The sequence below is a fragment of the Pan troglodytes genome, chromosome 7 (genome assembly GCF_028858775.2).
Source record: "Pan troglodytes isolate AG18354 chromosome 7, NHGRI_mPanTro3-v2.0_pri, whole genome shotgun sequence".
Lineage (NCBI taxonomy): Eukaryota > Metazoa > Chordata > Mammalia > Primates > Hominidae > Pan > Pan troglodytes.
The window spans coordinates 94,559,624-94,629,797 of record NC_072405.2 but is presented as its reverse complement, the minus strand read 5'-3'; the positions used below and the strand labels follow the sequence as shown (position 1 = coordinate 94,629,797).

Below are 70,174 nucleotides of genomic sequence, written 5' to 3'. Positions count from 1 at the left end.
GGGTAGCGGAGGGTGAAAGGGCGTGGCTCACAGCCCGTTTCTTCCGCTCGGGCGTCTCCTGTGAGGAACCCTTGTCCAGTGAGCGGGTCTTCGTCTCCACCAAATTCCCTAGGGGGACACTTCTGGCAGCCCTTCTTGTTCAGCAGCTTACAGGGGTCAGGTGGACCTCTGCTAGTCACCAGCCTGAAGCCCTTACTCCATTTCAGCTATTTTTGCAGTTGCCTACGTGACTTTTGAACCACATTACCCAGAACAGCCAACGGAGGAGGGGTGAGAAGAGTGGCCGTCTGGGTTTGCCGCATAGTGCTGCCTTAGAGGAGTGGTGCAGTCTTCGGTTGTGTGATACTTCACCTGGCTGATTTCTGGGAATGCCTCCACAAATTCGCTAAATTCAGTAGCTTTTGCCTTCCAAGATTCACCTGGTTGGTGTGTTGCACCCATTCACTAGTCATTTACATTAGGTATATCTCTTAATGCTATCCCTCCCCCTCCCCACGCCCATGACAGGCCCCGGTGTGTGATGTTCCCCTTTCTGTGTCCAAGCGTTCTCATACTTCAATTCCCACCTATGAATGAGAACATGCGGTGTTTGGTTTTTTTGTCCTTGCTATAGTTTGCTAAGAATGATGGTTTCCAGCTTCATCCGTGTCCCTCCAAAGGGCATGAACTCATGCTTTTTCATGGCTGCATAGTATTCCATGGTGTATTTGTGCCACATTTTCTTAATCCAGTCTATCATTGATGGACATCTGGGTTGGTTCCAAGTCTTTGCTACTGTGAATGGTGCCGCAATAAACATACGTCTGCGTGTGTCCTTTTAGCAGCATGATTTCTAATCCTATGGGTATATATACCCAGTAATGGGATGGCTGGGTCAAAAGGTATTTCTATTTCGAGATCCTTGAGGATTCACCACACTATCTTCCACTACCGTTGAACTAGTTTACAGTCCCACCAACAGTGTAAAAGTGTTCCTATTTGTCCACTACCTCTCCAGCCCCTGTTGTTTCCTGACGTTTTAATGATCGCTCTTCTACCTGGTGTGAGATGATATCTCATTGCGGATTTGATTTGCATTTCTCTGATGGCCAGTGTTGATGAGCATTTTTTCATGTGTCTGTTGGCTGCATAAATGTCTTCTTTTGAGAAGTGTCTCTTTATATCCTTCCCCCACTTGTTGATGGGCTTGTTTGGTTTCTCTTGTAACTCTGTTTGAGTTCTTAGTAGATTCTGGATATTAGCCCTTTGTCAGATGAGTAGATTGCAAAAATTTTCTCCCTTTCTGCAGGATGCCTGTTCACTCTCATGGGAGTTTCTTTAGCTATGCAGAACGTCTTTAGTGTAATTAGATGCTGTTTGTCAATGTTGGCTTTCGTTGCCATTGCTTTTGGCGTTTTAGACATGAGGTCCTTGCCCATGCCTGTGTCCTCAATGGTATTGGCTGGGTTTTCTCCTAGGGTTTGTATGGTTTAAGATCTAACATTTAAGTCTTTCTTCTGTCTTGAATTAATTTTTGTACAAGGTGTAAGGAAGGGATCCGATTTCAGCTTTCGACATATGGCTAGCCTGTTTTCCCAGCACCATTTTTTAAATAGGGAATCCTTTCCCCATTTCTTGTTTTTGTCAGGTTTGTCAAAGATCAGATGGTTGTAGATGTGTCGTATTATTTCTGAGGGCTCTATTCTGTTCCATTGGTCTACGGTAACCAAAACGGCAACCGATAGCATGCTCTTTGGTTACTGTAGCCTTCTACTGTAGCTTGAAGTCGGACAGCTTGATGCCTCCATCGTTGTTCTTTTGGCTTAGGAATATGTTGGCAGTGGGGGCCGTTTTGTGGTTCCATATGAGCTTTAAAGCAGTTTTTTCCAGTTCTGTGAAGAAAGTCATTGGTAGTTTGATGGGGATGGCATTGAATCTATAATTTACCTTGGGCAGTATGGCCATTTTCACGATATTGATTCTTCCAATCCGTGATGGTGGAATATTCTTCCATTTGTTTGTCTCCTCTTTTAGTTCGTGGAGCAATGCTTGGTAGTTCTCCTGGAAGAGGTCCTTCACATCCCTTGTTAGTTGGATTCCTAGGCGTTTTATTCTCTTTGAAGCAATTGTGAATGGGAGCTCACTCATGATTTGGCTCTCTGTTTGCCTGTTATTGGTGTATAAGAATGCTTGTGATTTTTGCACCTCGATTTTGTATCCTGAGACTTTGCTGAAGTTGCTTATCAGCTTAAGGAGATTTTGGGCTGAGACGATGGGGTTTTCTAAATATTCAATCATGTCATCTGCAAACAGGGACAATTTGACTTCCTCTTTTCCTAATTGATTTCCCTTTATTTCTTTCTCCTGCCTGATTGCCCTGGGCAGAAGTTCCAACACTATGTTGAATAGGAGTGGTGAGAGAGGGCATCCCTGTCTTGTGGCAGTTTGCAAAGGGAATGCTTCCACTTTTTGCCCATTCAGTATGATATTGGCTGTGGGTTTGCCCTAAATAGCCCTTATTATTTTGGGAGATGTCCCATCAATACCTAATTTATTGAGAGTTGTTGGCATGAAGGGCTGTTGAATTTTGTCAAAGGCCTTTTCTGCATCTGTTGAGATAATCACGCAGTTTCTGTCTTTGGTTCTGATTATATGCTGGATTATGTTTATTGTTTTGCATATGATGGACAAGCCTTGCATGTCAGGGATGAAGCCCACTGCATCATGATGGATAAGCCCTTTGATGTGCTGCTGGATTCGTTTTTCCGGTATTTTAGGGAGGATTTTCCCATCGATGTTCCTCAGGGACATAGGCCTAAAATCCTATTTTTGGGTTGTGTTTCTCTCAGGCTTTGGGATCAGGATGATGCCGGCCTCATGAAATGAGTGAGGGAGGATTCCCTCTTTTTCTGTTGATTGGAATAGTTTCAGAAGGCATGGTACCAGCTCCTCCTTGTCCTTCTGGTAGAATTTGGCTGTGAATCCGTCTGGTCCTGGAGTTTTATTGCTTGATAGGCTGTTAATTATTGCCTCAATTTCAGAGCCTGTTAGTGGTCTACTCAGGCATTCAACTTCTTCCTGGTTTACTCTGGGGAGGTTGTATGCGTCCAGGAATTTATCCATTTCTTCTAGGTTTTCTAGTTCATTAGCTTAGAGGTGCTGATAGTATTGTCTGATGGTAGTTTGTATTTCTGTGGGATCGGTGGTGATATCCCCTTTATCATTTTTTACTGCATCTGTTTGATTCTTCTTTCTTCTCTTGTTTCTTAGTCTTGCTAGTGCTCTATCAATTTTGTTGATCACTGCAAAAAACCCGCTCCTGGATTCATTGATTTGTTGAAGGGTTTATTGTGTCTCTATCTCCACCAGTTCTGCTCAGATCTTAGTTATTTCTTGCCTTCTGCTAGTTTTTGAATGTGTTTGCTCTTGCTTCTCTCATTCTTTTAATGGTGATGTTAGGGTATGCATTTTTGATTTTTCCTGCTTTCTCTCGTGGGCAATTAGTGCTATAAATTTCCCTCTACACACTGCTTTAAATGTGACCCAGAGATTCTGGTATGTTGTGCCTTTGTTTTCATTGGTTTCAGAGAATATCTTTCTTTCTGCCTTCATTTCGTTATGTACCCAGTACTCATTCAGGAGCAGGTTGTCCGGTTTCCATGCAGTTGAGCGGTTTTGAGTGAGTTTCTTTATCCTGAGGTCTACTTTGATGGCAATGTGGTCTGAAAGACCGTTTGTAGTAATTTCTGTTATTTTACATTTACTGAGGAGTGCTTTCCTTCCAACTATGTGGTCAATGTGGAAATAAGTGTGATGTGGTGCTGAGAAGCATGTATATTCTGTCGATTTGGGGTGGAGCGTTCTGTAGATGTCTCCTAGGTCTGCTTGGTGCAGAGCTGAGTTCAATTCCTGGATATCCTTTGTAGATTTCTGTCTCGTTGTTCTGTCTAATGTTTACAGAGGGCTGTTAAAGTTTCCCATTATTATGATTTGGGAGTCTAAGTCTCTTTTGATCACACTTTAAGGATCAAAAGGTAGAAGCGCAAAGACATTATCTGTGCAATATTAGAAACCTAATAAGTGGTGGAATTTGGCCTTGAACCCAGATATCTAACTCCAGAGCCTAAGTGCTTCACCCACCTCACTGTGGTGCCTCTCGAGAAAAACAGGTAAGCACACATTCAGAAAGTTGGTGGGCCGGAGGGCTGGACTTGTACTCAGAGGCCATGGAAGTCCCACGTGGGGTGGCTAGTGGTGTAAGGACAGAGGTCTCGGATGGGCAGAGGGATGTGGACAGGCGCGAGGGGGCGCGGCAGGGACTCGGGGGACTGGGAGTGGCGGCTCGGTGCTGCGGGAGGCGATTAGTGGAAGGACAGAGGTCTGGGAAGGGCAGAGGGATGGGGACAGGCCCGAGGGTCCGCGGCAGGGATTCCGGGGGACTGGGAGTGGCCGGTTGGGGTTACTCTTGGCTTTTTGCCCTCTCCTGCCGTCGACTGCTCCGGTTTCTTTGGCCTTGTGGCGAGGTGGACAGGGTGAGCTCTCGGGACTGATGGCGGTTGTGGAAGGGGCCTTGGGCCGAGGACAGGCCAGGGCGGCGGGAGAGGCGGACCGGTGGCGTGGCTGGATCTGGGCACGCTGTCGGACCTTCCACATCACCAGCTGCAGGCAGGCGTTTGCGTCCTCGCTGGAGTTGTGGCCGTCCTGGCTGTCCTGGATGATCTGTCCCAGGTAGTCGGCCGCGAGATTCCTGAGGGAACGCTTGTAGGGGAAACCCAGGTAGTGCGGGAAGAGCACGGCCGTGTCCAGCACGGTGCTGTGGATGAGCTTCAGGGCCAGCAGATCGCTCTCCAGGCTGTGCCCGATGAGGATGGTTTGGGCGCTGAAAAAGCTCAGCAGGATGGCTTGGACTTGGGGCAAGGTGATGCTCGTCTTGGCGACGTCGGCCTCGGTGACTCCGGAAAACCTGGTGTTGTAGTCCACGATCTCGTTGTCGGGCTTGACGAAGGTGTCGTACACCACTCGCATGTCGGCGTCCACCACGGTGACGCGGGTCAGCTCTAGGCCATGCGTGGTGTAGCACATCTCACAGTCCAAGGCGTAGATTCCTGGATAAGCGTCTCTGGACCACTCTTTCTTGAAGGTCTCCACGAAGCCATCGAGGCTGTCCTTGCGGCCGTCCCGCACGTGCTGCTTTGCCACCTGGCAGCCCACAGAGCCAGGAGCAGCTGCACAGCAGGTGTACTGGCTAACCCGGCCTCCAGCCACCTGGCTCCAGCGGACCCGCCCCCAGTGATAATAACACAACTGGTCGCGTACACAGCGGCCCGAGGAGGACACCAGGTACTCGGTGCCACAACGGCAGCAGACCCTGCAGGAGGAGTCGCCGGGCCCCTTCCCCTGGCCAGTGAAGAGGACGGCGCCTCCGGGCCGCTCGGGGTGCGGGAAGGGGTAGCCGTTCTCCTTGAGCTGGTCCTGGCTGAGCAGGAACTCCTGGAGGCGGCTGTACAGGGCGGCCCTGCTGAGGCCCGGCATGGAGCTGGGGGTCAGGCCCTTCAGTCTCTTGAGGGTGTTCAGGACCACGTTCAGGTACCTGTTCTTGTTGGGGCTGCAGTCGTAGGCCACCTTCTCCTCGTTCAGCGCCTTCTCCACGGCCTCCTGCTTGGAGGCGCAGAACTTGAGACACTCTTCGGTGAACAGTTGGAGATAGCCTCGGCGGAGGACGGTGGGGACTTGGCACCCAGACCTTCGGAGGATAATAGGTTTCTTCAAACTCGGTAGGGATGGACGACGGACGATTCGCTTAGAGCTGATGGTGGTGGTGGTCTTGCATGCCATCCCTGACCTGTTGCGCGTCTTCCCTGGCTGTCTGCCTACCTTGGAGCCACTGGAGCGTTGGCTGCTGCTGGCCACCCGGGTTCTCTTGGCATCTGTGCAACCTGTGACCAAGCAAGGGCTGGAAGACTGGGCGATCGTCTTCCTCTTCCTGGGGGCTGAGATGCGGACTCCCGAGGGCCTCTCTGTCAGCCTTGGGGCGGCTGGCAAGCAGCAGGCCGATCCCCTCTGCGCAGGGAAGTAGGACGCCTCCGTCACCATCTTGAGATACGCTGGGGGCACCGCCGGACCCCTGTTCTGGGGCTCCGCCTGGATGTCCACAAATGCGGAGGCCTGGTTGTGCATCTGGGGCACCCGGAGCCCGAAGCTCTGGGCAGGCTGATGAGAGGGCAGGGGGAATTCTGGAGCCTCGAGGGCCGCCTCCTCGGCCACCTTCTTAGCTTCTGGGTATCCAGGTGGGAACCAGCAGGGAGCTGTGGCTCGCAACATCTTGCTGCCTTCGGGAGCACCGGCCTGGCTCTGCTCCGCTCCCAACTGGCGGCTTCTTGCCTCCAGGGCCGCCTCCTCGGCCACCTTCTTAGCTTCTGGGTATCCAGGTGGGAACCAGCAGGGAGCTGTGGCTCGCAACATCTTGCTGCCTTCGGGAGCACCGGCCTGGCTCTGCTCCTCTCCCAACTGGCGGCTTCAATGAGTGCCGCCCCCGCCACCCGTCGCCTTTATAGACGCACAGGGCAGAGTGGGTGGGACTTCTCCTTGATAGGTTGGTGCTTCCATCCAATCACACTGAGCCTCATCTTCCACCAGACTCCAGCTTGGGAATGCCTCAAGGGGTGCACTAATGGAATCAACTGGAACTCCTGGTTGCTAACCTTGGAGCTAGGTTGCTTTTCCTGAGTTAATTAACTGTCCCTGCAGGGCAGTCCTATCATGGCTACTGGAATTGGGCCACCTAGGATTCATTTCAGCGTCAGGGAGTTTGGTCAACTTGCTTGGGCCCACACAGCACCCCATGGAGCCAGGACTGGGCCAGCAGTCTGCTGCATGCTGCAGGGCAGGATCTCTCTGGGGTTGCGTTTCCCTGCTCTGTGCACTCCTCCGCTGAGGGCAAATTGAGGACAGGAAGTGGACCGCACCCACTTCTCTCCCACGACTTGGGCAATGTTCAACACAGGGGTTCTTCAAAAGGTTCATAGAAAATGCACATGGTGAAGAAACTATGCATGGGTTTCCACTGGTTTGCACTCAAATGAACTTGTCCGAACTTCTTATAACCTTTCTGAACTAGATCTAGTTTGAGGCACTGAGAAGGATGAGACATCCACTGAAAAGGACTCCTATCAGAGCAACATGAATTCCACGAAAATTGCAGCAAGAGCAAACATCAAATTTCTGGTGAAGCTTGGGTGGAAGAATGAAGAAATCATTGATGTTTTAACAAAAGCTTCTAAGGACACTACCCCAAAGAAATGAACTCTTTACGAATGTATAGCTTGTTTCAAGAAGAGGTGAGAAGATGTGGGAGATGAATCCTGCAGTGGCTGTGAAAACCACTGTGCCCAGATCAGCTGCAGTTACGACGAGAGCTATCAGTGGAAATTTTAAACAGGAGGGATCACGATCCTGACGCATCCCTCTGACAAATTGTAACCGGAAGTTGGAACATGGCTTTACCAATATGACCTCGAATGAAAGCATCATCAAAGCGACGGCTACCGAGAGGTGGCAGTGGTCCAGTCAAAGGAAAAGGAGGCCAGTCAGGAGCCAACATCTTGGCAACAGTGGCATCAGTGTTTTGGGACACTCAAGGCATTTTGCTTGTTGACTTTCTGAAGGGCCAAACATCTGCTTATTAGGAGAGTGTTCCGAGAAGCTTAGAGAAAGCTTTGGTAGAAACATGCTGGGAAAGTCTCACTAGATCCCTGTTCACCACCTCAGTGCTCTGCTCATTCCTCTCATCAAACAAGGGCAATTTTGTCAGTTTCAATGGGCAGTCCTTAGGAATGCACCTTACGGGCTGCTTTCATGCCTTCTAAATTCTTTTTGTTTCCTAATTATAAAAAGTCATCTTGCTTGGAAAGATGAGAGAAAGTCTCCTTGCCATGCTTGGACAGATGAGAGATGAGATCCTCCTCTTCTCTCCCAGGACAGAATGGTCAGACTTGAGTTTCCTTTCTCCTCACTCTTCTCCTCCTTGAGGGAGGTGCTGTGCCGGACAGACCTGCTCCCGTGTCTAGACACGGGTAGACTCGTTGAAGATCCTCACAGGCAATCCTCCTTGGGGTCAAAGGGGAAGGATTTATTTCTTCAGGGCTCAGTAGTCCTCATCCTTACGCGCACCTTCACCAGCCCAGGGCGGGGTAGCGGAGGGTGAAAGGGCGTGGCTCACAGCCCGTTTCTTCCGCTCGGGCGTCTCCTGGGAGGAACCCTTGTCCAGTGAGCGGGTCTTCGTCTCCACCAAATTCCCTAGGGGGACACTTCTGGCAGCCCTTCTTGTTCAGCAGCTTACAGGGGTCAGGTGGACCTCTGCTAGTCACCAGCCTGAAGCCCTTACTCCATTTCAGCTATTTTTGCAGTTGCCTACGTGACTTTTGAACCACATTACCCAGAACAGCCAACGGAGGAGGGGTGAGAAGAGTGGCCGTCTGGGTTTGCCGCATAGTGCTGCCTTAGAGGAGTGGTGCAGTCTTCGGTTGTGTGATACTTCACCTGGCTGATTTCTGGGAATGCCTCCACAAATTCGCTAAATTCAGTAGCTTTTGCCTTCCAAGATTCACCTGGTTGGTGTGTTGCACCCATTCACTAGTCATTTACATTAGGTATATCTCTTAATGCTATCCCTCCCCCTCCCCACGCCCATGACAGGCCCCGGTGTGTGATGTTCCCCTTTCTGTGTCCAAGCGTTCTCATACTTCAATTCCCACCTATGAATGAGAACATGCGGTGTTTGGTTTTTTTGTCCTTGCTATACTTTGCTAAGAATGATGGTTTCCAGCTTCATCCGTGTCCCTCCAAAGGGCATGAACTCATGCTTTTTCATGGCTGCATAGTATTCCATGGTGTATTTGTGCCACATTTTCTTAATCCAGTCTATCATTGATGGACATCTGGGTTGGTTCCAAGTCTTTGCTACTGTGAATGGTGCCGCAATAAACATACGTCTGCGTGTGTCCTTTTAGCAGCATGATTTCTAATCCTATGGGTATATATACCCAGTAATGGGATGGCTGGGTCAAAAGGTATTTCTATTTCGAGATCCTTGAGGATTCCCCACACTATCTTCCACTACCGTTGAACTAGTTTACAGTCCCACCAACAGTGTAAAAGTGTTCCTATTTGTCCACTACCTCTCCAGCACCTGTTGTTTCCTGACGTTTTAATGATCGCTCTTCTACCTGGTGTGAGATGATATCTCATTGCGGATTTGATTTGCATTTCTCTGATGGCCAGTGTTGATGAGCATTTTTTCATGTGTCTGTTGGCTGCATAAATGTCTTCTTTTGAGAAGTGTCTCTTTATATCCTTCCCCCACTTGTTGATGGGCTTGTTTGGTTTCTCTTGTAACTCTGTTTGAGTTCTTAGTAGATTCTGGATATTAGCCCTTTGTCAGATGAGTAGATTGCAAAAATTTTCTCCCTTTCTGCAGGATGCCTGTTCACTCTCATGGGAGTTTCTTTAGCTATGCAGAACGTCTTTAGTGTAATTAGATGCTGTTTGTCAATGTTGGCTTTCGTTGCCATTGCTTTTGGCGTTTTAGACATGAGGTCCTTGCACATGCCTGTGTCCTCAATGGTATTGGCTGGGTTTTCTCCTAGGGTTTGTATGGTTTAAGATCTAACATTTAAGTCTTTCTTCTGTCTTGAATTAATTTTTGTACAAGGTGTAAGGAAGGGATCCGATTTCAGCTTTCGACATATGGCTAGCCTGTTTTCCCAGCACCATTTTTTAAATAGGGAATCCTTTCCCCATTTCTTGTTTTTGTCAGGTTTGTCAAAGATCAGATGGTTGTAGATGTGTCGTATTATTTCTGAGGGCTCTATTCTGTTCCATTGGTCTACGGTAACCAAAACGGCAACCGATAGCATGCTCTTTGGTTACTGTAGCCTTCTACTGTAGCTTGAAGTCGGACAGCTTGATGCCTCCATCGTTGTTCTTTTGGCTTAGGAATATGTTGGCAGTGGGGGCCGTTTTGTGGTTCCATATGAGCTTTAAAGCAGTTTTTTCCAGTTCTGTGAAGAAAGTCATTGGTAGTTTGATGGGGATGGCATTGAATCTATAATTTACCTTGGGCAGTATGGCCATTTTCACGATATTGATTCTTCCAATCCGTGATGGTGGAATATTCTTCCATTTGTTTGTCTCCTCTTTTAGTTCGTGGAGCAATGCTTGGTAGTTCTCCTTGAAGAGGTCCTTCACATCCCTTGTTAGTTGGATTCTTAGGCATTTTATTCTCTTTGAAGCAATTGTGAATGGGAGCTCACTCATGATTTGGCTCTCTGTTTGCCTGTTATTGGTGTATAAGAATGCTTGTGATTTTTGCACCTCGATTTTGTATCCTGAGACTTTGCTGAAGTTGCTTATCAGCTTAAGGAGATTTTGGGCTGAGACGATGGGGTTTTCTAAATATTCAATCATGTCATCTGCAAACAGGGACAATTGGACTTCCTCTTTTCCTAATTGATTTCTCTTTATTTCTTTCTCCTGCCTGATTGCCCTGGGCAGAAGTTCCAACACTATGTTGAATAGGAGTGGTGAGAGAGGGCATCCCTGTCTTGTGGCAGTTTGCAAAGGGAATGCTTCCACTTTTTGCCCATTCAGTATGATATTGGCTGTGGGTTTGCCCTAAATAGCCCTTATTATTTTGGGAGATGTCCCATCAATACCTAATTTATTGAGAGTTGTTGGCATGAAGGGCTGTTGAATTTTGTCAAAGGCCTTTTCTGCATCTGTTGAGATAATCACGCAGTTTCTTTCTTTGGTTCTGATTATATGCTGGATTATGTTTATTGTTTTGCATATGATGGACAAGCCTTGCATGTCAGGGATGAAGCCCACTTCATCATGATGGATAAGCCCTTTGATGTGCTGCTGGATTCGTTTTTCCGGTATTTTAGGGAGGATTTTCCCATCGATTTTCCTCAGGGACATAGGCCTAAAATTCTCTTTTTGGGTTGTGTTTCTCTCAGGCTTTGGGATCAGGATGATGCCGGCCTCATGAAATGAGTGAGGGAGGATTCCCTCTTTTTCTGTTGATTGGAATAGTTTCAGAAGGCATGGTACCAGCTCCTCCTTGTCCTTCTGGTAGAATTCGGCTGTGAATCCGTCTGGTCCTGGAGTTTTATTGCTTGATAGGCTGTTAATTATTGCCTCAATTTCAGAGCCTGTTAGTGGTCTACTCAGGCATTCAACTTCTTCCTGGTTTACTCTGGGGAGGTTGTATGCGTCCAGGAATTTATCCATTTCTTCTAGGTTTTCTAGTTCATTAGCTTAGAGGTGCTGATAGTATTGTCTGATGGTAGTTTGTATTTCTGTGGGATCGGTGGTGATATCCCCTTTATCATTTTTTACTGCATCTGTTTGATTCTTCTTTCTTCTCTTGTTTCTTAGTCTTGCTAGTGCTCTATCAATTTTGTTGATCACTGCAAAAAACCCGCTCCTGGATTCATTGATTTGTTGAAGGGTTTCTTGTGTCTCTATCTCCACCAGTTCTGCTCAGATCTTAGTTATTTCTTGCCTTCTGCTAGTTTTTGAATGTGTTTGCTCTTGCTTCTCTCATTCTTTTAATGGTGATGTTAGGGTATGCATTTTTGATTTTTCCTGCTTTCTCTCGTGGGCAATTAGTGCTATAAATTTCCCTCTACACACTGCTTTAAATGTGACCCAGAGATTCTGGTATGTTGTGCCTTTGTTTTCATTGGTTTCAGAGAATATCTTTCTTTCTGCCTTCATTTCCTTATGTACCCAGTACTCATTCAGGAGCAGGTTGTCCGGTTTCCATGCAGTTGAGCGGTTTTGAGTGAGTTTCTTTATCCTGACGTCTACTTTGATGGCAATGTGGTCTGAAAGACCGTTTGTAGTAATTTCTGTTATTTTACATTTACTGAGGAGTGCCTTACTTCCAACTATGTGGTCAATGTGGAAATAAGTGTGATGTGGTGCTGAGAAGCATGTATATTCTGTCGATTTGGGGTGGAGCGTTCTGTAGATGTCTCCTAGGTCCGCTTGGTGCAGAGCTGAGTTCAATTCCTGGATATCCTTTTTAGATTTCTGTCTCGTTGTTCTGTCTAATGTTTACAGAGGGCTGTTAAAATTTCCCATTATTATGATGTGGGAGTCTAAGTCTCTTTTGATCACACTTTAAAGATCAAAAGGTAGAAGCGCAAAGACATTATCTGTGCAATATTAGAAACCTAGTAAGTGGTGGAATTTGGCCTTGAACCCAGATATCTAACTCCAGAGCCTAAGTGCTTCACCCACCTCACTGTGGTGCCTCTCGAGAAAACCAGGTAAGCACACATTCAGAAAGTTGGTGGGCCGGAGGGCTGGCCTTGTACTCAGAGGCCATGGAAGTCCCACGTGGGGTGGCTAGTGGTGTAAGGACAGAGGTCTCGGATGGGCAGAGGGATGTGGACAGGCGCGAGGGGGCGCGGCAGGGACTCGGGGGACTGGGAGTTTCGGCTCGGTGCTGCGGGAGGCGATTAGTGGAAGGACAGAGGTCTGGGAAGGGCAGAGGGATGGGGACAGGCCCGAGGGCCGCGGCAGGGATTCCGGGGGACTGGGAGTGGCCGGTTGGGGTTACTCTTGGCTTTTTGCCCTCTCCTGCCGTCGACTGCTCCGGTTTCTTTGGCCTTGCGGCGAGGTGGACAGGGTGAGCTCTCGGGACTGATGGCGGTTGTGGAAGGGGCCTGGGGCCAAGGACAGGCCAGGGCGGCGGGAGAGGCGGACCGGTGGCGTGGCTGGATCTGGGCACGCTGTCGGACCTTCCACATCACCAGCTGCAGGCAGGCGTTTGCGTCCTCGCTGGAGTTGTGGCCGTCCTGGCTGTCCTGGATGATCTGTCCCAGGTAGTCGGCCGCGAGATTCCTGAGGGAACGCTTGTAGGGGAAACCCAGGTAGTGCGGGAAGAGCACGGCCGTGTCCAGCACGGTGCTGTGGATGAGCTTCAGGGCCAGCAGATCGCTCTCCAGGCTGTGCCCGATGAGGATGGTTTGGGCGCTGAAAAAGCTCAGCAGGATGGCTTGCACTTGGGGCAAGGTGATGCTCGTCTTGGCGACGTCGGCCTCGGTGACTCCGGAAAACCTGGTGTTGTAGTCCACGATCTCGTTGTCGGGCTTGACGAAGGTGTCGTACACCACTCGCATGTCGGCGTCCACCACGGTGACGCGGGTCAGCTCTAGGCCATGCGTGGTGTAGCACATCTCACAGTCCAAGGCGTAGATTCCTGGATAAGCGTCTCTGGACAACTCTTTCTTGAAGGTCTCCACGAAGCCATCGAGGCTGTCCTTGCGGCCGTCCCGCACGTGCTGCTTTGCCACCTGGCAGCCCACAGAGCCAGGAGCAGCTGCACAGCAGGTGTACTGGCTAACCCGGCCTCCAGCCACCTGGCTCCAGCGGACCCGCCCCCAGTTATAATAACACAACTGGTCGCGTACACAGCGGCCCGAGGAGGACACCAGGTACTCGGTGCCACAACGGCAGCAGACCCTGCAGGAGGAGTCGCCGGGCCCCTTCCCCTGGCCAGTGAAGAGGACAGCGCCTCCGGGCCGCTCGTGGTGCGGGAAGGGGTAGCCGTTCTCCTTGAGCTGGTCCTGGCTGAGCAGGAACTCCTGGAGGCGGCTGTACAGGGCGGCCCTGCTGAGGCCCGGCATGGAGCTGGGGGTCAGGCCCTTCAGTCTCTTGAGGGTGTTCAGGACCACGTTCAGGTACCTGTTCTTGTTGGGGCTGCAGTCGTAGGCCACCTTCTCCTCGTTCAGCGCCTTCTCCACGGCCTCCTGCTTGGAGGCGCAGAACTTGAGACACTCTTCGGTGAACAGTTGGAGATAGCCTTGGCGGAGGACGGTGGGGACTTGGCACCCAGACCTTCGGAGGATAATAGGTTTCTTCAAACTCGGTAGGGATGGACGACGGACGATTCGCTTAGAGCTGATGGTGGTGGTGGTCTTGCATGCCATCCCTGACCTGTTGCGCGTCTTCCCTGGCTGTCTGCCGACCTTGGAGCCACTGGAGCGTTGGCTGCTGCTAGCCACCCGGGTTCTCTTGGCATCTGTGCAACCTGTGACCAAGCAAGGGCTGGAAGACTGGGCGATCGTCTTCCTCTTCCTGGGGGCTGAGATGCGGACTCCCGAGGGCCTCTCTGTCAGCCTTGGGGCGGCTGGCAAGCAGCAGGCCGATCCCCTCTGCGCAGGGAAGTAGGACGCCTCCGTCACCATCTTGAGACACGCTGGGGGCACCGCCGGACCCCTGTTCTGGGGCTCCGCCTGGATGTCCACAAATGCGGAGGCCTGGTTGTGCATCTGGGGCACCCGGAGCCCGAAGCTCTGGGCAGGCTGATGAGAGGGCAGGGGGAATTCTGGAGCCTCGAGGGCCGCCTCCTCGGCCACCTTCTTAGCTTCTGGGTATCCAGGTGGGAACCAGCAGGGAGCTGTGGCTCGCAACATCTTGCTGCCTTCGGGAGCACCGGCCTGGCTCTGCTCCTCTCCCAACTGGCGGCTTCAATGAGTGCCGCCCCCGCCACCCGTCGCCTTTATAGACGCACAGGGCAGAGTGGGTGGGACTTCTCCTTGATAGGTTGGTGCTTCCATCCAATCACACTGAGCCTCATCTTCCACCAGACTCCAGCTTGGGAATGCCTCAAGGGGTGCACTGATGGAATCAACTGGAACTCCTGGTTGCTAACCTTGGAGCTAGGTTGCTTTTCCTGAGTTAATTAACTGTCCCTGCAGGGCAGTCCTATCATGGCTACTGGAATTGGGCCACCTAGGATTCATTTCAGCGTCAGGGAGTTTGGTCAACTTGCTTGGGCCCACACAGCACCCCATGGAGCCAGGACTGGGCCAGCAGTCTGCTGCATGCTGCAGGGCAGGATCTCTCTGGGGTTGCGTTTCCCTGCTCTGTGCACTCCTCCGCTGAGGGCAAATTGAGGACAGGAAGTGGACCGCACCCACTTCTCTCCCACGACTTGGGCAATGTTCAAAACAGGGGTTCTTCAAAAGGTTCATAGAAAATGCACATGGTGAAGAAACTATGCATGGGTTTCCGCTGGTTTGCACTCAAATAAACTTGTCCGAACTTCTTATAACCTTTCTGAACTAGATCTAGTTTGAGGCACTGAGAAGGATGAGACATCCACTGAAAAGGACTCCTATCAGAGCAACATGAATTCCACGAAAATTGCAGCAAGAGCAAACATCAAATTTCTGGTGAAGCTTGGGTGGAAGAATGAAGAAATCATTGATGTTTTAACAAAAGCTTCTAAGGACACTACCCCAAAGAAATGAACTCTTTACGAATGTATAGCTTGTTTCAAGAAGAGGTGAGAAGATGTGGGAGATGAATCCTGCAGTGGCTGTGAAAACCACTGTGCCCAGATCAGCTGCAGTTACGACGAGAGCTATCAGTGGAAATTTTAAACAGGAGGGATCACGATCCTGACGCATCCCTCTGACAAATTGTAACCGGAAGTTGGAACATGGCTTTACCAATATGACCTCGAATGCAAAGCATCATCAAAGCGACGGCTACCGAGAGGTGGCAGTGGTCCAGTCAAAGGAAAAGGAGGCCAGTCAGGAGCCAACATCATGGCATCAGTGTTTTGGGACACTCAAGGCATTTTGCTTGTTGACTTTCTGAAGGGCCAAACATCTGCTTATTAGGAGAGTGTTCCGAGAAGCTTAGAGAAAGCTTTGGTAGAAACATGCTGGGAAAGTCTCACTAGATCCCTGTTCACCACCTCAGTGCTCTGCTCATTCCTCTCATCAAACAAGGGCAATTTTGTCAGTTTCAATGGGCAGTCCTTAGGAATGCACCTTACGGGCTGCTTTCATGCCTTCTAAATTCTTTTTGTTTCCTAATTATAAAAAGTCATCTTGCTTGGAAAGATGAGAGAAAGTCTCCTTGCCATGCTTGGACAGATGAGAGATGAGATCCTCCTGTTCTCTCCCAGGACAGAATGGTCAGACTTGAGTTTCCTTTCTCCTCACTCTTCTCCTCCTTGAGGGAGGTGCTGTGCCGGACAGACCTGCTCCCGTGTCTAGACACGGGTAGACTCGTTGAAGATCCTCACAGGCAATCCTCCTTGGGGTCAAAGGGGAAGGATTTATTTCTTCAGGGCTCAGTAGTCCTCATCCTTACGCGCACCTTCACCAGCCCAGGGCGGGGTAGCGGAGGGTGAAAGGGCGTGGCTCACAGCCCGTTTCTTCCGCTCGGGCGTCTCCTGGGAGGAACCCTTGTCCAGTGAGCGGGTCTTCGTCTCCACCAAATTCCCTAGGGGGACACTTCTGGCAGCCCTTCTTGTTCAGCAGCTTACAGGGGTCAGGTGGACCTCTGCTAGTCACCAGCCTGAAGCCCTTACTCCATTTCAGCTGTTTTTGCAGTTGCCTACGTGACTTTTGAACCACATTACCCAGAACAGCCAACGGAGGAGGGGTGAGAAGAGTGGCCGTCTGGGTTTGCCGCATAGTGCTGCCTTAGAGGAGTGGTGCAGTCTTCGGTTGTGTGATACTTCACCTGGCTGATTTCTGGGAATGCCTCCACAAATTCGCTAAATTCAGTAGCTTTTGCCTTCCAAGATTCACCTGGTTGGTGTGTTGCACCCATTCACTAGTCATTTACATTAGGTATATCTCTTAATGCTATCCCTCCCCCTCCCCACGCCCATGACAGGCCCCGGTGTGTGATGTTCCCCTTTCTGTGTCCAAGCGTTCTCATACTTCAATTCCCACCTATGAATGAGAACATGCGGTGTTTGGTTTTTTTGTCCTTGCTATGGTATGCTAAGAATGATGGTTTCCAGCTTCATCCGTGTCCCTCCAAAGGGCATGAACTCATGCTTTTTCATGGCTGCATAGTATTCCATGGTGTATTTGTGCCACATTTTCTTAATCCAGTCTATCATTGATGGACATCTGGGTTGGTTCCAAGTCTTTGCTACTGTGAATGGTGCCGCAATAAACATACGTCTGCGTGTGTCCTTTTAGCAGCATGATTTCTAATCCTATGGGTATATATACCCAGTAATGGGATGGCTGGGTCAAAAGGTATTTCTATTTCGAGATCCTTGAGGATTCACCACACTATCTTCCACTACCGTTGAACTAGTTTACAGTCCCACCAACAGTGTAAAAGTGTTCCTATTTGTCCACTACCTCTCCAGCACCTGTTGTTTCCTGACGTTTTAATGATCGTTCTTCTACCTGGTGTGAGATGATATCTCATTGCGGATTTGATTTGCATTTCTCTGATGGCCAGTGTTGATGAGCATTTTTTCATGTGTCTGTTGGCTGCATAAATGTCTTCTTTTGAGAAGTGTCTCTTTATATCCTTCCCCCACTTGTTGATGGGCTTGTTTGGTTTCTCTTGTAACTCTCTTTGAGTTCTTAGTAGATTCTGGATATTAGCCCTTTGTCAGATGAGTAGATTGCAAAAATTTTCTCCCTTTCTGCAGGATGCCTGTTCACTCTCATGGGAGTTTCTTTAGCTGTGCAGAACGTCTTTAGTGTAATTAGATGCTGTTTGTCAATGTTGGCTTTCGTTGCCATTGCTTTTGGCGTTTTAGACATGAGGTCCTTGCCCATGCCTGTGTCCTCAATGGTATTGGCTGGGTTTTCTCCTAGGGTTTGTATGGTTTAAGATCTAACATTTAAGTCTTTCATCTGTCTTGAATTAATTTTTGTACAAGGTGTAAGGAAGGGATCCGATTTCAGCTTTCGACATATGGCTAGCCTGTTTTCCCAGCACCATTTTTTAAATAGGGAATCCTTTCCCCATTTCTTGTTTTTGTCAGGTTTGTCAAAGATCAGATGGTTGTAGATGTGTCGTATTATTTCTGAGGGCTCTATTCTGTTCCATTGGTCTACGGTAACCAAAACGGCAACCGATAGCATGCTCTTTGGTTACTGTAGCCTTCTACTGTAGCTTGAAGTCGGACAGCTTGATGCCTCCATCGTTGTTCTTTTGGCTTAGGAATATGTTGGCAGTGGGGGCCGTTTTGTGGTTCCATATGAGCTTTAAAGCAGTTTTTTCCAGTTCTGTGAAGAAAGTCATTGGTAGTTTGATGGGGATGGCATTGAATCTATAATTTACCTTGGGCAGTATGGCCATTTTCACGATATTGATTCTTCCAATCCGTGATGGTGGAATATTCTTCCATTTGTTTGTCTCCTCTTTCAGTTCGTGGAGCAATGCTTTGTAGTTCTCCTTGAAGAGGTCCTTCACATCCCTTGTTAGTTGGATTCCTAGGCATTTTATTCTCTTTGAAGCAATTGTGAATGGGAGCTCACTCATGATTTGGCTCTCTGTTTGCCTGTTATTGGTGTATAAGAATGCTTGTGATTTTTGCACCTCGATTTTGTATCCTGAGACTTTGCTGAAGTTGCTTATCAGCTTAAGGAGATTTTGGGCTGAGACGATGGGGTTTTCTAAATATTCAATCATGTCATCTGCACACAGGGACAATTGGACTTCCTCTTTTCCTAATTGATTTCCCTTTATTTCTTTCTCCTGCCTGATTGCCCTGGGCAGAAGTTCCAACACTATGTTGAATAGGAGTGGTGAGAGAGGGCATCCCTGTCTTGTGGCAGTTTGCAAAGGGAATGCTTCCACTTTTTGCCCATTCAGTATGATATTGGCTGTGGGTTTGCCCTAAATAGCCCTTATTATTTTGGGAGATGTCCCATCAATACCTAATTTATTGAGAGTTGTTGGCATGAAGGGCTGTTGAATTTTGTCAAAGGCCTTTTCTGCATCTGTTGAGATAATCACGCAGTTTCTGTCTTTGGTTCTGATTATATGCTGGATTATGTTTATTGTTTTGCATATGATGGACAAGCCTTGCATGTCAGGGATGAAGCCCACTTCATCATGATGGATAAGCCCTTTGATGTGCTGCTGGATTCGTTTTTCCGGTATTTTAGGGAGGATTTTCCCATCGATGTTCCTCAGGGACATAGGCCTAAAATTCTCTTTTTGGGTTGTGTTTCTCTCAGGCTTTGGGATCAGGATGATGCCGGCCTCATGAAATGAGTGAGGGAGGATTCCCTCTTTTTCTGTTGATTGGAATAGTTTCAGAAGGCATGGTACCAGCTCCTCCTTGTCCTTCTGGTAGAATTCGGCTGTGAATCCGTCTGGTCCTGGAGTTTTATTGCTTGATAGGCTGTTAATTATTGCCTCAATTTCAGAGCCTGTTAGTGGTCTACTCAGGCATTCAACTTCTTCCTGGTTTACTCTGGGGAGGTTGTATGCGTCCAGGAATTTATCCATTTCTTCTAGGTTTTCTAGTTCATTAGCTTAGAGGTGCTGATAGTATTGTCTGATGGTAGTTTGTATTTCTGTGGGATCGGTGGTGATATCCCCTTTATCATTTTTTACTGCATCTGTTTGATTCTTCTTTCTTCTCTTGTTTCTTAGTCTTGCTAGTGCTCTATCAATTTTGTTGATCACTGCAAAAAACCCGCTCCTGGATTCATTGATTTGTTGAAGGGTTTATTGTGTCTCTATCTCCACCAGTTCTGCTCAGATCTTAGTTATTTCTTGCCTTCTGCTAGTTTTTGAATGTGTTTGCTCTTGCTTCTCTCATTCTTTTAATGGTGATGTTAGGGTATGCATTTTTGATTTTTCCTGCTTTCTCTCGTGGGCAATTAGTGCTATAAATTTCCCTCTACACACTGCTTTAAATGTGACCCAGAGATTCTGGTATGTTGTGCCTTTGTTTTCATTGGTTTCAGAGAATATCTTTCTTTCTGCCTTCATTTCGTTATGTACCCAGTACTCATTCAGGAGCAGGTTGTCCGGTTTCCATGCAGTTGAGCGGTTTTGAGTGAGTTTCTTTATCCTGAGGTCTACTTTGATTGCAATGTGGTCTGAAAGACCGTTTGTAGTAATTTCTGTTATTTTACTTTTACTGAGGAGTGCCTTACTTCCAACTATGTGGTCAATGTGGAAATAAGTGTGATGTGGTGCTGAGAAGCATGTATATTCTGTCGATTTGGGGTGGAGCGTTCTGTAGATGTCTCCTAGGTCCGCTTGGTGCAGAGCTGAGTTCAATTCCTGGATATCCTTTTTAGATTTCTGTCTCGTTGTTCTGTCTAATGTTTACAGAGGGCTGTCAAAGTTTCCCATTATTATGATGTGGGAGTCTAAGTCTCTTTTGATCACACTTTAAAGATCAAAAGGTAGAAGCGCAAAGACATTATCTGTGCAATATTAGAAACCTAATAAGTGGTGGAATTTGGCCTTGAACCCAGATATCTAACTCCAGAGCCTAAGTGCTTCACCCACCTCACTGTGGTGCCTCTCGAGAAAAACAGGTAAGCACACATTCATAAAGCTGGTGGGCCGGGGGGCTGGCCTTGTACTCAGAGGCCATGGAAGTCCCACGTGGGGTGGCTAGTGGTGTAAGGACAGAGGTCTCGGATGGGCAGAGGGATGTGGACAGGCGCGAGGGGGCGCGGCAGGGACTCGGGGGACTGGGAGTGGCGGCTCGGTGCTGCGGGAGGCGATTAGTGGAAGGACAGAGGTCTGGGAAGGGCAGAGGGATGGGGACAGGCCCGAGGGTCCGCGGCAGGGATTCCGGGGGACTGGGAGTGGCCGGTTGGGGTTACTCTTGGCTTTTTGCCCTCTCCTGCCGTCGACTGCTCCGGTTTCTTTGGCCTTGCGGCGAGGTGGACAGGGTGAGCTCTCGGGACTGATGGCGGTTGTGGAAGGGGCCTGGGGCCAAGGACAGGCCAGGGCGGCGGGAGAGGCGGACCGGTGGCGTGGCTGGATCTGGGCACGCTGTCGGACCTTCCACATCACCAGCTGCAGGCAGGCGTTTGCGTCCTCGCTGGAGTTGTGGCCGTCCTGGCTGTCCTGGATGATCTGCCCCAGGTAGTCGGCCGCGAGATTCCTGAGGGAACGCTTGTAGGGGAAACCCAGGTAGTGCGGGAAGAGCACGGCCGTGTCCAGCACGGTGCTGTGGATGAGCTTCAGGGCCAGCAGATCGCTCTCCAGGCTGTGCCCGATGAGGATGGTTTGGGCGCTGAAAAAGCTCAGCAGGATGGCTTGCACTTGGGGCAAGGTGATGCTCGTCTTGGCGACGTCGGCCTCGGTGACTCCGGAAAACCTGGTGTTGTAGTCCACGATCTCGTTGTCGGGCTTGACGAAGGTGTCGTACACCACTCGCATGTCGGCGTCCACCACGGTGACGCGGGTCAGCTCTAGGCCATGCGTGGTGTAGCACATCTCACAGTCCAAGGCGTAGATTCCTGGATAAGCGTCTCTGGACAACTCTTTCTTGAAGGTCTCCACGAAGCCATCGAGGCTGTCCTTGCGGCCGTCCCGCACGTGCTGCTTTGCCACCTGGCAGCCCACAGAGCCAGGAGCAGCTGCACAGCAGGTGTACTGGCTAACCCGGCCTCCAGCCACCTGGCTCGAGCGGACCCGCCCCCAGTGATAATAACACAACTGGTCGCGTACACAGCGGCCCGAGGAGGACACCAGGTACTCGGTGCCACAACGGCAGCAGACCCTGCAGGAGGAGTCGCCGGGCCCCTTCCCCTGGCCAGTGAAGAGGACGGCGCCTCCGGGCCGCTCGGGGTGCGGGAAGGGGTAGCCGTTCTCCTTGAGCTGGTCCTGGCTGAGCAGGAACTCCTGGAGGCGGCTGTACAGGGCGGCCCTGCTGAGGCCCGGCATGGAGCTGGGGGTCAGGCCCTTCAGTCTCTTGAGGGTGTTCAGGACCACGTTCAGGTACCTGTTCTTGTTGGGGCTGCAGTCGTAGGCCACCTTCTCCTCGTTCAGCGCCTTCTCCACGGCCTCCTGCTTGGAGGCGCAGAACTTGAGACACTCTTCGGTGAACAGTTGGAGATAGCCTCGGCGGAGGACGGTGGGGACTTGGCACCCAGACCTTCGGAGGATAATAGGTTTCTTCAAACTCGGTAGGGATGGACGACGGACGATTCGCTTAGAGCTGATGGTGGTGGTGATCTTGCATGCCATCCCTGACCTGTTGCGCGTCTTCCCTGGCTGTCTGCCGACCTTGGAGCCACTGGAGCGTTGGCTGCTGCTGGCCACCCGGGTTCTCTTGGCATCTGTGCAACCTGTGACCAAGCAAGGGCTGGAAGACTGGGCGATCGTCTTCCTCTTCCTGGGGGCTGAGATGCGGACTCCCGAGGGCCTCTCTGTCAGCCTTGGGGCGGCTGGCAAGCAGCAGGCCGATCCCCTCTGCGCAGGGAAGTAGGAGGCCTCCGTCACCATCTTGAGATACGCTGTGGGCACCGCCGGACCCCTGTTCTGGGGCTCCGCCTGGATGTCCACAAATGCGGAGGCCTGGTTGTGCATCTGGGGCACCCGGAGCCCGAAGCTCTGGGCAGGCTGATGAGAGGGCAGGGGGAATTCTGGAGCCTCGAGGGCCGCCTCCTCGGCCACCTTCTTAGCTTCTGGGTATCCAGGTGGGAACCAGCAGGGAGCTGTGGCTCGCAACATCTTGCTGCCTTCGGGAGCACCGGCCTGGCTCTGCTCCGCTCCCAACTGGCGGCTTCTTGCCTCGAGGGCCGCCTCCTCGGCCACCTTCTTAGCTTCTGGGTATCCAGGTGGGAACCAGCAGGGAGCTGTGGCTCGCAACATCTTGCTGCCTTCGGGAGCACCGGCCTGGCTCTGCTCCGCTCCCAACTGGCGGCTTCTTGCCTCCAGGGCCGCCTCCTCGGCCACCTTCTTAGCTTCTGGGTATCCAGGTGGGAACCAGCAGGGAGCTGTGGCTCGCAACATCTTGCTGCCTTCGGGAGCACCGGCCTGGCTCTGCTCCTCTCCCAACTGGCGGCTTCAATGAGTGCCGCCCCCGCCACCCGTCGCCTTTATAGACGCACAGGGCAGAGTGGGTGGGACTTCTCCTTGATAGGTTGGTGCTTCCATCCAATCACACTGAGCCTCATCTTCCACCAGACTCCAGCTTGGGAATGCCTCAAGGGGTGCACTAATGGAATCAACTGGAACTCCTGGTTGCTAACCTTGGAGCTAGGTTGCTTTTCCTGAGTTAATTAACTGTCCCTGCAGGGCAGTCCTATCATGGCTACTGGAATTGGGCCACCTAGGATTCATTTCAGCATCAGGGAGTTTGGTCAACTTGCTTGGGCCCACACAGCACCCCATGGAGCCAGGACTGGGCCAGCAATCTGCTGCATGCTGCAGGGCAGGATCTCTCTGGGGTTGCGTTTCCCTGCTCTTGCACTCCTCCGCTGAGGGCAAATTGAGGACAGGAAGTGGACCGCACCCACTTCTCTCCCACGACTTGGGCAATGTTCAACACAGGGGTTCTTCAAAAGGTTCATAGAAAATGCACATGGTGAAGAAACTATGCATGGGTTTCCACTGGTTTGCACTCAAATGAACTTGTCCGAACTTCTTATAACCTTTCTGAACTAGATCTAGTTTGAGGCACTGAGAAGGATGAGACATCCACTGAAAAGGACTCCTATCAGAGCAACATGAATTCCACGAAAATTGCAGCAAGAGCAAACATCAAATTTCTGGTGAAGCTTGGGTGGAAGAATGAAGAAATCATTGATGTTTTAACAAAAGCTTCTAAGGACACTACCCCAAAGAAATGAACTCTTTACGAATGTATAGCTTGTTTCAAGAAGAGGTGAGAAGATGTGGGAGATGAATCCTGCAGTGGCTGTGAAAACCACTGTGCCCAGATCAGCTGCAGTTACGACGAGAGCTATCAGTGGAAATTTTAAACAGGAGGGATCACGATCCTGACGCATCCCTCTGACAAATTGTAACCGGAAGTTGGAACATGGCTTTACCAATATGACCTCGAAGGCAAAGCATCATCAAAGCGACGGCTACCGAGAGGTGGCAGTGGTCCAGTCAAAGGAAAAGGAGGCCAGTCAGGAGCCAACATCATGGCATCAGTGTTTTGGGACACTCAAGGCATTTTGCTTGTTGACTTTCTGAAGGGCCAAACATCTGCTTATTAGGAGAGTGTTCCGAGAAGCTTAGAGAAAGCTTTGGTAGAAACATGCTGGGAAAGTCTCACTAGATCCCTGTTCACCACCTCAGTGCTCTGCTCATTCCTCTCATCAAACAAGGGCAATTTTGTCAGTTTCAATGGGCAGTCCTTAGGAATGCACCTTACGGGCTGCTTTCATGCCTTCTAAATTCTTTTTGTTTCCTAATTATAAAAAGTCATCTTGCTTGGAAAGATGAGAGAAAGTCTCCTTGCCATGCTTGGACAGATGAGAGATGAGATCCTCCTCTTCTCTCCCAGGACAGAATGGTCAGACTTGAGTTTCCTTTCTCCTCACTCTTCTCCTCCTTGAGGGAGGTGCTGTGCCGGACAGACCTGCTCCCGTGTCTAGACACGGGTAGACTCGTTGAAGATCCTCACAGGCAATCCTCCTTGGGGTCAAAGGGGAAGGATTTATTTCTTCAGGGCTCAGTAGTCCTCATCCTTACGCGCACCTTCACCAGCCCAGGGCGGGGTAGCGGAGGGTGAAAGGGCGTGGCTCACAGCCCGTTTCTTCCGCTCGGGCGTCTCCTGGGAGGAACCCTTGTCCAGTGAGCGGGTCTTCGTCTCCACCAAATTCCCTAGGGGGACACTTCTGGCAGCCCTTCTTGTTCAGCAGCTTACGGGGGTCAGGTGGACCTCTGCTAGTCACCAGCCTGAAGCCCTTACTCCATTTCAGCTATTTTTGCAGTTGCCTAGGTGACTTTTGAACCACATTACCCAGAACAGCCAACGGAGGAGGGGTGAGAAGAGTGGCCGTCTGGGTTTGCCGCATAGTGCTGCCTTAGAGGAGTGGTGCAGTCTTCGGTTGTGTGATACTTCACCTGGCTGATTTCTGGGAATGCCTCCACAAATTCGCTAAATTCAGTAGCTTTTGCCTTCCAAGATTCACCTGGTTGGTGTGTTGCACCCATTCACTAGTCATTTACATTAGGTATATCTCTTAATGCTATCCCTCCCCCTCCCCACGCCCATGACAGGCCCCGGTGTGTGATGTTCCCCTTTCTGTGTCCAAGCGTTCTCATACTTCAATTCCCACCTATGAATGAGAACATGCGGTGTTTGGTTTTTTTGTCCTTGCTATGGTATGCTAAGAATGATGGTTTCCAGCTTCATCCGTGTCCCTCCAAAGGGCATGAACTCATGCTTTTTCATGGCTGCATAGTATTCCATGGTGTATTTGTGCCACATTTTCTTAATCCAGTCTATCATTGATGGACATCTGGGTTGGTTCCAAGTCTTTGCTACTGTGAATGGTGCCGCAATAAACATACGTCTGCGTGTGTCCTTTTAGCAGCATGATTTCTAATCCTATGGGTATATATACCCAGTAATGGGATGGCTGGGTCAAAAGGTATTTCTATTTCGAGATCCTTGAGGATTCACCACACTATCTTCCACTACCGTTGAACTAGTTTACAGTCCCACCAACAGTGTAAAAGTGTTCCTATTTGTCCACTACCTCTCCAGCACCTGTTGTTTCCTGACGTTTTAATGATCGCTCTTCTACCTGGTGTGAGATGATATCTCATTGCGGATTTGATTTGCATTTCTCTGATGGCCAGTGTTGATGAGCATTTTTTCATGTGTCTGTTGGCTGCATAAAAGTCTTCTTTAGAGAAGTGTCTCTTTATATCCTTCCCCCACTTGTTGATGGGCTTGTTTGGTTTCTCTTGTAACTCTGTTTGGGTTCTTAGTAGATTCTGGATATTAGCCCTTTGTCAGATGAGTAGATTGCAAAAATTTTCTCCCTTTCTGCAGGATGCCTGTTCACTCTCATGGGAGTTTCTTTAGCTGTGCAGAACGTCTTTAGTGTAATTAGATGCTGTTTGTCAATGTTGGCTTTCGTTGCCATTGCTTTTGGCGTTTTAGACATGAGGTCCTTGCCCATGCCTGTGTCCTCAATGGTATTGGCTGGGTTTTCTCCTAGGGTTTGTATGGTTTAAGATCTAACATTTAAGTCTTTCTTCTGTCTTGAATTAATTTTTGTACAAGGTGTAAGGAAGGGATCCGATTTCAGCTTTCGACATATGGCTAGCCTGTTTTCCCAGCACCATTTTTTAAATAGGGAATCCTTTCCCCATTTCTTGTTTTTGTCAGGTTTGTCAAAGATCAGATGGTTGTAGATGTGTCGTAATATTTCTGAGGGCTCTATTCTGTTCCATTGGTCTACGGTAACCAAAACGGCAACCGATAGCATGCTCTTTGGTTACTGTACCCTTCTACTGTAGCTTGAAGTCGGACAGCTTGATGCCTCCATCGTTGTTCTTTTGGCTTAGGAATATGTTGGCAGTGGGGGCCGTTTTGTGGTTCCATATGAGCTTTAAAGCAGTTTTTTCCAGTTCTGTGAAGAAAGTCATTGGTAGTTTGATGGGGATGGCATTGAATCTATAATTTACCTTGGGCAGTATGGCCATTTTCACGATATTGATTCTTCCAATCCGTGATGGTGGAATATTCTTCCATTTGTTTGTCTCCTCTTTTAGTTCGTGGAGCAATGCTTGGTAGTTCTCCTTGAAGAGGTCCTTCACATCCCTTGTTAGTTGGATTCCTAGGCATTTTATTCTCTTTGAAGCAATTGTGAATGGGAGCTCACTCATGATTTGGCTCTCTGTTTGCCTGTTATTGGTGTATAAGAATGCTTGTGATTTTTGCACCTCGATTTTGTATCCTGAGACTTTGCTGAAGTTGCTTATCAGCTTAAGGAGATTTTGGGCTGAGACGATGGGGTTTTCTAAATATTCAATCATGTCATCTGCAAACAGGGACAATTTGACTTCCTCTTTTCCTAATTGATTTCCCTTTATTTCTTTCTCCTGCCTGATTGCCCCGGGCAGAAGTTCCAACACTATGTTGAATAGGAGTGGTGAGAGAGGGCATCCCTGTCTTGTGGCAGTTTGCAAAGGGAATGCTTCCACTTTTTGCCCATTCAGTATGATATTGGCTGTGGGTTTGCCCTAAATAGCCCTTATTATTTTGGGAGATGTCCCATCAATACATAATTTATTGAGAGTTGTTGGCATGAAGGGCTGTTGAATTTTGTCAAAGGCCTTTTCTGCATCTGTTGAGATAATCACGCAGTTTCTGTCTTTGGTTCTGATTATATGCTGGATTATGTTTATTGTTTTGCATATGATGGACAAGCCTTGCATGTCAGGGATGAAGCCCACTTCATCATGATGGATAAGCCCTTTGATGTGCTGCTGGATTCGTTTTTCCGGTATTTTATGGAGGATTTTCCCATCGATGTTCCTCAGGGACATAGGCCTAAAATTCTCTTTTTGGGTTGTGTTTCTCTCAGGCTTTGGGATCAGGATGATGCCGGCCTCATGAAATGAGTGAGGGAGGATTCCCTCTTTTTCTGTTGATTGGAATAGTTTCAGAAGGCATGGTACAAGCTCCTCCTTGTCCTTCTGGTAGAATTCGGCTGTGAATCCGTCTGGTCCTGGAGTTTTATTGCTTGATAGGCTGTTAATTATTGCCTCAATTTCAGAGCCTGTTAGTGGTCTACTCAGGCATTCAACTTCTTCCTGGTTTACTCTGGGGAGGTTGTATGCGTCCAGGAATTTATCCATTTCTTCTAGGTTTTCTAGTTCATTAGCTTAGAGGTGCTGATAGTATTGTCTGATGGTAGTTTGTATTTCTGTGGGATCAGTGGTGATATCCCCTTTATCATTTTTTACTGCATCTGTTTGATTCTTCTTTCTTCTCTTGTTTCTTAGTCTTGCTAGTGCTCTATCAATTTTGTTGATCACTGCAAAAAACCCGCTCCTGGATTCATTGATTTGTTGAAGGGTTTATTGTGTCTCTATCTCCACCAGTTCTGCTCAGATCTTAGTTCTTTCTTCCCTTCTGCTAGTTTTTGAATGTGTTTGCTCTTGCTTCTCTCATTCTTTTAATGGTGATGTTAGGGTATGCATTTTTGATTTTTCCTGCTTTCTCTCGTGGGCAATTCGTGCTATAAATTTCCCTCTACCCACTGCTTTAAATGTGACCCAGAGATTCTGGTATGTTGTGCCTTTGTTTTCATTGGTTTCAGAGAATATCTTTCTTTCTGCCTTCATTTCGTTATGTACCCAGTACTCATTCAGGAGCAGGTTGTCCGGTTTCCATGCAGTTGAGCGGTTTTGAGTGAGTTTCTTTATCCTGACGTCTACTTTGATGGCAATGTGGTCTGAAAGACCGTTTGTAGTAATTTCTGTTATTTTACATTTACTGAGGAGTGCCTTACTTCCAACTATGTGGTCAATGTGGAAATAAGTGTGATGTGGTGCTGAGAAGCATGTATATTCTGTCGATTTGGGGTGGAGCGTTCTGTAGATGTCTCCTAGGTCCGCTTGGTGCAGAGCTGAGTTCAATTCCTGGATATCCTTTTTAGATTTCTGTCTCGTTGTTCTGTCTAATGTTTACAGAGGGCTGTTAAAGTTTCCCATTATTATGATGTGGGAGTCTAAGTCTCTTTTGATCACACTTTAAAGATCAAAAGGTAGAAGCGCAAAGACATTATCTGTGCAATATTAGAAACCTAGTAAGTGGTGGAATTTGGCCTTGAACCCAGATATCTAACTCCAGAGCCTAAGTGCTTCACCCACCTCACTGTGGTGCCTCTCGAGAAAAACAGGTAAGCACACATTCAGAAAGCTGGTGGGCCGGGGGGCTGGCCTTGTACTCAGAGGCCATGGAAGTCCCACGTGGGGTGGCTAGTGGTGTAAGGACAGAGGTCTCGGATGGGCAGAGTGATGTGGACAGGCGCGAGGGGGCGCGGCAGGGACTCGGGGGACTGGGAGTGGCGGCTCGGTGCTGCGGGAGGCGATTAGTGGAAGGACAGAGGTCTGGGAAGGGCAGAGGGATGGGGACAGGCCCGAGGGTCCGCGGCAGGGATTCCGGGGGACTGGGAGTGGCCGGTTGGGGTTACTCTTGGCTTTTTGCCCTCTCCTGCCGTCGACTGCTCCGGTTTCTTTGGCCTTGCGGCGAGGTGGACAGGGTGAGCTCTCGGGACTGATGGCGGTTGTGGAAGGGGCCTGGGGCCAAGGACAGGCCAGGGCGGCGGGAGAGGCGGACCGGTGGCGTGGCTGGATCTGGGCACGCTGTCGGACCTTCCACATCACCAGCTGCAGGCAGGCGTTTGCGTCCTCGCTGGAGTTGTGGCCGTCCTGGCTGTCCTGGATGATCTGTCCCAGGTAGTCGGCCGCGAGATTCCTGAGGGAACGCTTGTAGGGGAAACCCAGGTAGTGCGGGAAGAGCACGGCCGTGTCCAGCACGGTGCTGTGGATGAGCTTCAGGGCCAGCAGATCGCTCTCCAGGCTGTGCCCGATGAGGATGGTTTGGGCGCTGAAAAAGCTCAGCAGGATGGCTTGCACTTGGGGCAAGGTGATGCTCGTCTTGGCGACGTCGGCCTCGGTGACTCCGGAAAACCTGGTGTTGTAGTCCACGATCTCGTTGTCGGGCTTGACGAAGGTGTCGTACACCACTCGCATGTCGGCGTCCACCACGGTGACGCGGGTCAGCTCTAGGCCATGCGTGGTGTAGCACATCTCACAGTCCAAGGCGTAGATTCCTGGATAAGCGTCTCTGGACAACTCTTTCTTGAAGGTCTCCACGAAGCCATCGAGGCTGTCCTTGCGGCCGTCCCGCACGTGCTGCTTTGCCACCTGGCAGCCCACAGAGCCAGGAGCAGCTGCACAGCAGGTGTACTGGCTAACCCGGCCTCCAGCCACCTGGCTCCAGCGGACCCGCCCCCAGTGATAATAACACAACTGGTCGCGTACACAGCGGCCCGAGGAGGACACCAGGTACTCGGTGCCACAACGGCAGCAGACCCTGCAGGAGGAGTCGCCGGGCCCCTTCCCCTGGCCAGTGAAGAGGACGGCGCCTCCGGGCCGCTCGGGGTGCGGGAAGGGGTAGCCGTTCTCCTTGAGCTGGTCCTGGCTGAGCAGGAACTCCTGGAGGCGGCTGTACAGGGCGGCCCTGCTGAGGCCCGGCATGGAGCTGGGGGTCAGGCCCTTCAGTCTCTTGAGGGTGTTCAGGACCACGTTCAGGTACCTGTTCTTGTTGGGGCTGCAGTCGTAGGCCACCTTCTCCTCGTTCAGCGCCTTCTCCACGGCCTCCTGCTTGGAGGCGCAGAACTTGAGACACTCTTCGGTGAACAGTTGGAGATAGCCTCGGCGGAGGACGGTGGGGACTTGGCACCCAGACCTTCGGAGGATAATAGGTTTCTTCAAACTCGGTAGGGATGGACGACGGACGATTCGCTTAGAGCTGATGGTGGTGGTGGTCTTGCATGCCATCCCTGACCTGTTGCGCGTCTTCCCTGGCTGTCTGCCTACCTTGGAGCCACTGGAGCGTTGGCTGCTGCTGGCCACCCGGGTTCTCTTGGCATCTGTGCAACCTGTGACCAAGCAAGGGCTGGAAGACTGGGCGATCGTCTTCCTCTTCCTGGGGGCTGAGATGCGGACTCCCGAGGGCCTCTCTGTCAGCCTTGGGGCGGCTGGCAAGCAGCAGGCCGATCCCCTCTGCGCAGGGAAGTAGGACGCCTCCGTCACCATCTTGAGATACGCTGGGGGCACCGCCGGACCCCTGTTCTGGGGCTCCGCCTGGATGTCCACAAATGCGGAGGCCTGGTTGTGCATCTGGGGCACCCGGAGCCCGAAGCTCTGGGCAGGCTGATGAGAGGGCAGGGGGAATTCTGGAGCCTCGAGGGCCGCCTCCTCGGCCACCTTCTTAGCTTCTGGGTATCCAGGTGGGAACCAGCAGGGAGCTGTGGCTCGCAACATCTTGCTGCCTTCGGGAGCACCGGCCTGGCTCTGCTCCGCTCCCAACTGGCGGCTTCTTGCCTCCAGGGCCGCCTCCTCGGCCACCTTCTTAGCTTCTGGGTATCCAGGTGGGAACCAGCAGGGAGCTGTGGCTCGCAACATCTTGCTGCCTTCGGGAGCACCGGCCTGGCTCTGCTCCGCTCCCAACTGGCGGCTTCTTGCCTCCAGGGCCGCCTCCTCGGCCACCTTCTTAGCTTCTGGGTATCCAGGTGGGAACCAGCAGGGAGCTGTGGCTCGCAACATCTTGCTGCCTTCGGGAGCACCGGCCTGGCTCTGCTCCTCTCCCAACTGGCGGCTTCAATGAGTGCCGCCCCCGCCACCCGTCGCCTTTATAGACGCACAGGGCAGAGTGGGTGGGACTTCTCCTTGATAGGTTGCTGCTTCCATCCAATCACACTGAGCCTCATCTTCCACCAGACTCCAGCTTGGGAATGCCTCAAGGGGTGCACTAATGGAATCAACTGGAACTCCTGGTTGCTAACCTTGGAGCTAGGTTGCTTTTCCTGAGTTAATTAACTGTCCCTGCAGGGCAGTCCTATCATGGCTACTGGAATTGGGCCACCTAGGATTCATTTCAGCATAAGGGAGTTTGGTCAACTTGCTTGGGCCCACACAGCACCCCATGGAGCCAGGACTGGGCCAGCAGTCTGCTGCATGCTGCAGGGCAGGATCTCTCTGGGGTTGCGTTTCCCTGCTCTGTGCACTCCTCCGCTGAGGGCAAATTGAGGACAGGAAGTGGACCGCACCCACTTCTCTCCCACGACTTGGGCAATGTTCAACACAGGGGTTCTTCAAAAGGTTCATAGAAAATGCACATGGTGAAGAAACTATGCATGGGTTTCCACTGGTTTGCACTCAAATGAACTTGTCCGAACTTCTTATAACCTTTCTGAACTAGATCTAGTTTGAGGCACTGAGAAGGATGAGACATCCACTGAAAAGGACTCCTATCAGAGCAACATGAATTCCACGAAAATTGCAGCAAGAGCAAACATCAAATTTCTGGTGAAGCTTGGGTGGAAGAATGAAGAAATCATTGATGTTTTAACAAAAGCTTCTAAGGACACTACCCCAAAGAAATGAACTCTTTACGAATGTATAGCTTGTTTCAAGAAGAGGTGAGAAGATGTGGGAGATGAATCCTGCAGTGGCTGTGAAAACCACTGTGCCCAGATCAGCTGCAGTTACGACGAGAGCTATCAGTGGAAATTTTAAACAGGAGGGATCACGATCCTGACGCATCCCTCTGACAAATTGTAACCGGAAGTTGGAACATGGCTTTACCAATATGACCTCGAATGCAAAGCATCATCAAAGCGACGGCTACCGAGAGGTGGCAGTGGTCCAGTCAAAGGAAAAGGAGGCCAGTCAGGAGCCAACATCATGGCATCAGTGTTTTGGGACACTCAAGGCATTTTGCTTGTTGACTTTCTGAAGGGCCAAACATCTGCTTATTAGGAGAGTGTTCCGAGAAGCTTAGAGAAAGCTTTGGTAGAAACATGCTGGGAAAGTCTCACTAGATCCCTGTTCACTACCTCAGTGCTCTGCTCATTCCTCTCATCAAACAAGGGCAATTTTGTCAGTTTCAATGGGCAGTCCTTAGGAATGCACCTTACGGGCTGCTTTCATGCCTTCTAAATTCTTTTTGTTTCCTAATTATAAAAAGTCATCTTGCTTGGAAAGATGAGAGAAAGTCTGCTTGCCTTGCTTGGACAGATGAGAGATGAGATCCTCCTCTTCTCTCCCAGGACAGAATGGTCAGACTTGAGTTTCCTTTCTCCTCACTCTTCTCCTCCTTGAGGGAGGTGCTGTGCCGGACAGACCTGCTCCCGTGTCTAGACACGGGTAGACTCGTTGAAGATCCTCACAGGCAATCCTCCTTGGGGTCAAAGGGGAAGGATTTATTTCTTCAGGGCTCAGTAGTCCTCATCCTTACGCGCACCTTCACCAGCCCAGGGCGGGGTAGCGGAGGGTGAAAGGGCGTGGCTCACAGCCCGTTTCTTCCGCTCGGGCGTCTCCTGGGAGGAACCCTTGTCCAGTGAGCGGGTCTTCGTCTCCACCAAATTCCCTAGGGGGACACTTCTGGCAGCCCTTCTTGTTCAGCTGCTTACGGGGGTCAGGTGGACCTCTGCTAGTCACCAGCCTGAAGCCCTTACTCCATTTCAGCTATTTTTGCAGTTGCCTAGGTGACTTTTGAACCACATTACCCAGAACAGCCAACGGAGGAGGGGCGAGAAGAGTGGCCGTCTGGGTTTGCCGCATAGTGCTGCCTTAGAGGAGTGGTGCAGTCTTCGGTTGTGTGATACTTCACCTGGCTGATTTCTGGGAATGCCTCCACAAATTCGCTAAATTCAGTAGCTTTTGCCTTCCAAGATTCACCTGGTTGGTGTGTTGCACCCATTCACTAGTCATTTACATTAGGTATATCTCTTAATGCTATCCCTCCCCCTCCCCACGCCCATGACAGGCCCCGGTGTGTGATGTTCCCCTTTCTGTGTCCAAGCGTTCTCATACTTCAATTCCCACCTATGAATGAGAACATGCGGTGTTTGCTTTTTTTGTCCTTGCTATGGTATGCTAAGAATGATGGTTTCCAGCTTCATCCGTGTCCCTCCAAAGGGCATGAACTCATGCTTTTTCATGGCTGCATAGTATTCCATGGTGTATTTGTGCCACATTTTCTTAATCCAGTCTATCATTGATGGACATCTGGGTTGGTTCCAAGTCTTTGCTACTGTGAATGGTGCCGCAATAAACATACGTCTGCGTGTGTCCTTTTAGCAGCATGATTTCTAATCCTATGGGTATATATACCCAGTAATGGGATGGCTGGGTCAAAAGGTATTTCTATTTCGAGATCCTTGAGGATTCACCACACTATCTTCCACTACCGTTGAACTAGTTTACAGTCCCACCAACAGTGTAAAAGTGTTCCTATTTGTCCACTACCTCTCCAGCACCTGTTGTTTCCTGACGTTTTAATGATCGCTCTTCTACCTGGTGTGAGATGATATCTCATTGGGGATTTGATTTGCATTTCTCTGATGGCCAGTGTTGATGAGCATTTTTTCATGTGTCTGTTGGCTGCATAAAAGTCTTCTTTAGAGAAGTGTCTCTTTATATCCTTCCCCCACTTGTTGATGGGCTTGTTTGGTTTCTCTTGTAACTCTGTTTGGGTTCTTAGTAGATTCTGGATATTAGCCCTTTGTCAGATGAGTAGATTGCAAAAATTTTCTCCCTTTCTGCAGGATGCCTGTTCACTCTCATGGGAGTTTCTTTAGCTGTGCAGAACGTCTTTAGTGTAATTAGATGCTGTTTGTCAATGTTGGCTTTCGTTGCCATTGCTTTTGGCGTTTTAGACATGAGGTCCTTGCCCATGCCTGTGTCCTCAATGGTATTGGCTGGGTTTTCTCCTAGGGTTTGTATGGTTTAAGATCTAACATTTAAGTCTTTCTTCTGTCTTGAATTAATTTTTGTACAAGGTGTAAGGAAGGGATCCGATTTCAGCTTTCGACATATGGCTAGCCTGTTTTCCCAGCACCATTTTTTAAATAGGGAATCCTTTCCCCATTTCTTGTTTTTCTCAGGTTTGTCAAAGATCAGATGGTTGTAGATGTGTCGTAATATTTCTGAGGGCTCTATTCTGTTCCATTGGTCTACGGTAACCAAAACGGCAACCGATAGCATGCTCTTTGGTTACTGTAGCCTTCTACTGTAGCTTGAAGTCGGACAGCTTGATGCCTCCATCGTTGTTCTTTTGGCTTAGGAATATGTTGGCAGTGGGGGCCGTTTTGTGGTTCCATATGAGCTTTAAAGCAGTTTTTTCCAGTTCTGTGAAGAAAGTCATTGGTAGTTTGATGGGGATGGCATTGAATCTATAATTTACCTTGGGCAGTATGGCCATTTTCACGATATTGATTCTTCCAATCCGTGATGGTGGAATATTCTTCCATTTGTTTGTCTCCTCTTTTAGTTCATGGAGCAATGCTTGGTAGTTCTCCTTGAAGAGGTCCTTCACATCCCTTGTTAGTTGGATTCCTAGGCATTTTATTCTCTTTGAAGCAATTGTGAATGGGAGCTCACTCATGATTTGGCTCTCTGTTTGCCTGTTATTGGTTTATAAGAATGCTTGTGATTTTTGCACCTCGATTTTGTATCCTGAGACTTTGCTGAAGTTGCTTATCAGCTTAAGGAGATTTTGGGCTGAGACGATGGGGTTTTCTAAATATTCAATCATGTCATCTGCAAACAGGGACAATTTGACTTCCTCTTTTCCTAATTGATTTCCCTTTATTTCTTTCTCCTGCCTGATTGCCCTGGGCAGAAGTTCCAACACTATGTTGAATAGGAGTGGTGAGAGAGGGCATCCCTGTCTTGTGGCAGTTTGCAAAGGGAATGCTTCCACTTTTTGCCCATTCTGTATGATATTGGCTGTGGGTTTGCCCTAAATAGCCCTTATTATTTTGGGAGATGTCCCATCAATACCTAATTTATTGAGAGTTGTTGGCATGAAGGGCTGTTGAATTTTGTCAAAGGCCTTTTCTGCATCTGTTGAGATAATCACGCAGTTTCTGTCTTTGGTTCTGATTATATGCTGGATTATGTTTATTGTTTTGCATATGATGGACAAGCCTTGCATGTCAGGGATGAAGCCCACTTCATCATGATGGATAAGCCCTTTGATGTGCTGCTGGATTCGTTTTTCCGGTATTTTAGGGAGGATTTTCCCATCGATGTTCCTCAGGGACATAGGCCTAAAATTCTCTTTTTGGGTTGTGTTTCTCTCAGGCTTTGGGATCAGGATGATGCCGGCCTCATGAAATGAGTGAGGGAGGATTCCCTCTTTTTCTGTTGATTGGAATAGTTTCAGAAGGCATGGTACCAGCTCCTCCTTGTCCTTCTGGTAGAATTCGGCTGTGAATCCGTCTGGTCCTGGAGTTTTATTGCTTGATAGGCTGTTAATTATTGCCTCAATTTCAGAGCCTGTTAGTGGTCTACTCAGGCATTCAACTTCTTCCTGGTTTACTCTGGGGAGGTTGTATGCGTCCAGGAATTTATCCATTTCTTCTAGGTTTTCTAGTTCATTAGCTTAGAGGTGCTGATAGTATTGTCTGATGGTAGTTTGTATTTCTGTGGGATCGGTGGTGATATCCCCTTTATCATTTTTTACTGCATCTGTTTGATTCTTCTTTCTTCTCTTGTTTCTTAGTCTTGCTAGTGCTCTATCAATTTTGTTGATCACTGCAAAAAACCCGCTCCTGGATTCATTGATTTGTTGAAGGGTTTATTGTGTCTCTATCTCCACCAGTTCTGCTCAGATCTTAGTTCTTTCTTCCCTTCTGCTAGTTTTTGAATGTGTTTGCTCTTGCTTCTCTCATTCTTTTAATGGTGATGTTAGGGTGTGCATTTTTGATTTTTCCTGCTTTCTCTCGTGGGCAATTCGTGCTATAAATTTCCCTCTACCCACTGCTTTAAATGTGACCCAGAGATTCTGGTATGTTGTGCCTTTGTTTTCATTGGTTTCAGAGAATATCTTTCTTTCTGCCTTCATTTCGTTATGTACCCAGTACTCATTCAGGAGCAGGTTGTCCGGTTTCCATGCAGTTGAGCGGTTTTGAGTGAGTTTCTTTATCCTGACGTCTACTTTGATGGCAATGTGGTCTGAAAGACCGTTTGTAGTAATTTCTGTTATTTTACATTTACTGAGGAGTGCCTTACTTCCAACTATGTGGTCAATGTGGAAATAAGTGTGATGTGGTGCTGAGAAGCATGTATATTCTGTCGATTTGGGGTGGAGCGTTCTGTAGATGTCTCCTAGGTCCGCTTGGTGCAGAGCTGAGTTCAATTCCTGGATATCCTTTTTAGATTTCTGTCTCGTTGTTCTGTCTAATGTTTACGGAGGGCTGTTAAAGTTTCCCATTATTATGATGTGGGAGTCTAAGTCTCTTTTGATCACACTTTAAAGATCAAAAGGTAGAAGCGCAAAGACATTATCTGTGCAATATTAGAAACCTAATAAGTGGTGGAATTTGGCCTTGAACCCAGATATCTAACTCCAGAGCCTAAGTGCTTCACCCACCTCACTGTGGTGCCTCTCGAGAAAAACAGGTAAGCACACATTCAGAAAGCTGGTGGGCCGGGGGGCTGGCCTTGTACTCAGAGGCCATGGAAGTCCCACTTGGGGTGGCTAGTGGTGTAAGGACAGAGGTCTCGGATGGGCAGAGGGATGTGGACAGGCGCGAGGGGGCGCGGCAGGGACTCGGGGGACTGGGAGTGGCGGCTCGGTGCTGCGGGAGGCGATTAGTGGAAGGACAGAGGTCTGGGAAGGGCAGAGGGATGGGGACAGGCCCGAGGGTCCGCGGCAGGGATTCCGGGGGACTGGGAGTGGCCGGTTGGGGTTACTCTTGGCTTTTTGCCCTCTCCTGCCGTCGACTGCTCCGGTTTCTTTGGCCTTGCGGCGAGGTGGACAGGGTGAGCTCTCGGGACTGATGGCGGTTGTGGAAGGGGCCTGGGGCCAAGGACAGGCCAGGGCGGCGGGAGAGGCGGACCGGTGGCGTGGCTGGATCTGGGCACGCTGTCGGACCTTCCACATCACCAGCTGCAGGCAGGCGTTTGCGTCCTCGCTGGAGTTGTGGCCGTCCTGGCTGTCCTGGATGATCTGTCCCAGGTAGTCGGCCGCGAGATTCCTGAGGGAACGCTTGTAGGGGAAACCCAGGTAGTGCGGGAAGAGCACGGCCGTGTCCAGCACGGTGCTGTGGATGAGCTTCAGGGCCAGCAGATCGCTCTCCAGGCTGTGCCCGATGAGGATGGTTTGGGCGCTGAAAAAGCTCAGCAGGATGGCTTGCACTTGGGGCAAGGTGATGCTCGTCTTGGCGACGTCGGCCTCGGTGACTCCGGAAAACCTGGTGTTGTAGTCCACGATCTCGTTGTCGGGCTTGACGAAGGTGTCGTACACCACTCGCATGTCGGCGTCCACCACGGTGACGCGGGTCAGCTCTAGGCCATGCGTGGTGTAGCACATCTCACAGTCCAAGGCGTAGATTCCTGGATAAGCGTCTCTGGACAACTCTTTCTTGAAGGTCTCCACGAAGCCATCGAGGCTGTCCTTGCGGCCGTCCCGCACGTGCTGCTTTGCCACCTGGCAGCCCACAGAGCCAGGAGCAGCTGCACAGCAGGTGTACTGGCTAACCCGGCCTCCAGCCACCTGGCTCCAGCGGAACCGCCCCCAGTGATAATAACACAACTGGTCGCGTACACAGCGGCCCGAGGAGGACACCAGGTACTCGGTGCCACAACGGCAGCAGACCCTGCAGGAGGAGTCGCCGGGCCCCTTCCCCTGGCCAGTGAAGAGGACGGCGCCTCCGGGCCGCTCGGGGTGCGGGAAGGGGTAGCCGTTCTCCTTGAGCTGGTCCTGGCTGAGCAGGAACTCCTGGAGGCGGCTGTACAGGGCGGCCCTGCTGAGGCCCGGCATGGAGCTGGGGGTCAGGCCCTTCAGTCTCTTGAGGGTGTTCAGGACCACGTTCAGGTACCTGTTCTTGTTGGGGCTGCAGTCGTAGGCCACCTTCTCCTCGTTCAGCGCCTTCTCCACGGCCTCCTGCTTGGAGGCGCAGAACTTGAGACACTCTTCGGTGAACAGTTGGAGATAGCCTCGGCGGAGGACGGTGGGGACTTGGCACCCAGACCTTCGGAGGATAATAGGTTTCTTCAAACTCGGTAGGGATGGACGACGGACGATTCGCTTAGAGCTGATGGTGGTGGTGGTCTTGCATGCCATCCCTGACCTGTTGCGCGTCTTCCCTGGCTGTCTGCCTACCTTGGAGCCACTGGAGCGTTGGCTGCTGCTGGCCACCCGGGTTCTCTTGGCATCTGTGCAACCTGTGACCAAGCAAGGGCTGGAAGACTGGGCGATCGTCTTCCTCTTCCTGGGGGCTGAGATGCGGACTCCCGAGGGCCTCTCTGTCAGCCTTGGGGCGGCTGGCAAGCAGCAGGCCGATCCCCTCTGCGCAGGGAAGTAGGACGCCTCCGTCACCATCTTGAGATACGCTGGGGGCACCGCCGGACCCCTGTTCTGGGGCTCCGCCTGGATGTCCACAAATGCGGAGGCCTGGTTGTGCATCTGGGGCACCCGGAGCCCGAAGCTCTGGGCAGGCTGATGAGAGGGCAGGGGGAATTCTGGAGCCTCGAGGGCCGCCTCCTCGGCCACCTTCTTAGCTTCTGGGTATCCAGGTGGGAACCAGCAGGGAGCTGTGGCTCGCAACATCTTGCTGCCTTCGGGAGCACCGGCCTGGCTCTGCTCCGCTCCCAACCGGCGGCTTCTTGCCTCCAGGGCCGGCTCCTCGGCCACCTTCTTAGCTTCTGGGTATCCAGGTGGGAACCAGCAGGGAGCTGTGGCTCGCAACATCTTGCTGCCTTCGGGAGCACCGGCCTGGCTCTGCTCCGCTCCCAACTGGCGGCTTCTTGCCTCCAGGGCCGCCTCCTCGGCCACCTTCTTAGCTTCTGGGTATCCAGGTGGGAACCAGCAGGGAGCTGTGGCTCGCAACATCTTGCTGCCTTCGGGAGCACCGGCCTGGCTCTGCTCCTCTCCCAACTGGCGGCTTCAATGAGTGCCGCCGCCGCCACCCGTCGCCTTTATAGACGCACAGGGCAGAGTGGGTGGGACTTCTCCTTGATAGGTTGCTGCTTCCATCCAATCACACTGAGCCTCATCTTCCACCAGACTCCAGCTTGGGAATGCCTCAAGGGGTGCACTAATGGAATCAACTGGAACTCCTGGTTGCTAACCTTGGAGCTAGGTTGCTTTTCCTGAGTTAATTAACTGTCCCTGCAGGGCAGTCCTATCATGGCTACTGGAATTGGGCCACCTAGGATTCATTTCAGCATAAGGGAGTTTGGTCAACTTGCTTGGGCCCACACAGCACCCCATGGAGCCAGGACTGGGCCAGCAGTCTGCTGCATGCTGCAGGGCAGGATCTCTCTGGGGTTGCGTTTCCCTGCTCTGTGCACTCCTCCGCTGAGGGCAAATTGAGGACAGGAAGTGGACCGCACCCACTTCTCTCCCACGACTTGGGCAATGTTCAACACAGGGGTTCTTCAAAAGGTTCATAGAAAATGCACATGGTGAAGAAACTATGCATGGGTTTCCACTGGTTTGCACTCAAATGAACTTGTCCGAACTTCTTATAACCTTTCTGAACTAGATCTAGTTTGAGGCACTGAGAAGGATGAGACATCCACTGAAAAGGACTCCTATCAGAGCAACATGAATTCCACGAAAATTGCAGCAAGAGCAAACATCAATTTTCTGGTGAAGCTTGGGGGGAAGAATGAAGAAATCATTGATGTTTTAACAAAAGCTTCTAAGGACACTACCCCAAAGAAATGAACTCTTTACGAATGTATAGCTTGTTTCAAGAAGAGGTGAGAAGATGTGGGAGATGAATCCTGCAGTGGCTGTGAAAACCACTGTGCCCAGATCAGCTGCAGTTACGACGAGAGCTATCAGTGGAAATTTTAAACAGGAGGGATCACGATCCTGACGCATCCCTCTGACAAATTGTAACCGGAAGTTGGAACATGGCTTTACCAATATGACCTCGAATGCAAAGCATCATCAAAGCGACGGCTACCGAGAGGTGGCAGTGGTCCAGTCAAAGGAAAAGGAGGCCAGTCAGGAGCCAACATCATGGCATCAGTGTTTTGGGACACTCAAGGCATTTTGCTTGTTGACTTTCTGAAGGGCCAAACATCTGCTTATTAGGAGAGTGTTCCGAGAAGCTTAGAGAAAGCTTTGGTAGAAACATGCTGGGAAAGTCTCACTAGATCCCTGTTCACCACCTCAGTGCTCTGCTCATTCCTCTCATCAAACAAGGGCAATTTTGTCAGTTTCAATGGGCAGTCCTTAGGAATGCACCTTACGGGCTGCTTTCATGCCTTCTAAATTCTTTTTGTTTCCTAATTATAAAAAGTCATCTTGCTTGGAAAGATGAGAGAAAGTCTGCTTGCCTTGCTTGGACAGATGAGAGATGAGATCCTCCTCTTCTCTCCCAGGACAGAATGGTCAGACTTGAGTTTCCTTTCTCCTCACTCTTCTCCTCCTTGAGGGAGGTGCTGTGCCGGACAGACCTGCTCCCGTGTCTAGACACGGGTAGACTCGTTGAAGATCCTCACAGGCAATCCTCCTTGGGGTCAAAGGGGAAGGATTTATTTCTTCAGGGCTCAGTAGTCCTCATCCTTACGCGCACCTTCACCAGCCCAGGGCGGGGTAGCGGAGGGTGAAAGGGCGTGGCTCACAGCCCGTTTCTTCCGCTCGGGCGTCTCCTGGGAGGAACCCTTGTCCAGTGAGCGGGTCTTCGTCTCCACCAAATTCCCTAGGGGGACACTTCTGGCAGCCCTTCTTGTTCAGCAGCTTACGGGGGTCAGGTGGACCTCTGCTAGTCACCAGCCTGAAGCCCTTACTCCATTTCAGCTATTTTTGCAGTTGCCTAGGTGACTTTTGAACCACATTACCCAGAACAGCCAACGGAGGAGGGACGAGAAGAGTGGCCGTCTGGGTTTGCCGCATAGTGCTGCCTTAGAGGAGTGGTGCAGTCTTCGGTTGTGTGATACTTCACCTGGCTGATTTCTGGGAATGCCTCCACAAATTCGCTAAATTCAGTAGCTTTTGCCTTCCAAGATTCACCTGGTTGGTGTGTTGCACCCATTCACTAGTCATTTACATTAGGTATATCTCTTAATGCTATCCCTCCCCCTCCCCACGCCCATGACAGGCCCCGGTGTGTGATGTTCCCCTTTCTGTGTCCAAGCGTTCTCATACTTCAATTCCCACCTATGAATGAGAACATGCGGTGTTTGCTTTTTTTGTCCTTGCTATGGTATGCTAAGAATGATGGTTTCCAGCTTCATCCGTGTCCCTCCAAAGGGCATGAACTCATGATTTTTCATGGCTGCATAGTATTCCATGGTGTATTTGTGCCACATTTTCTTAATCCAGTCTATCATTGATGGACATCTGGGTTGGTTCCAAGTCTTTGCTACTGTGAATGGTGCCGCAATAAACATACGTCTGCGTGTGTCCTTTTAGCAGCATGATTTCTAATCCTATGGGTATATATACCCAGTAATGGGATGGCTGGGTCAAAAGGTATTTCTATTTCGAGATCCTTGAGGATTCACCACACTATCTTCCACTACCGTTGAACTAGTTTACAGTCCCACCAACAGTGTAAAAGTGTTCCTATTTGTCCACTACCTCTCCAGCACCTGTTGTTTCCTGACGTTTTAATGATCGCTCTTCTACCTGGTGTGAGATGATATCTCATTGCGGATTTGATTTGCATTTCTCTGATGGCCAGTGTTGATGAGCATTTTTTCATGTGTCTGTTGGCTGCATAAAAGTCTTCTTTAGAGTAGTGTCTCTTTATATCCTTCCCCCACTTGTTGATGGGCTTGTTTGGTTTCTCTTGTAACTCTGTTTGGGTTCTTAGTAGATTCTGGATATTAGCCCTTTGTCAGATGAGTAGATTGCAAAAATTTTCTCCCTTTCTGCAGGATGCCTGTTCACTCTCATGGGAGTTTCTTTAGCTGTGCAGAACGTCTTTAGTGTAATTAGATGCTGTTTGTCAATGTTGGCTTTCGTTGCCATTGCTTTTGGCGTTTTAGACATGAGGTCCTTGCCCATGCCTGTGTCCTCAATGGTATTGGCTGGGTTTTCTCCTAGGGTTTGTATGGTTTAAGATCTAACATTTAAGTCTTTCTTCTGTCTTGAATTAATTTTTGTACAAGGTGTAAGGAAGGGATCCGATTTCAGCTTTCGACATATGGCTAGCCTGTTTTCCCAGCACCATTTTTTAAATAGGGAATCCTTTCCCCATTTCTTGTTTTTCTCAGGTTTGTCAAAGATCAGATGGTTGTAGATGTGTCGTAATATTTCTGAGGGCTCTATTCTGTTCCATTGGTCTACGGTAACCAAAACGGCAACCGATAGCATGCTCTTTGGTTACTGTAGCCTTCTACTGTAGCTTGAAGTCGGACAGCTTGATGCCTCCATCGTTGTTCTTTTGGCTTAGGAATATGTTGGCAGTGGGGGCCGTTTTGTGGTTCCATATGAGCTTTAAAGCAGTTTTTTCCAGTTCTGTGAAGAAAGTCATTGGTAGTTTGATGGGGATGGCATTGAATCTATAATTTACCTTGGGCAGTATGGCCATTTTCACGATATTGATTCTTCCAATCCGTGATGGTGGAATATTCTTCCATTTGTTTGTCTCCTCTTTTAGTTCGTGGAGCAATGCTTGGTAGTTCTCCTTGAAGAGGTCCTTCACATCCCTTGTTAGTTGGATTCCTAGGCATTTTATTCTCTTTGAAGCAATTGTGAATGGGAGCTCACTCATGATTTGGCTCTCTGTTTGCCTCTTATTGGTGTATAAGAATGCTTGTGATTTTTGCACCTCGATTTTGTATCCTGAGACTTTGCTGAAGTTGCTTATCAGCTTAAGGAGATTTTGGGCTGAGACGATGGGGTTTTCTAAATATTCAATCATGTCATCTGCAAACAGGGACAATTTGACTTCCTCTTTTCCTAATTGATTTCCCTTTATTTCTTTCTCCTGCCTGATTGCCCTGGGCAGAAGTTCCAACACTATGTTGAATAGGAGTGGTGAGAGAGGGCATCCCTGTCTTGTGGCAGTTTGCAAAGGGAATGCTTCCACTTTTTGCCCATTCTGTATGATATTGGCTGTGGGTTTGCCCTAAATAGCCCTTATTATTTTGGGAGATGTCCCATCAATACCTAATTTATTGAGAGTTGTTGGCATGAAGGGCTGTTGAATTTTGTCAAAGGCCTTTTCTGCATCTGTTGAGATAATCACGCAGTTTCTGTCTTTGGTTCTGATTATATGCTGGATTATGTTTATTGTTTTGCATATGATGGACAAGCCTTGCATGTCAGGGATGAAGCCCACTTCATCATGATGGATAAGCCCTTTGATGTGCTGCTGGATTCGTTTTTCCGGTATTTTAGGGAGGATTTTCCCATCGATGTTCCTCAGGGACATAGGCCTAAAATTCTCTTTTTGGGTTGTGTTTCTCTCAGGCTTTGGGATCAGGATGATGCCGGCCTCATGAAATGAGTGAGGGAGGATTCCCTCTTTTTCTGTTGATTGGAATAGTTTCAGAAGGCATGGTACCAGCTCCTCCTTGTCCTTCTGGTAGAATTCGGCTGTGAATCCGTCTGGTCCTGGAGTTTTATTGCTTGATAGGCTGTTAATTATTGCCTCAATTTCAGAGCCTGTTAGTGGTCTACTCAGGCATTCAACTTCTTCCTGGTTTACTCTGGGGAGGTTGTATGCGTCCAGGAATTTATCCATTTCTTCTAGGTTTTCTAGTTCATTAGCTTAGAGGTGCTGATAGTATTGTCTGATGGTAGTTTGTATTTCTGTGGGATCGGTGGTGATATCCCCTTTATCATTTTTTACTGCATCTGTTTGATTCTTCTTTCTTCTCTTGTTTCTTAGTCTTGCTAGTGCTCTATCAATTTTGTTGATCACTGCAAAAAACCCGCTCCTGGATTCATTGATTTGTTGAAGGGTTTATTGTGTCTCTATCTCCACCAGTTCTGCTCAGATCTTAGTTCTTTCTTCCCTTCTGCTAGTTTTTGAATGTGTTTGCTCTTGCTTCTCTCATTCTTTTAATGGTGATGTTAGGGTGTGCATTTTGGATTTTTCCTGCTTTCTCTCGTGGGCAATTCGTGCTATAAATTTCCCTCTACCCACTGCTTTAAATGTGACCCAGAGATTCTGGTATGTTGTGCCTTTGTTTTCATTGGTTTCAGAGAATATCTTTCTTTCTGCCTTCATTTCGTTATGTACCCAGTACTCATTCAGGAGCAGGTTGTCCGGTTTCCATGCAGTTGATCGGTTTTGAGTGAGTTTCTTTATCCTGACGTCTACTTTGATGGCAATGTGGTCTGAAAGACCGTTTGTAGTAATTTCTGTTATTTTACATTTACTGAGGAGTGCCTTACTTCCAACTATGTGGTCAATGTGGAAATAAGTGTGATGTGGTGCTGAGAAGCATGTATATTCTGTCGATTTGGGGTGGAGCGTTCTGTAGATGTCTCCTAGGTCCGCTTGGTGCAGAGCTGAGTTCAATTCCTGGATATCCTTTTTAGATTTCTGTCTCGTTGTTCTGTCTAATGTTTACGGAGGGCTGTTAAAGTTTCCCATTATTATGATGTGGGAGTCTAAGTCTCTTTTGATCACACTTTAAAGATCAAAAGGTAGAAGCGCAAAGACATTATCTGTGCAATATTAGAAACCTAATAAGTGGTGGAATTTGGCCTTGAACCCAGATATCTAACTCCAGAGCCTAAGTGCTTCACCCACCTCACTGTGGTGCCTCTCGAGAAAAACAGGTAAGCACACATTCAGAAAGCTGGTGGGCCGGGGGGCTGGCCTTGTACTCAGAGGCCATGGAAGTCCCACTTGGGGTGGCTAGTGGTGTAAGGACAGAGGTCTCGGATGGGCAGAGGGATGTGGACAGGCGCGAGGGGGCGCGGCAGGGACTCGGGGGACTGGGAGTGGCGGCTCGGTGCTGCGGGAGGCGATTAGTGGAAGGACAGAGGTCTGGGAAGGGCAGAGGGATGGGGACAGGCCCGAGGGTCCGCGGCAGGGATTCCGGGGGACTGGGAGTGGCCGGTTGGGGTTACTCTTGGCTTTTTGCCCTCTCCTGCCGTCGACTGCTCCGGTTTCTTTGGCCTTGCGGCGAGGTGGACAGGGTGAGCTCTCGGGACTGATGGCGGTTGTGGAAGGGGCCTGGGGCCAAGGACAGGCCAGGGCGGCGGGAGAGGCGGACCGGTGGCGTGGCTGGATCTGGGCACGCTGTCGGACCTTCCACATCACCAGCTGCAGGCAGGCGTTTGCGTCCTCGCTGGAGTTGTGGCCGTCCTGGCTGTCCTGGATGATCTGTCCCAGGTAGTCGGCCGCGAGATTCCTGAGGGAACGCTTGTAGGGGAAACCCAGGTAGTGCGGGAAGAGCACGGCCGTGTCCAGCACGGTGCTGTGGATGAGCTTCAGGGCCAGCAGATCGCTCTCCAGGCTGTGCCCGATGAGGATGGTTTGGGCGCTGAAAAAGCTCAGCAGGATGGCTTGCACTTGGGGCAAGGTGATGCTCGTCTTGGCGACGTCGGCCTCGGTGACTCCGGAAAACCTGGTGTTGTAGTCCACGATCTCGTTGTCGGGCTTGACGAAGGTGTCGTACACCACTCGCATGTCGGCGTCCACCACGGTGACGCGGGTCAGCTCTAGGCCATGCGTGGTGTAGCACATCTCACAGTCCAAGGCGTAGATTCCTGGATAAGCGTCTCTGGACAACTCTTTCTTGAAGGTCTCCACGAAGCCATCGAGGCTGTCCTTGCGGCCGTCCCGCACGTGCTGCTTTGCCACCTGGCAGCCCACAGAGCCAGGAGCAGCTGCACAGCAGGTGTACTGGCTAACCCGGCCTCCAGCCACCTGGCTCCAGCGGACCCGCCCCCAGTGATAATAACACAACTGGTCGCGTACACAGCGGCCCGAGGAGGACACCAGGTACTCGGTGCCACAACGGCAGCAGACCCTGCAGGAGGAGTCGCCGGGCCCCTTCCCCTGGCCAGTGAAGAGGACGGCGCCTCCGGGCCGCTCGGGGTGCGGGAAGGGGTAGCCGTTCTCCTTGAGCTGGTCCTGGCTGAGCAGGAACTCCTGGAGGCGGCTGTACAGGGCGGCCCTGCTGAGGCCCGGCATGGAGCTGGGGGTCAGGCCCTTCAGTCTCTTGAGGGTGTTCAGGACCACGTTCAGGTACCTGTTCTTGTTGGGGCTGCAGTCGTAGGCCACCTTCTCCTCGTTCAGCGCCTTCTCCACGGCCTCCTGCTTGGAGGCGCAGAACTTGAGACACTCTTCGGTGAACAGTTGGAGATAGCCTCGGCGGAGGACGGTGGGGACTTGGCACCCAGACCTTCGGAGGATAATAGGTTTCTTCCAACTCGGTAGGGATGGACGACGGACGATTCGCTTAGAGCTGATGGTGGTGGTGGTCTTGCATGCCATCCCTGACCTGTTGCGCGTCTTCCCTGGCTGTCTGCCTACCTTGGAGCCACTGGAGCGTTGGCTGCTGCTGGCCACCCGGGTTCTCTTGGCATCTGTGCAACCTGTGACCAAGCAAGGGCTGGAAGACTGGGCGATCGTCTTCCTCTTCCTGGGGGCTGAGATGCGGACTCCCGAGGGCCTCTCTGTCAGCCTTGGGGCGGCTGGCAAGCAGCAGGCCGATCCCCTCTGCGCAGGGAAGTAGGACGCCTCCGTCACCATCTTGAGATACGCTGGGGGCACCGCCGGACCCCTGTTCTGGGGCTCCGCCTGGATGTCCACAAATGCGGAGGCCTGGTTGTGCATCTGGGGCACCCGGAGCCCGAAGCTCTGGGCAGGCTGATGAGAGGGCAGGGGGAATTCTGGAGCCTCGAGGGCCGCCTCCTCGGCCACCTTCTTAGCTTCTGGGTATCCAGGTGGGAACCAGCAGGGAGCTGTGGCTCGCAACATCTTGCTGCCTTCGGGAGCACCGGCCTGGCTCTGCTCCGCTCCCAACCGGCGGCTTCTTGCCTCCAGGGCCGGCTCCTCGGCCACCTTCTTAGCTTCTGGGTATCCAGGTGGGAACCAGCAGGGAGCTGTGGCTCGCAACATCTTGCTGCCTTCGGGAGCACCGGCCTGGCTCTGCTCCGCTCCCAACTGGCGGCTTCTTGCCTCCAGGGCCGCCTCCTCGGCCACCTTCTTAGCTTCTGGGTATCCAGGTGGGAACCAGCAGGGAGCTGTGGCTCGCAACATCTTGCTGCCTTCGGGAGCACCGGCCTGGCTCTGCTCCTCTCCCAACTGGCGGCTTCAATGAGTGCCGCCGCCGCCACCCGTCGCCTTTATAGACGCACAGGGCAGAGTGGGTGGGACTTCTCCTTGATAGGTTGCTGCTTCCATCCAATCACACTGAGCCTCATCTTCCACCAGACTCCAGCTTGGGAATGCCTCAAGGGGTGCACTAATGGAATCAACTGGAACTCCTGGTTGCTAACCTTGGAGCTAGGTTGCTTTTCCTGAGTTAATTAACTGTCCCTGCAGGGCAGTCCTATCATGGCTACTGGAATTGGGCCACCTAGGATTCATTTCAGCATAAGGGAGTTTGGTCAACTTGCTTGGGCCCACACAGCACCCCATGGAGCCAGGACTGGGCCAGCAGTCTGCTGCATGCTGCAGGGCAGGATCTCTCTGGGGTTGCGTTTCCCTGCTCTGTGCACTCCTCCGCTGAGGGCAAATTGAGGACAGGAAGTGGACCGCACCCACTTCTCTCCCACGACTTGGGCAATGTTCAACACAGGGGTTCTTCAAAAGGTTCATAGAAAATGCACATGGTGAAGAAACTATGCATGGGTTTCCACTGGTTTGCACTCAAATGAACTTGTCCGAACTTCTTATAACCTTTCTGAACTAGATCTAGTTTGAGGCACTGAGAAGGATGAGACATCCACTGAAAAGGACTCCTATCAGAGCAACATGAATTCCACGAAAATTGCAGCAAGAGCAAACATCAATTTTCTGGTGAAGCTTGGGGGGAAGAATGAAGAAATCATTGATGTTTTAACAAAAGCTTCTAAGGACACTACCCCAAAGAAATGAACTCTTTACGAATGTATAGCTTGTTTCAAGAAGAGGTGAGAAGATGTGGGAGATGAATCCTGCAGTGGCTGTGAAAACCACTGTGCCCAGATCAGCTGCAGTTACGACGAGAGCTATCAGTGGAAATTTTAAACAGGAGGGATCACGATCCTGACGCATCCCTCTGACAAATTGTAACCGGAAGTTGGAACATGGCTTTACCAATATGACCTCGAATGCAAAGCATCATCAAAGCGACGGCTACCGAGAGGTGGCAGTGGTCCAGTCAAAGGAAAAGGAGGCCAGTCAGGAGCCAACATCATGGCATCAGTGTTTTGGGACACTCAAGGCATTTTGCTTGTTGACTTTCTGAAGGGCCAAACATCTGCTTATTAGGAGAGTGTTCCGAGAAGCTTAGAGAAAGCTTTGGTAGAAACATGCTGGGAAAGTCTCACTAGATCCCTGTTCACCACCTCAGTGCTCTGCTCATTCCTCTCATCAAACAAGGGCAATTTTGTCAGTTTCAATGGGCAGTCCTTAGGAATGCACCTTACGGGCTGCTTTCATGCCTTCTAAATTCTTTTTGTTTCCTAATTATAAAAAGTCATCTTGCTTGGAAAGATGAGAGAAAGTCTGCTTGCCTTGCTTGGACAGATGAGAGATGAGATCCTCCTCTTCTCTCCCAGGACAGAATGGTCAGACTTGAGTTTCCTTTCTCCTCACTCTTCTCCTCCTTGAGGGAGGTGCTGTGCCGGACAGACCTGCTCCCGTGTCTAGACACGGGTAGACTCGTTGAAGATCCTCACAGGCAATCCTCCTTGGGGTCAAAGGGGAAGGATTTATTTCTTCAGGGCTCAGTAGTCCTCATCCTTACGCGCACCTTCACCAGCCCAGGGCGGGGTAGCGGAGGGTGAAAGGGCGTGGCTCACAGCCCGTTTCTTCCGCTCGGGCGTCTCCTGGGAGGAACCCTTGTCCAGTGAGCGGGTCTTCGTCTCCACCAAATTCCCTAGGGGGACACTTCTGGCAGCCCTTCTTGTTCAGCAGCTTACGGGGGTCAGGTGGACCTCTGCTAGTCACCAGCCTGAAGCCCTTACTCCATTTCAGCTATTTTTGCAGTTGCCTAGGTGACTTTTGAACCACATTACCCAGAACAGCCAACGGAGGAGGGGTGAGAAGAGTGGCCGTCTGGGTTTGCCGCATAGTGCTGCCTTAGAGGAGTGGTGCAGTCTTCGGTTGTGTGATACTTCACCTGGCTGATTTCTGGGAATGCCTCCACAAATTCGCTAAATTCAGTAGCTTTTGCCTTCCAAGATTCACCTGGTTGGTGTGTTGCACCCATTCACTAGTCATTTACATTAGGTATATCTCTTAATGCTATCCCTCCCCCTCCCCACGCCCATGACAGGCCCCGGTGTGTGATGTTCCCCTTTCTGTGTCCAAGCGTTCTCATACTTCAATTCCCACCTATGAATGAGAACATGCGGTGTTTGCTTTTTTTGTCCTTGCTATGGTATGCTAAGAATGATGGTTTCCAGCTTCATCCGTGTCCCTCCAAAGGGAATGAACTCATGATTTTTCATGGCTGCATAGTATTCCATGGTGTATTTGTGCCACATTTTCTTAATCCAGTCTATCATTGATGGACATCTGGGTTGGTTCCAAGTCTTTGCTACTGTGAATGGTGCCGCAATAAACATACGTCTGCGTGTGTCCTTTTAGCAGCATGATTTCTAATCCTATGGGTATATATACCCAGTAATGGGATGGCTGGGTCAAAAGGTATTTCTATTTCGAGATCCTTGAGGATTCACCACACTATCTTCCACTACCGTTGAACTAGTTTACAGTCCCACCAACAGTGTAAAAGTGTTCCTATTTGTCCACTACCTCTCCAGCACCTGTTGTTTCCTGACGTTTTAATGATCGCTCTTCTACCTGGTGTGAGATGATATCTCATTGCGGATTTGATTTGCATTTCTCTGATGGCCAGTGTTGATGAGCATTTTTTCATGTGTCTGTTGGCTGCATAAAAGTCTTCTTTAGAGTAGTGTCTCTTTATATCCTTCCCCCACTTGTTGATGGGCTTGTTTGGTTTCTCTTGTAACTCTGTTTGGGTTCTTAGTAGATTCTGGATATTAGCCCTTTGTCAGATGAGTAGATTGCAAAAATTTTCTCCCTTTCTGCAGGATGCCTGTTCACTCTCATGGGAGTTTCTTTAGCTGTGCAGAACGTCTTTAGTGTAATTAGATGCTGTTTGTCAATGTTGGCTTTCGTTGCCATTGCTTTTGGCGTTTTAGACATGAGGTCCTTGCCCATGCCTGTGTCCTCAATGGTATTGGCTGGGTTTTCTCCTAGGGTTTGTATGGTTTAAGATCTAACATTTAAGTCTTTCTTCTGTCTTGAATTAATTTTTGTACAAGGTGTAAGGAAGGGATCCGATTTCAGCTTTCGACATATGGCTAGCCTGTTTTCCCAGCACCATTTTTTAAATAGGGAATCCTTTTCCCATTTCTTGTTTTTCTCAGGTTTGTCAAAGATCAGATGGTTGTAGATGTGTCGTAATATTTCTGAGGGCTCTATTCTGTTCCATTGGTCTACGGTAACCAAAACGGCAACCGATAGCATGCTCTTTGGTTACTGTAGCCTTCTACTGTAGCTTGAAGTCGGACAGCTTGATGCCTCCATCGTTGTTCTTTTGGCTTAGGAATATGTTGGCAGTGGGGGCCGTTTTGTGGTTCCATATGAGCTTTAAAGCAGTTTTTTCCAGTTCTGTGAAGAAAGTCATTGGTAGTTTGATGGGGATGGCATTGAATCTATAATTTACCTTGGGCAGTATGGCCATTTTCACGATATTGATTCTTCCAATCCATGATGGTGGAATATTCTTCCATTTGTTTGTCTCCTCTTTTAGTTCGTGGAGCAATGCTTGGTAGTTCTCCTTGAAGAGGTCCTTCACATCCCTTGTTAGTTGGATTCCTAGGCATTTTATTCTCTTTGAAGCAATTGTGAATGGGAGCTCACTCATGATTTGGCTCTCTGTTTGCCTCTTATTGGTGTATAAGAATGCTTGTGATTTTTGCACCTCGATTTTGTATCCTGAGACTTTGCTGAAGTTGCTTATCAGCTTAAGGAGATTTTGGGCTGAGACGATGGGGTTTTCTAAATATTCAATCATGTCATCTGCAAACAGGGACAATTTGACTTCCTCTTTTCCTAATTGATTTCCCTTTATTTCTTTCTCCTGCCTGATTGCCCTGGGCAGAAGTTCCAACACTATGTTGAATAGGAGTGGTGAGAGAGGGCATCCCTGTCTTGTGGCAGTTTGCAAAGGGAATGCTTCCACTTTTTGCCCATTCTGTATGATATTGGCTGTGGGTTTGCCCTAAATAGCCCTTATTATTTTGGGAGATGTCCCATCAATACCTAATTTATTGAGAGTTGTTGGCATGAAGGGCTGTTGAATTTTGTCAAAGGCCTTTTCTGCATCTGTTGAGATAATCACGCAGTTTCTGTCTTTGGTTCTGATTATATGCTGGATTATGTTTATTGTTTTGCATATGATGGACAAGCCTTGCATGTCAGGGATGAAGCCCACTTCATCATGATGGATAAGCCCTTTGATGTGCTGCTGGATTCGTTTTTCCGGTATTTTATGGAGGATTTTCCCATCGATGTTCCTCAGGGACATAGGCCTAAAATTCTCTTTTTGGGTTGTGTTTCTCTCAGGCTTTGGGATCAGGATGATGCCGGCCTCATGAAATGAGTGAGGGAGGATTCCCTCTTTTTCTGTTGATTGGAATAGTTTCAGAAGGCATGGTACCAGCTCCTCCTTGTCCTTCTGGTAGAATTCGGCTGTGAATCCGTCTGGTCCTGGAGTTTTATTGCTTGATAGGCTGTTAATTATTGCCTCAATTTCAGAGCCTGTTAGTGGTCTACTCAGGCATTCAACTTCTTCCTGGTTTACTCTGGGGAGGTTGTATGCGTCCAGGAATTTATCCATTTCTTCTAGGTTTTCTAGTTCATTAGCTTAGAGGTGCTGATAGTATTGTCTGATGGTAGTTTGTATTTCTGTGGGATCGGTGGTGATATCCCCTTTATCATTTTTTACTGCATCTGTTTGATTCTTCTTTCTTCTCTTGTTTCTTAGTCTTGCTAGTGCTCTATCAATTTTGTTGATCACTGCAAAAAACCCGCTCCTGGATTCATTGATTTGTTGAAGGGTTTATTGTGTCTCTATCTCCACCAGTTCTGCTCAGATCTTAGTTCTGTCTTCCCTTCTGCTAGTTTTTGAATGTGTTTGCTCTTGCTTCTCTCATTCTTTTAATGGTGATGTTAGGGTATGCATTTTTGATTTTTCCTGCTTTCTCTCGTGGGCAATTCGTGCTATAAATTTCCCTCTACCCACTGCTTTAAATGTGACCCAGAGATTCTGGTATGTTGTGCCTTTGTTTTCATTGGTTTCAGAGAATATCTTTCTTTCTGCCTTCATTTCGTTATGTACCCAGTACTCATTCAGGAGCAGGTTGTCCGGTTTCCATGCAGTTGAGCGGTTTTGAGTGAGTTTCTTTATCCTGACGTCTACTTTGATGGCAATGTGGTCTGAAAGACCGTTTGTAGTAATTTCTGTTATTTTACATTTACTGAGGAGTGCCTTACTTCCAACTATGTGGTCAATGTGGAAATAAGTGTGATGTGGTGCTGAGAAGCATGTATATTCTGTCGATTTGGGGTGGAGCGTTCTGTAGATGTCTCCTAGGTCCGCTTGGTGCAGAGCTGAGTTCAATTCCTGGATATCCTTTTTAGATTTCTGTCTCGTTGTTCTGTCTAATGTTTACAGAGGGCTGTTAAAGTTTCCCATTATTATGATGTGGGAGTCTAAGTCTCTTTTGATCACACTTTAAAGATCAAAAGGTAGAAGCGCAAAGACATTATCTGTGCAATATTAGAAACCTAATAAGTGGTGGAATTTGTCCTTGAACCCAGATATCTAACTCCAGAGCCTAAGTGCTTCACCCACCTCACTGTGGTGCCTCTCGAGAAAAACAGGTAAGCACACATTCATAAAGCTGGTGGGCCGGGGGGCTGGCCTTGTACTCAGAGGCCATGGAAGTCCCACGTGGGGTGGCTAGTGGTGTAAGGACAGAGGTCTCGGATGGGCAGAGGGATGTGGACAGGCGCGAGGGGGCGCGGCAGGGACTCGGGGGACTGGGAGTGGCGGCTCGGTGCTGCGGGAGGCGATTAGTGGAAGGACAGAGGTCTGGGAAGGGCAGAGGGATGGGGACAGGCCCGAGGGTCCGCGGCAGGGATTCCGGGGGACTGGGAGTGGCCGGTTGGGGTTACTCTTGGCTTTTTGCCCTCTCCTGCCGTCGACTGCTCCGGTTTCTTTGGCCTTGCGGCGAGGTGGACAGGGTGAGCTCTCGGGACTGATGGCGGTTGTGGAAGGGGCCTGGGGCCAAGGACAGGCCAGGGCGGCGGGAGAGGCGGACCGGTGGCGTGGCTGGATCTGGGCACGCTGTCGGACCTTCCACATCACCAGCTGCAGGCAGGCGTTTGCGTCCTCGCTGGAGTTGTGGCCGTCCTGGCTGTCCTGGATGATCTGTCCCAGGTAGTCGGCCGCGAGATTCCTGAGGGAACGCTTGTAGGGGAAACCCAGGTAGTGCGGGAAGAGCACGGCCGTGTCCAGCACGGTGCTGTGGATGAGCTTCAGGGCCAGCAGATCGCTCTCCAGGCTGTGCCCGATGAGGATGGTTTGGGCGCTGAAAAAGCTCAGCAGGATGGCTTGCACTTGGGGCAAGGTGATGCTCGTCTTGGCGACGTCGGCCTCGGTGACTCCGGAAAACCTGGTGTTGTAGTCCACGATCTCGTTGTCGGGCTTGACGAAGGTGTCGTACACCACTCGCATGTCGGCGTCCACCACGGTGACGCGGGTCAGCTCTAGGCCATGCGTGGTGTAGCACATCTCACAGTCCAAGGCGTAGATTCCTGGATAAGCGTCTCTGGACAACTCTTTCTTGAAGGTCTCCACGAAGCCATCGAGGCTGTCCTTGCGGCCGTCCCGCACGTGCTGCTTTGCCACCTGGCAGCCCACAGAGCCAGGAGCAGCTGCACAGCAGGTGTACTGGCTAACCCGGCCTCCAGCCACCTGGCTCCAGCGGACCCGCCCCCAGTGATAATAACACAACTGGTCGCGTACACAGCGGCCCGAGGAGGACACCAGGTACTCGGTGCCACAACGGCAGCAGACCCTGCAGGAGGAGTCGCCGGGCCCCTTCCCCTGGCCAGTGAAGAGGACGGCGCCTCCGGGCCGCTCGGGGTGCGGGAAGGGGTAGCCGTTCTCCTTGAGCTGGTCCTGGCTGAGCAGGAACTCCTGGAGGCGGCTGTACAGGGCGGCCCTGCTGAGGCCCGGCATGGAGCTGGGGGTCAGGCCCTTCAGTCTCTTGAGGGTATTCAGGACCACGTTCAGGTACCTGTTCTTGTTGGGGCTGCAGTCGTAGGCCACCTTCTCCTCGTTCAGCGCCTTCTCCACGGCCTCCTGCTTGGAGGCGCAGAACTTGAGACACTCTTCGGTGAACAGTTGGAGATAGCCTCGGCGGAGGACGCTGGGGACTTGGCACCCAGACCTTCGGAGGATAATAGGTTTCTTCAAACTCGGTAGGGATGGACGACGGACGATTCGCTTAGAGCTGATGGTGGTGGTGGTCTTGCATGCCATCCCTGACCTGTTGCGCGTCTTCCCTGGCTGTCTGCCTACCTTGGAGCCACTGGAGCGTTGGCTGCTGCTGGCCACCCGGGTTCTCTTGGCATCTGTGCAACCTGTGACCAAGCAAGGGCTGGAAGACTGGGCGATCGTCTTCCTCTTCCTGGGGGCTGAGATGCGGACTCCCGAGGGCCTCTCTGTCAGCCTTGGGGCGGCTGGCAAGCAGCAGGCCGATCCCCTCTGCGCAGGGAAGTAGGACGCCTCCGTCACCATCTTGAGATACGCTGGGGGCACCGCCGGACCCCTGTTCTGGGGCTCCGCCTGGATGTCCACAAATGCGGAGGCCTGGTTGTGCATCTGGGGCACCCGGAGCCCGAAGCTCTGGGCAGGCTGATGAGAGGGCAGGGGGAATTCTGGAGCCTCGAGGGCCGCCTCCTCGGCCACCTTCTTAGCTTCTGGGTATCCAGGTGGGAACCAGCAGGGAGCTGTGGCTCGCAACATCTTGCTGCCTTCGGGAGCACCGGCCTGGCTCTGCTCCGCTCCCAACTGGCGGCTTCTTGCCTCCAGGGCCGCCTCCTCGGCCACCTTCTTAGCTTCTGGGTATCCAGGTGGGAACCAGCAGGGAGCTGTGGCTCGCAACATCTTGCTGCCTTCGGGAGCACCGGCCTGGCTCTGCTCCGCTCCCAACTGGCGGCTTCTTGCCTCCAGGGCCGCCTCCTCGGCCACCTTCTTAGCTTCTGGGTATCCAGGTGGGAACCAGCAGGGAGCTGTGGCTCGCAACATCTTGCTGCCTTCGGGAGCACCGGCCTGGCTCTGCTCCTCTCCCAACTGGCGGCTTCAATGAGTGCCGCCCCCGCCACCCGTCGCCTTTATAGACGCACAGGGCAGAGTGGGTGGGACTTCTCCTTGATAGGTTGGTGCTTCCATCCAATCACACTGAGCCTCATCTTCCACCAGACTCCAGCTTGGGAATGCCTCAAGGGGTGCACTAATGGAATCAACTGGAACTCCTGGTTGCTAACCTTGGAGCTAGGTTGCTTTTCCTGAGTTAATTAACTGTCCCTGCAGGGCAGTCCTATCATGGCTACTGGAATTGGGCCACCTAGGATTCATTTCAGCGTCAGGGAGTTTGGTCAACTTGCTTGGGCCCACACAGCACCCCACGGAGCCAGGACTGGGCCAGCAGTCCGCTGCATGCTGCAGGGCAGGATCTCTCTGGGGTTGCGTTTCCCTGCTCTGTGCACTCCTCCGCTGAGGGCAAATTGAGGACAGGAAGTGGACCGCACCCACTTCTCTCCCACGACTTGGGCAATTTTCAACACAGGGGTTCTTCAAAAGGTTCATAGAAAATGCACATGGTGAAGAAACTATGCATGGGTTTCCACTGGTTTGCACTCAAATAAACTTGTCCGAACTTCTTATAACCTTTCTGAACTAGATCTAGTTTGAGGCACTGAGAAGGATGAGACATCCACTGAAAAGGACTCCTATCAGAGCAACATGAATTCCACGAAAATTGCAGCAAGAGCAAACATCAAATTTCTGGTGAAGCTTGGGTGGAAGAATGAAGAAATCATTGATGTTTTAACAAAAGCTTCTAAGGACACTACCCCAAAGAAATGAACTCTTTACGAATGTATAGCTTGTTTCAAGAAGAGGTGAGAAGATGTGGGAGATGAATCCTGCAGTGGCTGTGAAAACCACTGTGCCCAGATCAGCTGCAGTTACGACGAGAGCTATCAGTGGAAATTTTAAACAGGAGGGATCACGATCCTGACGCATCCCTCTGACAAATTGTAACCGGAAGTTGGAACATGGCTTTACCAATATGACCTCGAATGCAAAGCATCATCAAAGCGACGGCTACCGAGAGGTGGCAGTGGTCCAGTCAAAGGAAAAGGAGGCCAGTCAGGAGCCAACATCATGGCATCAGTGTTTTGGGACACTCAAGGCATTTTGCTTGTTGACTTTCTGAAGGGCCAAACATCTGCTTATTAGGAGAGTGTTCCGAGAAGCTTAGAGAAAGCTTTGGTAGAAACATGCTGGGAAAGTCTCACTAGATCCCTGTTCACCACCTCAGTGCTCTGCTCATTCCTCTCATCAAACAAGGGCAATTTTGTCAGTTTCAATGGGCAGTCCTTAGGAATGCACCTTACGGGCTGCTTTCATGCCTTCTAAATTCTTTTTGTTTCCTAATTATAAAAAGTCATCTTGCTTGGAAAGATGAGAGAAAGTCTCCTTGCCATGCTTGGACAGATGAGAGATGAGATCCTCCTCTTCTCTCCCAGGACAGAATGGTCAGACTTGAGTTTCCTTTCTCCTCACTCTTCTCCTCCTTGAGGGAGGTGCTGTGCCGGACAGACCTGCTCCCGTGTCTAGACACGGGTAGACTCGTTGAAGATCCTCACAGGCAATCCTCCTTGGGGTCAAAGGGGAAGGATTTATTTCTTCAGGGCTCAGTAGTCCTCATCCTTACGCGCACCTTCACCAGCCCAGGGCGGGGTAGCGGAGGGTGAAAGGGCGTGGCTCACAGCCCGTTTCTTCCGCTCGGGCGTCTCCTGGGAGGAACCCTTGTCCAGTGAGCGGGTCTTCGTCTCCACCAAATTCCCTAGGGGGACACTTCTGGCAGCCCTTCTTGTTCAGCAGCTTACGGGGGTCAGGTGGACCTCTGCTAGTCACCAGCCTGAAGCCCTTACTCCATTTCAGCTATTTTTGCAGTTGCCTAGGTGACTTTTGAACCACATTACCCAGAACAGCCAACGGAGGAGGGGCGAGAAGAGTGGCCGTCTGGGTTTGCCGCATAGTGCTGCCTTAGAGGAGTGGTGCAGTCTTCGGTTGTGTGATACTTCACCTGGCTGATTTCTGGGAATGCCTCCACAAATTCGCTAAATTCAGTAGCTTTTACCTTCCAAGATTCACCTGGTTGGTGTGTTGCACCCATTCACTAGTCATTTACATTAGGTATATCTCTTAATGCTATCCCTCCCCCTCCCCACGCCCATGACAGGCCCCGGTGTGTGATGTTCCCCTTTCTGTGTCCAAGCGTTCTCATACTTCAATTCCCACCTATGAATGAGAGCATGCGGTGTTTGCTTTTTTTGTCCTTGCTATGGTATGCTAAGAATGATGGTTTCCAGCTTCATCCGTGTCCCTCCAAAGGGCATGAACTCATGCTTTTTCATGGCTGCATAGTATTCCATGGTGTATTTGTGCCACATTTTCTTAATCCAGTCTATCATTGATGGACATCTGGGTTGGTTCCAAGTCTTTGCTACTGTGAATGGTGCCGCAATAAACATACGTCTGCGTGTGTCCTTTTAGCAGCATGATTTCTAATCCTATGGGTATATATACCCAGTAATGGGATGGCTGGGTCAAAAGGTATTTCTATTTCGAGATCCTTGAGGATTCACCACACTATCTTCCACTACCGTTGAACTAGTTTACAGTCCCACCAACAGTGTAAAAGTGTTCCTATTTGTCCACTACCTCTCCAGCACCTGTTGTTTCCTGACGTTTTAATGATCGCTCTTCTACCTGGTGTGAGATGATATCTCATTGCGGGTTTGATTTGCATTTCTCTGATGGCCAGTGTTGATGAGCATTTTTTCATGTGTCTGTTGGCTGCATAAATGTCTTCTTTTGAGAAGTGTCTCTTTATATCCTTCCCCCACTTGTTGATGGGCTTGTTTGGTTTCTCTTGTAACTCTGTTTGAGTTCTTAGTAGATTCTGGATATTAGCCCTTTGTCAGATGAGTAGATTGCAAAAATTTTCTCCCTTTCTGCAGGATGCCTGTTCACTCTCATGGGAGTTTCTTTAGCTATGCAGAACGTCTTTAGTGTAATTAGATGCTGTTTGTCAATGTTGGCTTTCGTTGCCATTGCTTTTGGCGTTTTAGACATGAGGTCCTTGCCCATGCCTGTGTCCTCAATGGTATTGGCTGGGTTTTCTCCTAGGGTTTGTATGGTTTAAGATCTAACATTTAAGTCTTTCTTCTGTCTTGAATTAATTTTTGTACAAGGTGTAAGGAAGGGATCCGATTTCAGCTTTCGACATATGGCTAGCCTGTTTTCCCAGCACCATTTTTTAAATAGGGAATCCTTTCCCCATTTCTTGTTTTTGTCAGGTTTGTCAAAGATCAGATGGTTGTAGATGTATCGTATTATTTCTGAGGGCTCTATTCTGTTCCATTGGTCTACGGTAACCAAAACGGCAACCGATAGCATGCTCTTTGGTTACTGTAGCCTTCTACTATAGCTTGAAGTCGGACAGCTTGATGCCTCCATCGTTGTTCTTTTGGCTTAGGAATATGTTGGCAGTGGGGGCCGTTTTGTGGTTCCATATGAGCTTTAAAGCAGTTTTTTTCCAGTTCTGTGAAGAAAGTCATTGGTAGTTTGATGGGGATGGCATTGAATCTGTAATTTACCTTGGGCAGTATGGCCATTTTCACGATATTGATTCTTCCAATCCGTGATGGTGGAATATTCTTCCATTTGTTTGTCTCCTCTTTTAGTTCGTGGAGCAATGCTTTGTAGTTCTCCTTGAAGAGGTCCTTCACATCCCTTGTTAGTTGGATTCCTAGGCATTTTATTCTCTTTGAAGCAATTGTGAATGGGAGCTCACTCATGATTTGGCTCTCTGTTTGCCTGTTATTGGTGTATAAGAATGCTTGTGATTTTTGCACCTCGATTTTGTGTCCTGAGACTTTGCTGAAGTTGCTTATCAGATTAAGGAGATTTTGGGCTGAGACGATGGGGTTTTCTAAATATTCAATCATGTCATCTGCACACAGGGACAATTGGACTTCCTCTTTTCCTAATTGATTTCTCTTTATTTCTTTCTCCTGCCTGATTGCCCTGGGCAGAAGTTCCAACACTATGTTGAATAGGAGTGGTGAGAGAGGGCATCCCTGTCTTGTGGCAGTTTGCAAAGGGAATGCTTCCACTTTTTGCCCATTCAGTATGATATTGGCTGTGGGTTTGCCCTAAATAGCCCTTATTATTTTGGGAGATGTCCCATCAATACCTAATTTATTGAGAGTTGTTGGCATGAAGGGCTGTTGAATTTTGTCAAAGGCCTTTTCTGCATCTGTTGAGATAATCACGCAGTTTCTGTCTTTGGTTCTGATTATATGCTGGATTATGTTTATTGTTTTGCATATGATGGACAAGCCTTGCATGTCAGGGATGAAGCCCACTGCATCATGATGGATAAGCCCTTTGATGTGCTGCTGGATTCGTTTTTCCGGTATTTTAGGGAGGATTTTCCCATCGATGTTCCTCAGGGACATAGGCCTAAAATTCTCTTTTTGGGTTGTGTTTCTCTCAGGCTTTGGGATCAGGATGATGCCGGCCTCATGAAATGAGTGAGGGAGGATTCCCTCTTTTTCTGTTGATTGGAATAGTTTCAGAAGGCATGGTACCAGCTCCTCCTTGTCCTTCTGGTAGAATTCGGCTGTGAATCCGTCTGGTCCTGGAGTTTTATTGCTTGATAGGCTGTTAATTATTGCCTCAATTTCAGAGCCTGTTAGTGGTCTACTCAGGCATTCAACTTCTTCCTGGTTTACTCTGGGGAGGTTGTATGCGTCCAGGAATTTATCCATTTCTTCTAGGTTTTCTAGTTCATTAGCTTAGAGGTGCTGATAGTATTGTCTGATGGTAGTTTGTATTTCTGTGGGATCGGTGGTGATATCCCCTTTATCATTTTTTACTGCATCTGTTTGATTCTTCTTTCTTCTCTTGTTTCTTAGTCTTGCTAGTGCTCTATCAATTTTGTTGATCACTGCAAAAAACCCGCTCCTGGATTCATTGATTTGTTGAAGGGTTTATTGTGTCTCTATCTCCACCAGTTCTGCTCGGATCTTAGTTATTTCTTGCCTTCTGCTAGTTTTTGAATGTGTTTGCTCTTGCTTCTCTCATTCTTTTAATGGTGATGTTAGGGTATGCATTTTTGATTTGTCCTGCTTTCTCTCGTGGGCAATTAGTGCTATAAATTTCCCTCTACACACTGCTTTAAATGTGACCCAGAGATTCTGGTATGTTGTGCCTTTGTTTTCATTGGTTTCAGAGAATATCTTTCTTTCTGCCTTCATTTCCTTAAGTACCCAGTACTTATTCAGGAGCAGGTTGTCCGGTTTCCATGCAGTTGAGCGGTTTTCAGTGAGTTTCTTTATCCTGAGGTCTACTTTGATTGCAATGTGGTCTGAAAGACCGTTTGTAGTAATTTCTGTTATTTTACATTTACTGAGGAGTGCTTTCCTTCCAACTATGTGGTCAATGTGGAAATAAGTGTGATGTGGTGCTGAGAAGCATGTATATTCTGTCGATTTGGGGTGGAGCGTTCTGTAGATGTCTCCTAGGTCCGCTTGGTGCAGAGCTGAGTTCAATTCCTGGATATCCTTTTTAGATTTCTGTCTCGTTGTTCTGTCTAATGTTTACAGAGGGCTGTTAAAGTTTCCCATTATTATGATGTGGGAGTCTAAGTCTCTTTTGATCACACTTTAAAGATCAAAAGGTAGAAGCGCAAAGACATTATCTGTGCAATATTAGAAACCTAGTAAGTGGTGGAATTTGGCCTTGAACCCAGATATCTAACTCCAGAGCCTAAGTGCTTCACCCACCTCACTGTGGTGCCTCTCGAGAAAAACAGGTAAGCACACATTCAGAAAGCTGGTGGGCCGGGGGGCTGGCCTTGTACTCAGAGGCCATGGAAGTCCCACGTGGGGTGGCTAGTGGTGTAAGGACAGAGGTCTCGGATGGGCAGAGGGATGTGGACAGGCGCGAGGGGGCGCGGCAGGGACTCGGGGGACTGGGAGTGGCGGCTCGGTGCTGCGGGAGGCGATTAGTGGAAGGACAGAGGTCTGGGAAGGGCAGAGGGATGGGGACAGGCCCGAGGGTCCGCGGCAGGGATTCCGGGGGACTGGGAGTGGCCGGTTGGGGTTACTCTTGGCTTTTTGCCCTCTCCTGCCGTCGACTGCTCCGGTTTCTTTGGCCTTGCGGCGAGGTGGACAGGGTGAGCTCTCGGGACTGATGGCGGTTGTGGAAGGGGCCTGGGGCCAAGGACAGGCCAGGGCGGCGGGAGAGGCGGACCGGTGGCGTGGCTGGATCTGGGCACGCTGTCGGACCTTCCACATCACCAGCTGCAGGCAGGCGTTTGCGTCCTCGCTGGAGTTGTGGCCGTCCTGGCTGTCCTGGATGATCTGTCCCAGGTAGTCGGCCGCGAGATTCCTGAGGGAACGCTTGTAGGGGAAACCCAGGTAGTGCGGGAAGAGCACGGCCGTGTCCAGCACGGTGCTGTGGATGAGCTTCAGGGCCAGCAGATCGCTCTCCAGGCTGTGCCCGATGAGGATGGTTTGGGCGCTGAAAAAGCTCAGCAGGATGGCTTGCACTTGGGGCAAGGTGATGCTCGTCTTGGCGACGTCGGCCTCGGTGACTCCGGAAAACCTGGTGTTGTAGTCCACGATCTCGTTGTCGGGCTTGACGAAGGTGTCGTACACCACTCGCATGTCGGCGTCCACCACGGTGACGCGGGTCAGCTCTAGGCCATGCGTGGTGTAGCACATCTCACAGTCCAAGGCGTAGATTCCTGGATAAGCGTCTCTGGACAACTCTTTCTTGAAGGTCTCCACGAAGCCATCGAGGCTGTCCTTGCGGCCGTCCCGCACGTGCTGCTTTGCCACCTGGCAGCCCACAGAGCCAGGAGCAGCTGCACAGCAGGTGTACTGGCTAACCCGGCCTCCAGCCACCTGGCTCCAGCGGACCCGCCCCCAGTGATAATAACACAACTGGTCGCGTACACAGCGGCCCGAGGAGGACACCAGGTACTCGGTGCCACAACGGCAGCAGACCCTGCAGGAGGAGTCGCCGGGCCCCTTCCCCTGGCCAGTGAAGAGGACGGCGCCTCCGGGCCGCTCGGGGTGCGGGAAGGGGTAGCCGTTCTCCTTGAGCTGGTCCTGGCTGAGCAGGAACTCCTGGAGGCGGCTGTACAGGGCGGCCCTGCTGAGGCCCGGCATGGAGCTGGGGGTCAGGCCCTTCAGTCTCTTGAGGGTGTTCAGGACCACGTTCAGGTACCTGTTCTTGTTGGGGCTGCAGTCGTAGGCCACCTTCTCCTCGTTCAGCGCCTTCTCCACGGCCTCCTGCTTGGAGGCGCAGAACTTGAGACACTCTTCGGTGAACAGTTGGAGATAGCCTCGGCGGAGGACGGTGGGGACTTGGCACCCAGACCTTCGGAGGATAATAGGTTTCTTCAAACTCGGTAGGGATGGACGACGGACGATTCGCTTAGAGCTGATGGTGGTGGTGGTCTTGCATGCCATCCCTGACCTGTTGCGCGTCTTCCCTGGCTGTCTGCCTACCTTGGAGCCACTGGAGCGTTGGCTGCTGCTGGCCACCCGGGTTCTCTTGGCATCTGTGCAACCTGTGACCAAGCAAGGGCTGGAAGACTGGGCGATCGTCTTCCTCTTCCTGGGGGCTGAGATGCGGACTCCCGAGGGCCTCTCTGTCAGCCTTGGGGCGGCTGGCAAGCAGCAGGCCGATCCCCTCTGCGCAGGGAAGTAGGACGCCTCCGTCACCATCTTGAGACACGCTGGGGGCACCGCCGGACCCCTGTTCTGGGGCTCCGCCTGGATGTCCACAAATGCGGAGGCCTGGTTGTGCATCTGGGGCACCCGGAGCCCGAAGATCTGGGCAGGCTGATGAGAGGGCAGGGGGAATTCTGGAGCCTCGAGGGCCGCCTCCTCGGCCACCTTCTTAGCTTCTGGGTATCCAGGTGGGAACCAGCAGGGAGCTGTGGCTCGCAACGTCTTGCTGCCTTCGGGAGCACCGGCCTGGCTCTGCTCCGCTCCCAACTGGCGGCTTCTTGCCTCCAGGGCCGCCTCCTCGGCCACCTTCTTAGCTTCTGGGTATCCAGGTGGGAACCAGCAGGGAGCTGTGGCTCGCAACATCTTGCTGCCTTCGGGAGCACCGGCCTGGCTCTGCTCCTCTCCCAACTGGCGGCTTCAATGAGTGCCGCCCCCGCCACCCGTCGCCTTTATAGACGCACAGGGCAGAGTGGGTGGGACTTCTCCTTGATAGGTTGGTGCTTCCATCCAATCACACTGAGCCTCATCTTCCACCAGACTCCAGCTTGGGAATGCCTCAAGGGGTGCACTAATGGAATCAACTGGAACTCCTGGTTGCTAACCTTGGAGCTAGGTTGCTTTTCCTGAGTTAATTAACTGTCCCTGCAGGGCAGTCCTATCATGGCTACTGGAATTGGGCCACCTAGGATTCATTTCAGCGTCAGGGAGTTTGGTCAACTTGCTTGGGCCCACACAGCACCCCATGGAGCCAGGACTGGGCCAGCAGTCTGCTGCATGCTGCAGGGCAGGATCTCTCTGGGGTTGCGTTTCCCTGCTCTGTGCACTCCTCCGCTGAGGGCAAATTGAGGACAGGAAGTGGACCGCACCCACTTCTCTCCCACGACTTGGGCAATGTTCAAAACAGGGGTTCTTCAAAAGGTTCATAGAAAATGCACATGGTGAAGAAACTATGCATGGGTTTCCGCTGGTTTGCACTCAAATAAACTTGTCCGAACTTCTTATAACCTTTCTGAACTAGATCTAGTTTGAGGCACTGAGAAGGATGAGACATCCACTGAAAAGGACTCCTATCAGAGCAACATGAATTCCACGAAAATTGCAGCAAGAGCAAACATCAAATTTCTGGTGAAGCTTGGGTGGAAGAATGAAGAAATCATTGATGTTTTAACAAAAGCTTCTAAGGACACTACCCCAAAGAAATGAACTCTTTACGAATGTATAGCTTGTTTCAAGAAGAGGTGAGAAGATGTGGGAGATGAATCCTGCAGTGGCTGTGAAAACCACTGTGCCCAGATCAGCTGCAGTTACGACGAGAGCTATCAGTGGAAATTTTAAACAGGAGGGATCACGATCCTGACGCATCCCTCTTTCAAATTGTAACCGGAAGTTGGAACATGGCTTTACCAATATGACCTCGAATGCAAAGCATCATCAAAGCGACGGCTACCGAGAGGTGGCAGTGGTCCAGTCAAAGGAAAAGGAGGCCAGTCAGGAGCCAACATCATGGCATCAGTGTTTTGGGACACTCAAGGCATTTTGCTTGTTGACTTTCTGAAGGGCCAAACATCTGCTTATTAGGAGAGTGTTCCGAGAAGCTTAGAGAAAGCTTTGGTAGAAACATGCTGGGAAAGTCTCACTAGATCCCTGTTCACCACCTCAGTGCTCTGCTCATTCCTCTCATCAAACAAGGGCAATTTTGTCAGTTTCAATGGGCAGTCCTTAGGAATGCACCTTACGGGCTGCTTTCATGCCTTCTAAATTCTTTTTGTTTCCTAATTATAAAAAGTCATCTTGCTTGGAAAGATGAGAGAAAGTCTGCTTGCCTTGCTTGGACAGATGAGAGATGAGATCCTCCTCTTCTCTCCCAGGACAGAATGGTCAGACTTGAGTTTCCTTTCTCCTCACTCTTCTCCTCCTTGAGGGAGGTGCTGTGCCGGACAGACCTGCTCCCGTGTCTAGACACGGGTAGACTCGTTGAAGATCCTCACAGGCAATCCTCCTTGGGGTCAAAGGGGAAGGATTTATTTCTTCAGGGCTCAGTAGTCCTCATCCTTACGCGCACCTTCACCAGCCCAGGGCGGGGTAGCGGAGGGTGAAAGGGCGTGGCTCACAGCCCGTTTCTTCCGCTCGGGCGTCTCCTGGGAGGAACCCTTGTCCAGTGAGCGGGTCTTCGTCTCCACCAAATTCCCTAGGGGGACACTTCTGGCAGCCCTTCTTGTTCAGCAGCTTACGGGGGTCAGGTGGACCTCTGCTAGTCACCAGCCTGAAGCCCTTACTCCATTTCAGCTATTTTTGCAGTTGCCTAGGTGACTTTTGAACCACATTACCCAGAACAGCCAACGGAGGAGGGGTGAGAAGAGTGGCCGTCTGGGTTTGCCGCATAGTGCTGCCTTAGAGGAGTGGTGCAGTCTTCGGTTGTGTGATACTTCACCTGGCTGATTTCTGGGAATGCCTCCACAAATTCGCTAAATTCAGTAGCTTTTGCCTTCCAAGATTCACCTGGTTGGTGTGTTGCACCCATTCACTAGTCATTTACATTAGGTATATCTCTTAATGCTATCCCTCCCCCTCCCCACGCCCATGACAGGCCCCGGTGTGTGATGTTCCCCTTTCTGTGTCCAAGCGTTCTCATACTTCAATTCCCACCTATGAATGAGAACATGCGGTGTTTGGTTTTTTTGTCCTTGCTATAGTTTGCTAAGAATGATGGTTTCCAGCTTCATCCGTGTCCCTCCAAAGGGCATGAACTCATGCTTTTTCATGGCTGCATAGTATTCCATGGTGTATTTGTGCCACATTTTCTTAATCCAGTCTATCATTGATGGACATCTGGGTTGGTTCCAAGTCTTTGCTACTGTGAATGGTGCCGCAATAAACATACGTCTGCGTGTGTCCTTTTAGCAGCATGATTTCTAATCCTATGGGTATATATACCCAGTAATGGGATGGCTGGGTCAAAAGGTATTTCTATTTCGAGATCCTTGAGGATTCACCACACTATCTTCCACTACCGTTGAACTAGTTTACAGTCCCACCAACAGTGTAAAAGTGTTCCTATTTGTCCACTACCTCTCCAGCACCTGTTGTTTCCTGACGTTTTAATGATCGCTCTTCTACCTGGTGTGAGATGATATCTCATTGCGGATTTGATTTGCATTTCTCTGATGGCCAGTGTTGATGAGCATTTTTTCATGTGTCTGTTGGCTGCATAAATGTCTTCTTTTGAGAAGTGTCTCTTTATATCCTTCCCCCACTTGTTGATGGGCTTGTTTGGTTTCTCTTGTAACTCTGTTTGAGTTCTTAGTAGATTCTGGATATTAGCCCTTTGTCAGATGAGTAGATTGCAAAAATTTTCTCCCTTTCTGCAGGATGCCTGTTCACTCTCATGGGAGTTTCTTTAGCTGTGCAGAACGTCTTTAGTGTAATTAGATGCTGTTTGTCAATGTTGGCTTTCGTTGCCATTGCTTTTGGCGTTTTAGACATGAGGTCCTTGCCCATGCCTGTGTCCTCAATGGTATTGGCTGGGTTTTCTCCTAGGGTTTGTATGGTTTAAGATCTAACATTTAAGTCTTTCTTCTGTCTTGAATTAATTTTTGTACAAGGTGTAAGGAAGGGATCCGATTTCAGCTTTCGACATATGGCTAGCCTGTTTTCCCAGCACCATTTTTTAAATAGGGAATCCTTTCCCCATTTCTTGTTTTTGTCAGGTTTGTCAAAGATCAGATGGTTGTAGATGTGTCGTATATTTCTGAGGGCTCTATTCTGTTCCATTGGTCTACGGTAACCAAAACGGCAACCGATAGCATGCTCTTTGGTTACTGTAGCCTTCTACTGTAGCTTGAAGTCGGACAGCTTGATGCCTCCATCGTTGTTCTTTTGGCTTAGGAATATGTTGGCAGTGGGGGCCGTTTTGTGGTTCCATATGAGCTTTAAAGCAGTTTTTTCCAGTTCTGTGAAGAAAGTCATTGGTAGTTTGATGGGGATGGCATTGAATCTATAATTTACCTTGGGCAGTATGGCCATTTTCACGATATTGATTCTTCCAATCCGTGATGGTGGAATATTCTTCTATTTGTTTGTCTCCTCTTTTAGTTCGTGGAGCAATGCTTTGTAGTTCTCCTTGAAGAGGTCCTTCACATCCCTTGTTAGTTGGATTCCTAGGCATTTTATTCTCTTTGAAGCAATTGTGAATGGGAGCTCACTCATGATTTGGCTCTCTGTTTGCCTGTTATTGGTGTATAAGAATGCTTGTGATTTTTGCACCTCGATTTTGTATCCTGAGACTTTGCTGAAGTTGCTTATCAGCTTAAGGAGATTTTGGGCTGAGACGATGGGGTTTTCTAAATATTCAATCATGTCATCTGCACACAGGGACAATTTGACTTCCTCTTTTCCTAATTGATTTCTCTTTATTTCTTTCTCCTGCCTGATTGCCCTGGGCAGAAGTTCCAACACTATGTTGAATAGGAGTGGTGAGAGAGGGCATCCCTGTCTTGTGGCAGTTTGCAAAGGGAATGCTTCCACTTTTTGCCCATTCAGTATGATATTGGCTGTGGGTTTGCCCTAAATAGCCCTTATTATTTTGGGAGATGTCCCATCAATACCTAATTTATTGAGAGTTGTTGGCATGAAGGGCTGTTGAATTTTGTCAAAGGCCTTTTCTGCATCTGTTGAGATAATCACGCAGTTTCTGTCTTTGGTTCTGATTATATGCTGGATTATGTTTATTGTTTTGCATATGATGGACAAGCCTTGCATGTCAGGGATGAAGCCCACTTCATCATGATGGATAAGCCCTTTGATGTGCTGCTGGATTCGTTTTTCCGGTATTTTATGGAGGATTTTCCCATCGATGTTCCTCAGGGACATAGGCCTAAAATTCTCTTTTTGGGTTGTGTTTCTCTCAGGCTTTGGGATCAGGATGATGCCGGCCTCATGAAATGAGTGAGGGAGGATTCCCTCTTTTTCTGTTGATTGGAATAGTTTCAGAAGGCATGGTACAAGCTCCTCCTTGTCCTTCTGGTAGAATTCGGCTGTGAATCCGTCTGGTCCTGGAGTTTTATTGCTTGATAGGCTGTTAATTATTGCCTCAATTTCAGAGCCTGTTAGTGGTCTACTCAGGCATTCAACTTCTTCCTGGTTTACTCGGGGAGGTTGTATGCGTCCAGGAATTTATCCATTTCTTCTAGGTTTTCTAGTTCATTAGCTTAGAGGTGCTGATAGTATTGTCTGATGGTAGTTTGTATTTCTGTGGGATCGGTGGTGATATCCCCTTTATCATTTTTTACTGCATCTGTTTGATTCTTCTTTCTTTTCTTCTTTCTTTGTCTTGCTAGTGCTCTATCAATTTTGTTGATCACTGCAAAAAACCCGCTCCTGGATTCATTGATTTGTTGAAGGGTTTATTGTGTCTCTATCTCCACCAGTTCTGCTCAGATCTTAGTTATTTATTGCCTTCTGCTAGTTTTTGAATGTGTTTGCTCTTGCTTCTCTCATTCTTTTAATGGTGATGTTAGGGTATGCATTTTTGATTTTTCCTGCTTTCTCTCGTGGGCAATTAGTGCTATAAATTTCCCTCTACACACTGCTTTAAATGTGACCCAGAGATTCTGGTATGTTGTGCCTTTGTTTTCATTGGTTTCAGAGAATATCTTTCTTTCTGCCTTCATTTCGTTATGTACCCAGTACTCATTCAGGAGCAGGTTGTCCGGTTTCCATGCAGTTGAGCGGTTTTGAGTGAGTTTCTTTATCCTGAGGTCTACTTTGATTGCAATGTGGTCTGAAAGACCGTTTGTAGTAATTTCTGTTATTTTACATTTACTGAGGAGTGCTTTCCTTCCAACTATGTGGTCAATGTGGAAATAAGTGTGATGTGGTGCTGAGAAGCATGTATATTCTGTCGATTTGGGGTGGAGCGTTCTGTAGATGTCTCCTAGGTCCGCTTGGTGCAGAGCTGAGTTCAATTCCTGGATATCCTTTTTAGATTTCTGTCTCGTTGTTCTGTCTAATGTTTACAGAGGGCTGTTAAAGTTTCCCATTATTATGATGTGGGAGTCTAAGTCTCTTTTGATCACACTTTAAAGATCAAAAGGTAGAAGCGCAAAGACATTATGTGTGCAATATTAGAAACCTAATAAGTGGTGGAATTTGGCCTTGAACCCAGATATCTAACTCCAGAGCCTAAGTGCTTCACCCACCTCACTGTGGTGCCTCTCGAGAAAAACAGGTAAGCACACATTCAGAAAGCTGGTGGGCCGGGGGCTGGCCTTGTACTCAGAGGCCATGGAAGTCCCACGTGGGGTGTCTAGTGGTGTAAGGACAGAGGTCTCGGATGGGCAGAGGGATGTGGACAGGCGCGAGGGGGCGCGGCAGGGACTCGGGGGACTGGGAGTGGCGGCTCGGTGCTGCGGGAGGCGATT

At 49.9% G+C, this 70,174-nt stretch overlaps 4 protein-coding genes across 4 annotated transcripts; all 4 read right to left on the bottom strand.

Annotated features, from left to right (window-relative positions):
* Positions 1-20,745: 20,745 nt before the first annotated feature.
* On the bottom strand, positions 20,746-22,764 carry LOC134810768 (putative exonuclease GOR; the record flags this gene model as incomplete). The annotated part of the gene is made up of 1 exon (XM_063816806.1): positions 20,746-22,764. A coding segment is annotated over exon 1 (2,019 nt), but the record flags the coding sequence as incomplete, so codon positions are not given.
* Positions 22,765-29,043: 6,279 nt separating this feature from the next.
* LOC134810767 (putative exonuclease GOR) lies at positions 29,044-31,062 on the bottom strand (the record flags this gene model as incomplete). The annotated part of the gene is made up of 1 exon (XM_063816805.1): positions 29,044-31,062. A coding segment is annotated over exon 1 (2,019 nt), but the record flags the coding sequence as incomplete, so codon positions are not given.
* Positions 31,063-37,342: 6,280 nt separating this feature from the next.
* Positions 37,343-39,079, bottom strand: LOC134810766 (exonuclease GOR-like; the record flags this gene model as incomplete). The annotated part of the gene is made up of 1 exon (XM_063816804.1): positions 37,343-39,079. A coding segment is annotated over exon 1 (1,737 nt), but the record flags the coding sequence as incomplete, so codon positions are not given.
* A 14,861-nt stretch (positions 39,080-53,940) lies between these two features.
* Positions 53,941-55,959, bottom strand: LOC134810765 (putative exonuclease GOR; the record flags this gene model as incomplete). Its single annotated transcript, XM_063816803.1, has 1 exon — positions 53,941-55,959. A coding segment is annotated over exon 1 (2,019 nt), but the record flags the coding sequence as incomplete, so codon positions are not given.
* Positions 55,960-70,174: the final 14,215 nt, after the last annotated feature.